The sequence below is a fragment of the Cavia porcellus genome, unplaced genomic scaffold, assembly GCF_034190915.1.
Source record: "Cavia porcellus strain 051 isolate PalLab524CR breed Dunkin Hartley unplaced genomic scaffold, mCavPor4.1 scaffold_4, whole genome shotgun sequence".
NCBI classification, from domain to species: domain Eukaryota; kingdom Metazoa; phylum Chordata; class Mammalia; order Rodentia; family Caviidae; genus Cavia; species Cavia porcellus.
Genome location: NW_026947487.1, coordinates 10,557,383 through 10,616,431, shown reverse-complemented (window position 1 = coordinate 10,616,431; position 59,049 = coordinate 10,557,383). Strand labels below are relative to the sequence as shown.

Sequence of the window (59,049 nt, the reverse complement as noted above, 5' to 3'; positions counted from 1 at the left end):
CCTTTCTCCAGGTTTTGCCGAGCTATCTATGCAAAGGGCCCTGGACCCATGGCCCTGTTGTCCCTGAGGATCTGAGTGGCACCACTGGGAGCTGACCTATGTGACAACTATTTCAGGAGGGCATTATCATTCCCATCTTATGAGCGGAGTATGGAGCATTAGAAAAGTTAGGTGACTTTCCATTTCCACTACATAGCCAGGCCCTGCTAGGGCTGAGATGCCACCCAAGGCACTGGGCCCTGAAGCTCAGTGCTCAGAAATCAGCCCCAAGCTCTTAACTACTTTCTGTTCATTCTTTAGTGAAGCCCCTGCCAAAGACCCACCCACTTGGATGCCCCAGTCCTGGGCCACGGCCTTCTTTAATTCTTCTTATCAGCCTAAGACAGAGATGGCCAGAAAGATTTTTAAATTCCCTTTATTCCCAGCCCTGGTTTCTGGAATTCTTTGCATCTGACCAGCTCTCCTGCACAAACAGCTCAGGCATCAGAGAAAGCGTCTTTATTTCCAGACTTCCTGCAGCCCTCTGACTAGCATCCGCTAGCTTTTTCCTCTCCCAGCATAGGACTTGCACCCAGAAACTTTCCATGAGGGGCAGCTGCCTCCAAGAAAACCAGGAAACCCCAGTTGGGCTTATGAAGAATGAAATCAGCCCCAAGACCCCATTTCTCTGAAAAGTGGTTATTAAATTCTGTACTTAGCCCTGACCTGGATTTAAAGATTTGCAAGAAGACAAATTCCAAACAGATGCTCATTAGGGCCCTGACAGCCGCAGCTTAAAGATAACATTTACATTCTGCCAGGGTTTGTGTCTCTCTGTTCCCCACACGGGCCCTCTCCTGCCTCCAGTGGGATCAGTGCCTCGGTTGGGGTTACGAGGAGGTGGCCCACATTTTTTAAGTGTTTGCTCAGCACTTGGTTTGTTCTGCTAACATACAGGGCACTTCTTCTAACAACCCTGTTTGCCCAGTATTAAGGCTGTTTGCTGAAACACCTAGCCCACTCTGAGGGGGCTCAGCTTTCTCAACAGTCAGTCTCTGCATCTGTCAATCAATAACACCAATTGGGTTCCCAATACGGACAGCAGTGTGGTCAAGTCCAATATTTGTCCACACACTGCCCCCTCCCCCTGCACCTGACTGTCCCCAGCTTGACAAGGAGGACATTCACCAAGCGCATGGGCTGCTGGGAAGATACAATGTTGGCAAGCGGGTAGCTGGTTCCCGGAAGGGAGGGCACACGAGCAAACACGATGGCCCCTTTATGAGAGGTAATTTACTGAAATGCACGGCGATTACCTGCTCAGCCAGCCCTAGGGTAATTAAAAGTGGCAGGGCTGGGGCTCTGGCTTCCCTGGCATTGGCAAATGAGGCCGGGATGCTTGCAGTAGGATTCAAGGATTGGCTTGGAGTCACATTAGGATGCTAGTGAAATGTGTGGAATCTGAGCCTGCAAAGGATCAAAGAGAGCAAGAGAAAGGTTTCCTAGAAAAGGAGACTGATGGTTAATTCATCATACAGTTTTTTGGGGGAAACAATGACAATGTTCTGGAGCTGATAAGGGGTGCTGGTGGTACAACACGGAATGCATTAAATGCCACGAACCACTCACTTTGGGGTGGTTCATCTTATGTGATGTGAATTTCACTTAAAAAAAAAAAAAAAGAGTGAATCCCAGTGAAGACAGGACGTTTGCACTTGAGAGGCCCTAATGCCTAACTCAGAGTTTGGCTCCAGTGTGCTTAATAAATGTTTATTGAAAGAACAACCTAACATTTGCACAGTCAACAAAGCTCTTTGTTACACATTAGCTCACTTTATCCTTAAAGCACCCTCTGTGGTAGATGTAGGTAAGCGTTAGCATCCTCTTGCACGGTGAAGGGAAAGGAAGGCTTGGAGAGCAGTGAGGCTTGCAGGAAGGTTTGCATAGTGCAGCAAGGTCGCTGACCAGTTTCTGATCTTACAGAAATTCCTCATCCTTCTTTGAGGGAATTTATAACTAAAAGTGTTTAACACCCGGGCCATCATGCTAGTCAGTTTCTTTACTGTTCCTAGCACAGTATTTGATAATTGTGAATTTGTTAGCCCTGGGAGCTTGCAGTCACTGTCTAGAGAGATGTGGGACAGCTTGGTGTGACACAGCCGTGCAGTGCCCGTGAGGAGGAACTGGCAGCTGTGTGACTCCAGGAGCTTTTGCATGGTGTCTCTGCATCCCAAGGATGCTATGATGGGGACGTGGGGACAGGCGAACCATCACCTGCCAGGATGGGTGTGGTGCGGCTACCCAGAGGTTGGAGGTCAGTGATCACCTCCAGGATGGTAGTAGTAACAAGCACAGGCTGCGCTGGTGACAGGGACAAACACAGGCTGAGATGGTAACAGCCACAGTGCCTAAGCTTTCTGCTGGGGCAGTTTTTGGACCTGTGCTTTAGGGAGTGTTTTACCATGCATGGAAGTTCCTCTGAGACCCACTGGGGCAGGGTATGGAACTGAGCTATTTAAGTGTAAAACAAACCTAGTTGTGTTCTTTCCCAGGACAATTGTGTCTGGTATCTTGAGTCATGAAGATTCTCCTGTCTCAGCCTCCCAAGTGCTGGAATTTCAGGAGTGCACCCTGTTAAAAAGTAGATCTAAAATGAAATATGTGAATATATTGATGCAAAGATGAGAAAAAAATGAGCTTGAGTTACCTCATCATTCATACTAGGTGACCACAGTTTATTTTCTCTAAAACTTCAAATAGTGAGTAGGAGCTCAGAGGCGTAATACTTTTGCTTAGTGAGTATATAATTTAGCTCTTGCTTAAAACAGTCTACTGAATTTCAATAATGTTTCAAAAACCGAAACATTATTCACTTGTTTAAAAATGACAGAACAAAATCAAGACGATGAGTTATCAATAAATTGGGTTTATGAACATCGTGTTATTAGTCACTGGCTAATTGTTGACACAGATTATTTTTACATCACCCAAAGGGTCAAAGTGCGAACTGAGGGGTGTGTATATAAAAGCCAACATGTAAATCACTGTACTTTTTGGTCCTGGAACTCAGTGCCTCACAGGATGGGGAAACCAGCAACTTGCTCATCAATTTTTGAATTTCTAAAGAAATTTGGAGCAGGGCACTTGCATCGCCCTGAAATGACATGGATCGTGTGATGCTCAACAATGGTGAACCAGAAAAATGAAAGAGGAGTTGAGTGGAACCCGTGTCTGTCTGAACTTAAGGATACATTGTCTGAACTCACACGTGCTGGTGAGAAATTCTGAGATTGGCCAGGCGGTCTCTCCAGGGCACCAGCACAAACATTCTTGCTTCCCTTTCAGGGTTTTACAGGAAATCGCTGTCAAGCATGGTGGCCTCACCCCTGCTTCTGCCTGCTCTGGCTGGTGGGTCCTGGGCAGAGCAAGCCTCTTCTCACCTAGTCTCCCCCCAACCACTCCCTCCTCTATCCAAGGAGTGGCCGGCCAGGCTCTCTTGCTGCCATTCAGGCTGGTTTAACTCAGCCACCTCTTGCTATGGGATCCTGTTCCATAGCTGTGTCCCTTGGCTTTCTTGGGGCCTCACATCAAGGCTGGCAGGGAGACCCAGGGACGATGTCACCGATGTGGGAACACCTGCAGAGTTGTTTATGGTGGGCTTGTCTTGCAGAGGCAAAGTTACAAAGTAGCTTTCCAGGCCCTCAGGGAAGCTCACCAGTCTGTTTCACATCCCTGCCTCAGGGTCAGCCTTGTGCTGGGCACCCAGCACCTGACCCCTGGGGAGCTCTGCTGCCATGGGCATGACTGGAACGGAGGGAGGGAGGGAAGCATTCTAGATGGGACAGGCAGATAGTGAGGTCATTAAGGGATCAAGGGGACTGTGCCTGGGTTCCTGGCGGCCCTGGAGCTCTGCCCCTCTGGATATGCTGGGAAAGAGCATCTCTGGGACACGGACATGCAGGCTCACACCAGCTTGTGGCCTGGAGCATGTCCCCTCCCCCCTTTCTGGGACTCAGCGTCCTCCCCTGAGCCCTGGGCCCGGGGGTGGGTGGGGTGGGGGGGTGGGGGGTGGGGCAAACTGCTGGGCTAGTTATTGTAAGCACAGGGGAAGGCAATTGATCAATAGCAAACGTCATGTCTCAGGTCTCCCGGGAGAGTCCCCTTCATCAGGCCACTCCATCCCCTCACACAGCAGAGTCAAAGACTTCAAGCAAACCTTTTCTTCGAAGCCCCTGGGCAGGAGAGCTAAGGCCCTGGGGAGTGAACCAACCAACCTGAAGCTGCAACACAGGAGGAAACAACAGACATCCCAGAGCCCTGTGTGGCCTGTGGTGCTGTGATAGCTGCTAGATTGCTCTTCTAGGATGTAAACTGTCATTCTTGCTGTTCACCATGACCATGGTAGTCATTTCTAGGCTCCTGTTGTGAAAATCAGAGTCTAGGCCTAGGCAACTTTCAGCACTCACCCAAGGTCTGGCCCAGCACCCAGACTGGTCAGTCAGCACCCCCTGCATCCAAGTGCCATGTTAGGACCGTGCCCTGCTTTCTGACCCCTATCTACATTAGCACCTGCACTCCCCTGAAGCACTCCAGCTGTGTCCCCTAATTTAACCCCACAGCTGCCCTGCAAGGAAGGTCCCTTTCTGTCCATTTTCTTCTTCCTCAGAGAAGGTAAGCTGCCTGCCTGCCTAAGAAGAGGCAGAGCTGGAATCGGAACCTGTCTGAGCCTAGAGCCTCCGTTTCTAACTCATTTCTTGCTTCTTCTGAGACACAGTCCGTGCCGAGATCACCACCTGGCAACAGGCTCCTAAGGACTCAGAGGGTCTCTAACTCAGTGCAGTGCCTGGCTCTATGAGGGGAACACTGGTAAAAATGTGGCCTGCCGTGTGCTGAAGCAGCCTGGCGTGGTCTTCACCGCGAAGAAACAGGGCGCCCTTGGTCTCCAGAGAGTAACACCCCATCCCCAGGCACTGCTGAGTGATTTCTGAGCCACCCTTTTCCACGCCAGTAATTGATAGACCAGCCTCAAATTGTTATTTGTTCATTAGCGCAGGTCCCCAGGGGCTCGCCGTCCGGTGCTTTAGTAGCCTGAATGGAGTAATATATTTTAAAGTAATAAAACGACATTATTTTTAAATTATTTTTTAATGTGGACTTTCCAGGCACTGACTGCCCTTTCTGATAGATCAGAATTAGTGAGTTTTAATTGTGTGTAAAAAAAAGCAATAAAATCATCATTACCAAAATGACGGGGTGCTTCCTTTCCTGGCGGGTATGTGTTGCAGACTCCCACAGCCTCACTGCGCAGGCGTGAGACTCTCGAGGGAGGGGCTTCATCACCAGGGTCCTTCTGCAGGAAATGAGCTGAGCCCAGGATGCTGCTAGCTATGACCACAGGACAATACCAGTGAGCCTGGCTCCCAGAGTCCTGAGATTTTGGCTTAATGCAAAAAGGGAGGTAATAAACATAAAGGAAGAGAAAAATAGGCCGTAACCAGTGCAGCGCTTGCTAGTCTTGACCGGATCTGTGCTGATCACACCTGAGCCAGGCCCTTGTACCCCACGTGCTGGGTGGACACAACAGGATAGGTGAGAAGCGGCACGATGGGTCATTTACAAGTTGAAGCCATAAGAGCAAAGGACATTTCCCACAGAAGAGGGAATTCTCAAGGTTGAAGCACAGAAATCCTGGCTGAGCTTTGAGCTGGTGTTCTGTCGGATTTGAACTCAAAATTGAAGTCTGCAGCTGGTTTAGCCTGCCAGACTGCGGGCAGACCTTTAAGGTGCTTCAGAGTCTGGGATCCAGTTCATTTCAGTCCCTTCTCTCTGTGTCTATTACCTATACAGGCACACACCTGTGCCTCTGTGTGCAGAGCCATACCCACCAGTATCTCGCTGTCTAACTCATTGTCAAAGTCCTGCTGCCCTGGAGAACTCTGAGTAGTCCAGACAGAGCCTGCCCTCTTCCCTTTGGATGCTCAGAGATACCAACCCACTAGGCTATGATCATGGCAAGGGCCAGAGAAGCCACTTTCCTTGCAAGAAGAGTTGACGTTGGGCTACAACCTAGGGACTTTCAAAGGAAGGTCAGGGTGAAGGACAGGTGCAAGAGACTCAGCCAGGCCTGCCATCCACGTCCCTAAGCTGGAGGTGTCTTTCTCCCTAGGTCCTGGAGGATCTGTTTTTTTCATTTGTTTTTAAAATTTATTTTTATGTGCGCTTGTTTGTAGCACATAATGATTCTGTTCATTGCAGGGGGCCAGCACGTGTGTATAACACAGCTCGGCTCCTTTACACCCTTCCTCCTCTTCCCCTGCTCTCCATGTCTTGGTCCCCTTCATGTTTGCAAAAGGTCTGCCTTCCCGTTTCCCATTATCTATCAATCTGTCATTTATTATTAGCTCTGGAAGGCACCCTGTGCTCCACGAAGTGTAATTCTTTCACTCTGCGGAGGGAGAAGCCAAGTCTAGAGAGCTTGCCGTCAAAGGGACAAGGCCCCTGATCGCAGTGACAGGATAGTCAGCTGCAGGGATCAGCTGCAGCATCGGATCAGATACATTTTACCTTCCATGCCCGTCACAACTGGATTTCAGGATATTTTTTAAAAAATTGTACCTGTCTCCTCTGAGAAAGAACCAAATGAATGCAATCAGATGCCTCTCATGAATGGCCTGGCAGATGTACCACCTGAGACCACACAGGGCTCTGTAGCTACTGGCATCCTGCTCTTGCAGCATGGTCTGTAGTCATGCAGGGTCTGCACCAGGCATGACTCCTCCAGGCATGGTCCCAGCAAGCCTGTCTTTGGAGCAGCAGAGGAGTTTGCAGCACAAGTGCTGAGATCAAAGCGGCTGCTATTTACCTAGAAAGCTACCTGCATCTCACAATCACTAGCTCAGCACAACTGCAGGGATACAGGAGCAGGCTCTGAACTCCCCACGAAAGCCCAGCTCCCTAGAATGTGCCCAGGACCCTGCTTCTTCCCTGGAGTCCTTTGCTCAGGAGTATGGAGGCCACACTTGCTCTCAAACTCTTACTCAAACTCACATCTGCAGAGGGACAGAAGTTCTGGGAGAACCATGGGCCAGGGTTCCCCCGTGGCCCCCCAGCATGCCTGCTGCAGAGAGGTGGAAGAGGAGTGGAGATGACTGCCATGGTACAGAGAGAGAAACCGAGGCACAGAGAAGGAGGCAGTTATCCTTGGCTCCTGGGTGGCACCAGGGCAACCTGGGGAAACAGTGCTGGGAGTGGACACTTCGGGCGGTGGCCTGGAGGTGCTGGTCAGTGTAGCAAGGGAACAGGGCCTAGCCTCGAGAGTCAGACAGCCTGGCTGCTCCGTAGGTACTAAAGCCGGCGAAGGGACGCCTGTGCTCGTGGTCCCCCCCATGGCTTCCTTCTCTTCTTGCAGCTTGCTGGTCTGGGCCAAGCCCATGTGAGGTGACCACCTGGGACCCTCTGTCCCCAAGCTCCCAGGGAATTGGTTCAGGGAGGGGTTCACGGCAGCCGGATGGGTGGGGAGAGATGCCTCTCGGATAGGAAAGACACAGGGCCGGATGCCTGGATTTTCCCCTTCAGCCTTTCTTTTTGACTAGCTATGTGACCTCATATGCATTGCTTAATCTCTTCAAGTCTTAGTTTCTGCCTCTGTGAAAGAGAAGTGTTAAGAGTGAGGGCCCTCGGGCGCTGCTGGTGGCTCTGCATGAAATAATAAACGGGCCACGCTCTCTGGTGGGTGAAGCCGGATGCCAGCGCTCACTGCCGTTACTTTTCGATTTGTCCTGAAGGAGAGAACACAACGGAAGGACCTGGAGTCGGGGAATTCTGCCTTCTCCAACCTCCCTGTGCCTTGGGGAGGTCAGAGTCTGGGGAGTTCAAGCTGCTGTCCAAAGCCCAGAGGGTGCCGAGTTCAGCTGGGGGCAGGGCGGCAGGAGATGGGGGGGTGACGTTGTCCTCCCGGTCAGCAGGGATTTCCCTGCTTATTGTTCTCTCCTTGGCGAAAGGGTCAGCGACTGTTTTTAGAATTCCATGTAGATCTAGGGTGCCCTAGCTCCCCTCCTTCCTACCAAAATATTTCCCTTTCTGGCCTCTCTCATTGCCTTAGTGTCGAGGTTGGAGATTCCTTCTTTTGGGTTTTGTCCTCAAGATTTCTCAGGAGAGGCGAGCGGCAAGCACAGGCTGTGATCCAGCTCGGGCAATGGAACTGGAACGAAGGATGGGCCCCGTGCAGCCCTTGGAGGTGAGGCTGGGCACAGGGACTGCTGTCCTGCCTTTCTCGAGGAGGAAGCTGGACCAAGGGATGTTCAATGGGCTAGCAGTCAGAGAGCAAGGAGCCCAACCCTCCTTTCTTACTGAGATGGAGTGCAGGCAAGGGTGACCCCAACTCTTCCTCCCAGGGGAAGGATTCACCCTCACCTTCCCTGCTCTTCCCCTGCACGCTGCCCAGGATGAGCAGACAGCAGGCGGGGCCCATTGAGAAGCTGGACATCCTCAATGGCCCATGACCTGTGTGTCTGCTCTTCAGTGATTCACTGGCCAAACAGATGAGCTTCCGGAATCCACACCAATCCACACCTGTGTTGATGTCCTGGAGTGTAAGGAGTGTGGACCACGTCTGCACACTGAACTGAGCAAGGATAAATTGTCCCTCAGTGCTGATGAGGAGACCCAACCATACCACCCTGAGGTCCTGGCCCTGATTGCGACATTGTGCCTGGGCTTGGAGGTGGTGAGTGTGCTTTGCTTGGGGAGGGATGAGTGTGTTTTGCTCACAGGAAGAGGAACCAGTGGGATGCTTGGTGTTATGACATGCTTGGTCATTTCCCTGATTCCTGTGCCCCTGGTCCCTCTGGTTTGGGTAGGAGCCAGTGTAGTCATTGGCCAGCAAGCTGAGTCGAGGTGTTAGAGTTTGTATCTAAATGACCCCCAAATCCTCATGCACTCATAGGTGGGGCTTTGAGAAGATGATTGGTTATGGGGGTGACTGCTGACTTCCTGTTAGGAGGTGGGGCCTGGTAGAAAGAGGTGGTCCCTGGGCAGGGCCTGGCAGGGTTTATCTCCTACCCCAGCTCCGCCCTTCCTCTCTGCTTCCTGTCCACCATGCTGTGAGCAGCTGTCTTCTGCCATGCGCCTCTGCTGTGCTGTCTGCCTTGGAGCCAGTGGACTGTGGACTGAAACCTCTACAAACTGTGAGCCCAAATAAACCTCTCTTCCTTCAAGTTGTGGGTGTTGGGTACTGTGTCTCAGCAGCAAGGGAAGTTATAGGAGAGTTTACCCATCACTCTCTTGCTCTCTGTCACAAGAGCCAGCAATGTTCAATGCATGAGGGCAGCTACTTCCTCAACCTGGACCCCAGAAAGGGGAGGCAGGGAGCAGCTCTCTGACAGCCCCCAACAGCCAAGGACCCAACCCATCAGACCTTAGCTGTTCCGAGCCATTTCACTTCGGAGTTACCTGTTACTATGACACTTTTAGTGTGTCCTGATTAATGTGCTGTTCACCTGGGCTGACATGTCACACTTTCCTGTGTTAGACTGCCCTGTGACAAGCTGGGCCAACCCAGGGATGGTAGCATAACCCCAGTGCCATCTTCAGGCTGTGGCCAGGAATGCTGGGCAGCAGAGGGCACCAGAGGCCTGTCTCTGTGCTCCCTGGCTCAGTGGCATCAGGCAGTATGGGAGTGGGTGGTGCCAGGGCTATGGGAGGGTGGCGCTGGGCCACCGGCAGGGAAAGCACCAGAGCCTGCTCCCTGTGCCCCTGTAATTGTGAGCGAGGGATTGTGAGCTGCAGATGCCATAGTTGGCTGCAGGGAGCGTCTGGGGCAGGAGCTGAGGGGCCCCGTGGCTTGTACAGAGAGTGGCCTGGCACAGTCTCCAGCTATTGTGAGTCCCCACAGGACAGCCTGGACATAGCTTAGCGGGTACTGTGTGTAAACGGCCAGTGGGGGACGTACACCAGAGTGGTTCCAGGCTGTCCCTAGCCTTCCCTCCCTTAATGCCTTGAATCTCAGGATCTCACTTTGGCCACACAGTACCCCACTTCCTTTCCTGGAGAGGGGGAGGGGAAAGTAGAAGTTGGAGAGGCTCTGGCCAGCAGCAGCTCTTTGCATGGGTTGACCAAGGATGTGAGAGCCTGATCAGTACATACAGCGTTGGATGAGCTGGGCTCTGTCCCTTTCCTTCCCCAAGCCTCAGTTTCCTCTCCTATAAAGAGGGCCATGGGGCCAGCTGTTTTCCAAACCCTTTCCAGTTCTTGCAACCCAAGATGCAGGGACTGCTGATCAGACACCCTGGGCCTGGGGAAGGAGAAGGAGGAGGAGGAGGGGTGCAGCAGGGAAGTGGCACCCTGACTTTGTGCCAGGAGGGTTCCATCCCCTTCCCCTGCTTGCTTTCCTTAAGCACTGGTGTGTGGCTGGGTTTGGACCTTTCCCAGATCAGGGAACACCAGCGTGTCTCCCTTAACCTTAGTTGGCCTCAAGTCAGGAGGCAGGGGAGGTTGCTCATAGCACCGGGCCTCCCTGGGTCCGTCCCTCCTCCTGCAGGTGCCACTGCCTCCCCTCCCCCAGCTCTGACTGGACGCTGCAGTCTTTACTGTTTGTGGGCAGGCATGTGCTTCCTCCTTCTTGGGACTTTGCTCCTGCCCCCACTATGGATGTTTCTCAGGCTCTGTTGTAGTCAGGGGTTGTACACAGAGAACAATTAGGATCAAGACATGGAGTTTATAATGTTATTTTTATAATGGCCACCAGGAGTTAACACAGGAAAATGCAGGAAATCTATCCGCAACACCAAAGACATAGATTATTTAGTCAAGAGCCTAAACCCCATGGCAATGTCCTACATGAGTCCAGATAAAAACCCAGAGCTCAGGACAATGCCTCCCACGAGTCCAGCTGGCGGTCCAGAGCCCACAAGAAGGACTCACGCCAGTCTCTTTTACGGATCCGTGCGGGGAAGACCCAAGGGTCAGCGGTGGAAGCAAGAAAGTCTGTGCCAGCAGGATGAAGGAGCTGTGCTAGTGGGATGAGGGTTCTGTGCTGGAGCCGAGAAGTCACACTCACAACAAAGACCAGGGCTACCCTGAAAGGCACCACAGCTGTCCTTAGCGACACAGAGGCCCCGAGCTCCTCCGATGACATGCACAGTCAGGTACATGCCATGAAGCAGCGTGACGAGTTCATCCTGGAGACCAAGCAGCACATGTCTTCCCCTCCGGAGCCAGGAAGCAATGCTCCATGTGAGGACCAAGGCTTCTCCAGGAGAACCAACAGCTTAGACAGCAACTCCAACAATGCCTCCTTAACGCCTCAACCCTCAACATCTCCCTTCTTCTCCACCTATTTATCCTGGCAACTTTCCTCAGGTGGAGCATCTTTGGTCAATGCCATGCTGATGTAATCCAGCAGGCGTTAAGTTGACCACCTGTCCTGGTGAGCATAACAGGCTCCTCAGTGAGAAGGAAGCTCCCAGCTCCTCCCAGCAAGAGCCCCTGGAATTCCAAAGGGGGGTGGGTGGGCAGGAGAATCCTATCCTTCAGTCCATCTGGCTCAAACCCTGAACTGCTGGGGAGGTGCATGGGGTGGTGGGTGCACTGGCTCTGCCTGGTGCCGCTGTACTGGGAGCTCTGGAGCCTGGGAGAGTGTAAAGCCTGATTCTCCTGCCTGTGGGAGCCCTGACAGTCTGGGTTCTCTGTAGCTGCCTGTGACTGCCTCAGAGCCAGAGGTGGTGGTGGGTGTTTTGCTTGCTCCTTCCTCTCTGGGCTGCTCTTGTCCAGTCCCTGCGGGATACACCTTGTTCTTCCCACAAGTGCAGCCTGTGCTTCCAGACACTGAAGGAGGCCCACCAGGGGCTCAAGGTCACCGGGGACGGGACACACGGAAACAAGGGAGCAGGGCAGGCTGTCATGGAGCGTCGGGGTAGGGATGGCTGGTCCTCTCCGGGGAGGCCACACTTGGGCTGCAGACGGGGTGGGGCAGACCTGCTGGGAAGGGACAGCAGGTGGGAAGAAAACCCCACACACAGGCCGGCTGGCTGGAGGGTGGTGTCCCTCCTGTGCTGACCGTGTTTGCAGCCCAGCAGAGAGGAGGAAGCCAAGGTCAAGGTGGGACTTTGGCCACAGAGAGCCCGGGGATCCAGCTGAAGCCATGCAGTTTCAGCCAGGGGGAGGCCCGGGGTGATGAGGAGGCCACAGCACCAGCTCAGGAGCAGAGGAGAAGGCAAAGAAAAAGACAAAAAAAGAAAAGGAAGCCTGGGGGGTGGGGTGGGGGACAGAGCTGGGCTTACTATTGCTCACCAGGACAGGGGAGGAGGGACAGGCTGGCCCGGGGTCCCCAGGCTGGATTGTTGTGGCTGTGCTGCCTGCATGACTGTGGCCACCTCTGGAAATTCCAGCAGCCTCTGGAGTTGGTTTGGCAGGAGCCCTTCCTGGAGAGCGGACATGGGCTCCGCAAACACTTAGGATCCGAATCTGTGGTGTAGATGACAAGATCAAAAGATGGCGGCAGCAAGAAGTGACAGAACCCAAAAAAGAAGTCAGGGAGGAGGAGACGCATTTTCCAGGGCTGCGTGATGTGGCATGGCATGGGAAGGAGGGTGATGCAGGTCTGGCCTGAGCCCAGGGGGAGCGTGGCACTGGGGATGGACAGGACAGAAGGAGCGTCACAGTCACAGCAGGCTGCCCTCCTGGTCGCACAGCTGGATTCCGCATGCTCAGCAAACGTGTGTCGTGTGTCGATGAACAACTGTGAGATCCAAGAGGAGGCTTTTTTTGCTTCTAAGATTGGTGACTCGGGCCCGTCACTTCCCTCACCTCCTCCATCTCAAGGGAGTCAAAATCAGACTCATGGATGGGGCATTTCCAGTTCTCTGGATCTAGAAAATATGGCCTAGTCTGGGAAAAAAGTCAAGGCCTCTTTCGAGAGGCCTGAGTGCCACCTGCCTGGGGTTTGGGCTGTGCTCCTTCCCCTGGGCCTTTCCTGGGGTTCATAGGTGGCCCAGGTGGGGAGCCAGGCATCCAGAGCCCTCCCGTGCTGTGCATAGGAGGATGACTCCTCTCTTCTCAGGAGTGGGCAGCCGGAAATCCCCACCCAAGTCAGCTGTGTGCTATTGTGCAGGAGCAGAGCCCAACGAGGAGTCCTAGGCTGTGACTATACTCCAGCTTTGTGTGAAGCCAGGCATCATATCTCTGGGCCTCAGTTTCCCCACCTGAAATTCCAATATGACTTTCACAGGGCTGTCCCAGAGATGGAAGGGGTGAAACGCATGCATTTCCTACATGCATTAATTCTACCAAAAAAAAAAAAAAAAAGGCAAGGCACCCTCCAGATGCCAGGATTTCACAATGCTAAGTGCTCGGGGCAGAGCAAAGGGGACAGACTGTGTTACAAAAGCCTGCAGTTGACTATTGTATCCCTTCCCACACTGTCTGCAGGAGACAGAGAAGGCAGAGCGGCTGGGTGAGTGGGCACAGGGCCCCTGGCGGGAGGGCGGCTGCAGCCTGACCTTGCCTTGCAGCATCAGACTCTGTGCTCCTGGGGACTGGTGTGGAAGAGGACAGCTGCTTTCAGCTTTGTCCTCTGCATCCCGGGGGCCACTCCACCTGCATCTGCAGGTGTTACTGGCGTGGGCAGAGGTCCTTATCCTGGGACCCATGTGTGAGGAAATCACAGGCTAGGGACAGCAAACTATCATCAGGGACAGCTCAGTGGCCCTGACTATGAAAGAGCTGAGCTCTTCCTGGTGGGTAAACTTGGACACAGTCCTCACTGCCATGAGACTCAACTTCCCCTTCTGTCCATGCCCGGTGAAGACACAGTGGGAGCTGTGTGAAGCTTTCGTGTTCCTCTTCCTCCTCCCTCTCCTGTTCCTCCTCCTCTCCTTCTTTCTCCGTGGACCTCCTTGGGCCCCCCGCCCAGACACCCACATCTAGCAGGTGCATTGGCTCTCACCTGTCACCCTTGGGTGCTACATACTGGGAGCGAGGCTGGGCAGCCCTGGTGCAGAGGAGATGCGGAAGCTCAAGGGTGCCTTTAAACCCTGCTTTCATGCTGGCATCTGTCATGGCTTTTGCCCCTCTCTGCTGGCCTTGGGAACTCAGCCTTCAAACTTTCCCCATCAGCTCCACCTGTCACGGTGCCTGTGGTGGGCACCTTTGTCCTGGAGCCTGGCCGGGAAGTGGGAGCCAGCCCTCCAGCCTGTTACCTCTCTCCTCAGTGTTTCCAGAGACAGGCACTCTAGCCCTTTGCAAAATGGGAACATAATAAGCAATAAAGGAAAATAGCACAAGCCAGGCGTGCACTGCTGGGAGGCCAAGGGAGGAAGCTTGCAGGCCTGGCCAACTTAGCCAGACCTTCCTCAAAATAAAAGATGAAAAAGGGCTGGGGGTGTAGCTCAATGTGAAAGGCCTGGGCTCAGTCCTCAGAACAGAGAGAGAAGAAAAACAAACAGACACAAAGCACCCAGGAAAAGTCCATGCATTTCTAACTGTTAGAATGTGGAGGCCCTATGGAACCTGTCTTTTCTGAGCCAGGCTGGAGAAGCGGACAGGGGCTGGCTGGCAGTCTGGACCTGCTGTCATTGCATGTGCCATTCCAGGGGATTTGACAAGTAATTGACCTCTCACTCACCCAATGCCTCTGCTCGCCCTGACATGGCCCTTCTTTCTGTCCTGACGGTGTCTGGATTCTGGATTCAGTTCCTGCTGGACCGAGGCTCCTGGGAGGCCTTGGGCTGCTTTCTTCCGGCCTGTGTCCTCTGAGCTGTCCCCAGCCTGGCTTAATGAGGGGCACAAGGACCTCAGTTGTCTTCTGGGCCACTGGCTCTGAGCCAGCGAGGGTCTGTGGGGTCCATGCTGCCACCTCATGCCAGGCACCTTCTCGCACTTTCCCTGCTCTTTTCTGGTTTTGAAGGCCCCTGTGGCGCTTCCTGTAGCTGACAACTCAGAGGGACAGCCATGGCAGTGCGCTCCTGGCTTTTCCTCCCTGGGGCCTGGAAGTCTGCCAAGTGGTCTGCTGGTGAGGATTTGCCGCCTTCTTGTCATACCTCCTTTCGTAACATGTCATGGGGATTGTCACCAAAGGGACTCGGGATCTCGTAATCACACGGCATCAGAGCAGAGGGAAGCCTTGCAGAGCACGCGGCCTGTCTGGAAAAGCTGGTGGATTATGCTTGGCTGGCCCATGTCCCTTGAAGGCAGATGACTGCGTTGGCGGTTCCTCCAGCCCTCTGCAGCACAGGGGTGGGGGCCGAGGCAGGCCTGGCTCAGATGCAGCGCCTGCCCAGGTGCACCCCATTTATCAGCCCGTATCTGTACAGATGTTCAGACTTGAGCAGGAGATTAAGGAGTACAGGGACCATTTGGTTGCACAGATGAATCTTTGAAGTTTTATCTACTCATCAATGACTTCAAGGCCCATTACCTGCTGCCATTTGTAAACTGGCCGGGGCTGAACATGAATGCTGGGTCCTCAATTCATAGAAGGGGTGAGACCCAGCCAAGGGAGGGTCCTGCCCGTGCCCAGCATTCGTCTCGGGTGGGATCTACCATTACTGGATGCTCAAACTTAAGAGACGACAACCAGAAGAGCCACCTTTCCAGGGCTGGGACTGACAGTCCGGAGGAAGAAATAATGGAGTCTAAGACAGGGTAAGTGTGAACCAGGAAAGAGAAACTTGAAGTAACTTAAAACAATCTGTTATATTTTATTGTATCATTATTAGCAAATGGAGCCATTCACACAGTTCCAGGGACACATTCTTTGGGAATGTTACAGAACAACTGAAATATTTCTCAGTGGGAAAAGTTACATCATAGGAGCAACACATAATATATATTAATAAGAATCATTACTGCCAGCAGCCTTTACTAAATATATTGTGGTACTTTGAAGTAATTGTGAAAATGAATCATTTTCATTTTAAAATGAATAAATTGTTAACATCAACAAAAACAGCAAGGTGTGGAGAAGAATGTGTTAGTGCAAATCCAGTAATGGAAGTTTTATGAAAGCAAATGCATGGGTCCAAAGAGAGGCCCTGTTTTTTTTAATCTGGAAGGACACAGGGCAGCCTTTGAGCAGGGGTCACCTTCAGAATCTGCTCAATGACTCTCTGAGCCTTCTTTGCTACATCTGTGCTGGGTCTATTGCCCCATATCCCGGGCTGTGGGCACCGTGTGAGGAGGCAGCCCTCTGCCACCTAAAGAGCCCATGGGAAGCGAAGTCAGTGGGGACCACTGCCCAGTGCATTGTGGAGATGAGTGAGCATCTTGGGAAGCAGGCCCCACTCAGCCTCCCGCTCTCTGCTTGCATGATCTGTGGCGAGCTGGCTCTTGCTGCTGAGCTGAAGTCTCTGCACAGATTCTCAAATGTGCAGATGCTGCTGCAGCCCCCAGGTCGGGGCCTGTGAGCAGCTGGAGCTGCCCCATGAGATCTGAGAGCTGCCTCCCATGATCCTGAGCTGTGGCTGTCCTTGGATGCCTCCAGGCTCCTGGCTGCTGCTTACACTGGCTCTGGCTGGGCTCTTGGGCAGCAGTGGCACCTCAGGAGTACTGCCACCTCCCAGGCTCTGTGTGCTCCATGGCTGTGGGGTCACCTTCTGGGAGACTTTGCACCCTGGATAAACTTGTAAAAACCAGTTTGTTAAGTGGGTAACTAATTTGCCGTAGACTGATTTTTAAAATTTCTATTCCCATGGCTTTGCAGAGAAATTTCGGCGGCAGCAGAACATTGTACAAGTATTAGATTTGCAACCTGAGCCTGACTCCTGCACTCTCCTGCTTTAACCTGATCTCCCCTGGAATCCCTCTGCAGTGCGTCCCAACTGCACTTCTCCATGTGCAGCTTTGGTCTTCTCTGTTACTCATTAGAGTTGGCCCCACATCTGCCTTTGAAGGCTCTGACAGCTGGTCTTTTGTGGAGTGGAGGCCTGGCCCTCCAGACCTAGCCCTGGGGTAACCAGAAGAGTGGAAGTGATACTCCTTACACAGCTGGGTTTGTGATCTGGGACTCATACCCATATTCTTGCTTGTCTTTTAACTGAAGTCACACTGGACACTGAGATAGTAAGCATTTCTGGCAGAGATGTAATAGTTAGCTTTCTGTTACTGTGAATCAGGACAATACCCAAAATCAGCTTATAAGTTTCAAGGGTTTTAGTTCATGGCAGGCAGGTCTTGTTGAGCTAGGTCTGTGGCAAGGAAGAATATCATAGAGGAGGAGAGCACATGGTGACCCAGAAGCAGAGAGAGAGAGAGAGGAAGAGACCAGAGTCCCACAAATCCCTTCCAGCTCACACTCAGTGATGTATTTCCTCCTATGAGGCCTCACTGTTTAAAGGGTTTGTTATCTTGCAACTGTGCCATAGATGGGGGGCAAAACTTAATGCACAGATTTTTGAGAGGTGCTTCTTCAGACAATATCAAGATGTAACTGTTTATTTTTACTTTTTCTTTTTTCCAAGACCTAACTTTTAAAAATTTATTTGCCTGTTAAATTTTAGATTCTGCAGCTTTGTTGAGAACTGTCTCATTGTCTGCACATAGAATTATAAAATTTGTAACCACTCAGCACCCATAGGTTACGATCTTGAGTTACGGGGGGCAATCTGTTATCTTAACACTCATTTTTCCTGAGTGCATCACTAACCTCCACCTCCCTCTACCTTTGGCCATCACAGGTAATTTCCAATGGCAGACTAATCCCGCATGTTTTCATTCCCGCTTTGGAATATGTGATACTTGTTTATTACTGCATTTCCCCTTAGTAGGCTTCACCTAGTTTTGTATTCGAGCCTTGAGAATATGACTTCTTTTTTTCTCACCTTTTCACGGGGTTGGCTGCCAACAGCTGTGGAATGAGACACCTGCAGGAATAGTTCTGGGGGTGTCTGTACTGGCGGGCGTAGGGGGCTGGGGAAGCAGGAAGCTCTTCCCAGGTCAGAGACGGGGCAGCAGGTGGCAAAACTGGCCCCCAGCAACTTGGGGGCTCCTCATCCTTGCCCTCAGTGCCCCTGAAGCCCTGGCTTTGCATGGACACAGTGGCCTTTGACAGGCCAGCTTTGTTCTGGTTCAGCATTGCTGCTTTGCTGTTGGCCACACGCTGGCCTCGCCCACCCCCAGTGGTCAGCAGCAAGGGCGTCAGCTCCTTGGCGACCCTGTCACCAGTGCTGTCACCAGGGAAGGCAGGACCTCTGGACTGGCTCCCTCGCCCTGCTGGCACCTGTCCTAGTTCCCTGGCATGTAGGACCCTGTTGTGTCTCTTCCTGGGATAACCTGGGAGGCCAGCCAGCTGGTCACACAGGGAAGCAGAAGGAGACAGGTGGAGGCAGGAACTGCAGCAAGCAGGGAGGCTTCCCGGAGGAGGCGGCATCACCAATGGGCTTACTGAATGGACCGGATTTGGCAGCTTGTGAGCTGGCAGGGGAAGCCAGGGAGGAGGCTAGCAGGTGGGTGTGGGGAGGCCCAGCACGGGCAGGGTCAGCGGAGTGCGGTGCAGCCCAGGAGGAGCCCAGCCAGTAGGAGGTTTAGAGGCCAAATCCAGACGTTTTCTTTGATGCAGGACTGGGTGAACCTGGGCTTTGGCCGCTTCAGCTAAATAAAACCGTCACTGTGATTTTAAAACCCCAGTGGCCCTTGTTCCACTGCAATGGCAACTAATTATGGGTTGTAACTGTCTCAGCACAGGGAGCTGTGTTGCACCAGAGCAGCAGCCTTGTGACAGGGCTCCTCTGGTGTCCCCAGCACTCTGCCCCAAGCCACGTGCCTGGTGGGGACACAGGGCACAGAGGGGCGTGCACCAGGCCGGGGCACTCCTGGGACTCTCTGGCATGTAGATGGACATTCTGAGTCATTGTGGACAGGTCACGTAGTCTTCTGAGCCCCAGCTTCCCCGTGGGTGACGTGGGGACAGGCAGTCCCCACCCCATGGGGCGAGAGGACAGGCGAAGCCGTGCAGCTGTGTGGGGCGGACACGACACGTAGCAGGCTCAGGAGGCAAGGCCCCTCCCCTGCCCACCCCAGCCCCGTGTGACTGCACCGAGGTCACGTCCACAGCTGACCCAGTGACCTCGTGTTCCGGCCCCCTGGGAGGCTGAGGCAGGAGGATTGTAAGTTGGAGCCCAGCCTGGATGATTCTACAACACTCTGTCTGTAAGTAAACAAATAAAAAGAACTCAGGGTATGGCTCAGCATGAAGGTCCTGGGTGCAGTCCTAGGAATCCAAAGAAACATCAGAGAGAGACAGAGACAGAGAGAGAGAGAGAGAGAGAAAGAGAGAGAGAGAGAGAGAGAGACAGAGAGAGGCAGAGAGAGAGAGAGACAGAGAGAGAGAGAGACAGAGAGAGAGAGAGACAGAGAGAGGCAGAGAGAGACAGAGACAGAGAGACAGAGAGAGAGGCAGAGAGAGACAGAGACAGAGAGACAGAGAGAGAGGCAGAGAGAGAGACAGACAGACACAAAGACAGAGACAGAGACAGAGAAATAAAATCAGAGAGACAGAGAGAGACCAATCACGTCCAGGTAGTGGCCTCAGTGGCCATGCCCTCTGCTCCCTCAGTGACGTCTGTGGCCATGCCCTCTGCTCCTGCAGAGAAATCTGATGGCCTGCAGTTCCAGGGTCACCGAGAGATCCAGGTGTGTCCTGGTCACTGTGCCTGACTGACCACATAGAGATGCGAATGCTGACCCCTCCAGCCAGGCTTGGTTTCTGTGCCAGCTTGGTTCCCTGGGGCTCATGGATGGTGTGGGTTCCCTCTGTCCCTCTTCCCGTGGCCCTGGAGGAGCAGCTGTGGCCGCCCTGTGCCCCAGCCTCACTGCCTGAGGCCTCGTCAATATTTCATAGTATCTGAGTGCAGGCGCTTGATTTATGGCCCAGAGGCTTCAGGGACATGCCTATCTGTGGTAGCAGACTGGGGCCAGGACTCCAGCTCTGCTTCAGAGCCCCTCCAGGGCCCTGCTGGAGGTGTCCTGTACTTGGAATTTGTCTCCAGCCCCTTTTTTACTGGATCCTACAGTTAAAAAACCATACATAGCATTCCTGGTAACTAGGAAGTTGCTGGTAACCTTTCCATGAAATTGAGACATTTGTTCTTTATTTTTTTGTTTTTGCATCTTTCCTCTTTATCTGCCTGGAATACAGATGTGATGGTTGGAGCTCCAGCATCTATTATGGGCCTACATAGGCCCATAGTAGGTATCTTGAGCAGAGGTATAGCAAAAGTCAAGGCCCTGTAGACTTTGTGGAAACCATCCTTCCAGCCCCCGGGCTGCTCACTTTTAGATTTGACATCTGAAAGAGATAAAAAAAACTTTCATTTGTTTTCCCTATCATAGCTGGATTCCTGTAGCTGTTGGTCAAATTAAATCCCAACCAAAATTCTCTGCTGCTCTTAGCATAGCTGGTGGTCTCAGCCTCCCTCACTGGCCTGGGTGCTTTTGTGCCTCCTCACCCTGCACCCTTAGCAACCAAGGGCACCCTGCGCTCATCACTGCCAGAAGCACTGAGTGACTATTTCTGAATGAATGAATTCATCCCCATGAGGCCTCGGTGTCAGCAGGGCCCTGTGAGGAGGGTGAACCCAGCAGTGGCTCTGTCACAGCTGTGAGAAGCACCTGTAGCTTCTGGAACAAGGACCTTTGTCTCCCAGCAACTCGATGCCTCAATAGTATCATTTTATAATAGAACTTAAAATTGGTGAGGAGCAAAGACACTGAAAAAGAAACCAGCATTCTCCTTTGAGTCTTGGTTCCGCACTGGCGCTTTTTTTTCTGGACAGCGAGGCTCCTGTGAGCATTTGCAGCCTGCCCCAGCCCAGATCTTAGCTCGAGCTCCCCTTTTATTAAAGGCTGGACTGAACTACCATTTCTCCACACAGACGCACAGCTGGCCTGCTCTGCCCCCAGCTGGGCTTTGAGTTCGAATGCTGCTCTGTGGAGCCGCTTGGTGCCTACAGCTTTCTCTGTGTGTGCGATTTTGCCCTTTGCTTGAGTCTCAGAAGTAGGGTTATTTGATCAAAGGAGCTAAAGAGGAGTCAGTGTGGGGTGAGGGGACCTGAGAGGGGAAGGGAGCCCCAGTCACGCTACTTTTCTCTACCCTTAGTTCCCCCAGGGGAAGCCGAGCAGGTCCAAACCGAGGGTTCGCAGTTCTGCCGACGCTTAGGGAATGAAACCTGTGACATCCACCAGGACACAGGGACATGATGTGCCCTGGGCCCGTGCACGCAGTTCACAAGAACTGGCCTTCGCCATGTGGAAGTGGGACAGCAGAGCGGCCGAGCCCTCCTCCTCTGACTTCAAGGCACAGCAGCGTTTCTTCCCCAGTTCCTAGCAGTCTTGTGCCTGATGGTGCCTTTCCTTCTCTCCCAGATGGAGGAGGTGTCTGTATCCCTGGGTTCCCAGGGCCTGCCTCCTGAGAAGCAGAGTCACCTCTGTAGGTTGAGGCAGGAGAATGAGGGTGATCACTCTAACGCTGCCCCAGAGCTGCTGCAGGCCATTGAGAAGTCTGAGCCCCCATGCGAGTAAATCACCCCTGTGAATGACAGGAGATGCCACTTACGCTCTGTGCTAGGGGCCCCGGCCCTCTGCTCCATGGCTCACAGCATTGCACCACTGGCTCTCAGATCTGCGGGATTTAGTTCAAGGGTCCACAGAAGGCCCCAGAATCTGTGAACACCCAAGACCCTCACATTAAGTTGTGAGCATTTTCACACCACCTACACATACCCTCTAGGATGCTTTTAATCAGCTCGACCACTGTGCAAATGCCAGGTGGTTGTCACTGTGTGCTGCTTAGGGAATAATGACAGGGAAAATACAGTTGTTACTACAGGTGCAATTCTATTTTCAAATATTTCCATCTGTGGCTGGTTGTATTTGTGCATGCAGAATCCTTGGCTAGTGAGGGGTTGGCTGTTTTTATTTCCATTTCTGTGCCTCACAGCACAATGGCATCTAGAGGACAGGGGTTTGCTGTGACCAGGGGTGGCTGGGATGCAGCCGACTCTTTCCCTATCCTAAGCGAAGGAGGCAAAGGGTGTCCCTGAGATGGGAACAAGGCTGGAGCTGGGACAGGAGGGGGGCAGCCCGAGCAAGCCCTGTGGCAGGGCCCCGGTGTGCTCAGGTCACAGGGTGCTGGCCTGCACGCAGGAGGCTGAAGCCCGCCTGGTATTGGCGAGGGTCATGGGAGCCATGGATGAAGGGGACTGGTGCAGAAGGCGGAGCCCTGAACCCTGATGGTGCCCTGTGCACCTGCTGAGCATCGGCCTCTGCATTCATTGCTCCTCCAGATCTTTTGGAGCATCTGCTCTGTGTTGGGCTCTGTGTTCATGGATGGGAAAGAGAGCTTCAGCCTGGCTGGGGCCACAGCACTTCGGGGCGCATTGGTCCCCGGGATGGGAGTGGAGGTGGCTGGAAGTGTGAGTGAGACATGAGGGGCATGGCCAGAGCAACAGGCAGAGGTGGCATTGGGTCACCCAGGGTGTCTGAGCCCCTACAAGGCCTGCTGGCTTGTCACTGGGTTCTGTGGGCATCTGTGAACCACCACTCTGCAGCTCTGCATGAGAGCAGAGCCGGAGAGGTAGACAGGGACAATCAGGCACTGCAGGTGCCCTTTCCTGGGCAGAGGTTTGGGTAGGGCTGGAGGGCAGGGCTGGGATTGGAGCCTGGGGAGGTTGCTTCCATATGAGAAAATGTCAGGGAGACCCAGACAGTGAATTTCAACTGGATCTGGATACCCGGGTCAAGTCTAGGTGACAGACCTGACCAGGGAAGGGAGTGTGCAAATTTAGGGTCCACCCCTGGACCTTTGATTGCCTAAGAGCTGAGTGATCGGTAAAAGCCTTTGGGAGCCTCTTGTCATGCGGTAGCTATAATCTCCTCCCTCTAATCCTAGCACTGAAATTGAGAGGCAGGACAACAGCAGAGCTCACAGGGACAAAGCTGTTTCTTAGGAGCGGAGCAGTAGGCGGGCCCTGTTGCCAGCTCTCCTTGAGGTCTGGTTTTGACATAGCTGATGACTTGTCGCCATGACAGTGCTCCTCATTGTGGAAGGAAAACAGGAAAGTAAGCTCTTATTTGCTCTTTGCCTTTCCAGAGTTGTGTATTTTAATTTATTATTTTTTTTATTTTAAACATATCTGTGTTGGGTTTGCACTGCAGCTTGATGGATGTTTGTCAAATGACTAATTATTGACTGATAAGCAAACAAGCTCCACTGGAGTAAACAGTGTTGAGTGGTCCGTGGTGTCTTGGTTACACAGTTACCCCTCTGCTGGTCACTGGGGCATGCGGGTGGCCTCTGTGACCCGAGACACAGACAGGCTGCCCTGGAGATGGAAGACTGGAGTACCAGTGAAGGAAGCAGCCAGGGTGAGCAAGGGGCATTGGGGATTGAACAAGTACAGACTGGAAAATGGGCGATGCCTTCCTAGGCCTCCTGGTCAGTGATTATTGGTTGCAAGAAACAGAATTGTATACTTCACGCTTACTACTTAGCTTCTTATGGGTGATGGAGCTGTTAGAAGGTTAGGTGTAATAACGCAAGCCCCAGGCAGCGAGGAGGCCCAGTCCCCTAGAGAGGTTCAAGGTGGGACTCCTGGAAGGGTGTCAGTGACCCATGACTGCCTGCCTGAGCTCCCAGCCCCTCCTCAGGGTATTTTAGCCACTCTTTCCTCTGCAGGGTGCATTGCTCTGTTACACTTTTTCTAGGTCCAAAACCACCCACTTTAACCTAGACTTGACCTTCCAGGTTATGGACCCAACTGTGAGTCTACACTGAAAGGCTCTGATTGGCCAGCAGCCAGCCAATAGGCTGGCTCTCCTCAGTTAGCCTCCCCCTCTGGCCATGGTGAGGGGCGTTCTTCAGAGGAGCAGGCACCAACCAGGCTGAACCCCAGTGGCCACATCCGATGACTGGGTTGCTGGGCAGAACTTGCCCACACGTAGGAGATGCCTACCATGTATTTTTAAAAACAAAGCACTTGGAGGCTTAGAGTGCAGGTTGCCACAGCGCCCACATAATAGCTGATTTCCGAGGAGTTTCTCCTTCATTTTCCAAGTCTATGGAGAGCACAGTTAGTAGAAAATGTTAATGGCCAATTTTAGCAAATGACCATTTTGGTGCTCCCAGGCCATGAGGCTGGCCAGAGTTAATTTTTAGAATGCCCCTTGGATGATTCCGGCAACTTGTTTAATACTGACCTAGAGAAAAGCCACGGGCGCAGGTCCAAACGTAGGGCTAAGTCTGCACGCACTTTCCTTGCAGGCAGCAGGAGCAGCCCTGGTTCCTCTACATAGATGTTTCTCTCTGAGTGCCTGGGCTTGTCTCACTGCAGAGCGGCTGGGTGCGGTAGGGCAGGCTGGGCACTGCCTTAGCAGATGGCTGTGCTCACGACTCTCCTTGGAGTCCCCTGGGATCCTTGAGTCCACCTCCTGCAATGCTTAGTTTCTGGACGTCTAAGCTCTCTGCCTGAATAGTGAGAGGGTTGTAAGTCACAACGCCACGTTGCCTAGTTCGGCTTGAACTTTTGATCTCCCTGCCTCGGCCTCCCAGAGTGCTGGGATTACGGGCACGCACCATCATGCCCGTCTCTGCGCACCCCAGCTGCAGGGCTCAGCGGATGGCCTGGGGTGCCCTCTTCATCATTTTCCACCAGCTGCACCTCAAAGGGTAGCCTCCCTAGTAACCTTTCTCTGTCTCTGGAGTGCTGACTTAGGTGGTGAGCGCTCCCTATGTTACCTCAGCTGTTTGCTCAGTGGAAGAGCAGATTCAGGTCTGCCGAGTGCAGGAACACACAGCACCCCCATCTTCACAGGCGTGTCTCACGGAGGGGTACAGGGGTTTTGCCGCTGAGGAGGGGGAGGAGGAGGAGGAGGCCAGCCTCCTGCTCTGCTGGTTATCACAGCCTGTTCTAATGCTGCTCAAACAGCACTGAGAAGAACCCTGGCTCAATAGCACCAGTGTTAGGCTGCAGAGTCAATATTAGCAGAGCAAACACAGCAAATAAGGAGTTGCTATTTGCGTAGCTATGAGTGCTTGTGTACTTGGGCTGCCTCGGCAGGGCCGAGTGGAGGAGGCAGTGTCTGGAGGTGCAGGCCTGGAGAGGGATCCCGGCCTCCTCAGGGCTCACGGTGGGGATGCAGGGTTCCAGGCTGTCCTGTGCACTGCAGGGTGTTCAGCTGTATCCCTGGCTTCACCCCTGCAGAGCCCAGAGCACCTACTACTGGTATAGAGACAGCCAGAGAGGTCTCTGGACATCGTCAGACATCCTGTGGAGAAGGGAGCTGCAATTACCCCCTGCTGAGACCTTCTAGACTCTACCTTGGCCATGCTGGGGAGCAGAGGGAGAGAAGAGAGGGCCATCGGGGCCTCCCCAGGCCCAGCCAGGTCCTGCTCTGCAGCTCTGCAGGGCGCTGGGGCCAGCCAGCCTCCTTAGGAAGGGCAAGTTGCCCCATCAGCCCAATGGGCTCTTCAGCTGCTGGCTGGTGTCCCTGGCCTGGGCCCCACTCCCATTCTCTGCCCCACAGGAGAGAGGTGGGGAGATGCTGCGGAGCAGAGGGTTTCATCTGTCTCTCTTTTAGAATTTCTGGCATGTTTGGTTAGTGACCTTCTGGTCACTCTGGTTAGTGACCTTCTCCATCAGATGCACCTATTTATAACTCTGTCCCTGCCTCTGCTGCCTCCCCTCTGCCACCGGGGCCTGGCCTGCACAGTCCTGACGTTCGCAAGCCCCGAGGGAGGGCGCTGGGTGGGGCAGGAAGCAGGGCACACAGGCCAGGGGCTCCCCAGGGACAGGCTGTGCTGTCTGGTGCTGTGCTGTTCCAGTTTAGAAGGGTCACAGCCAGGGTCCTCTTTGGTCCCTTGTGAGGAGGGGGAATGAGAGAGCAAACATGTCCATGGCTGTGAGAAGGCACTGTAGCCCCTGATGCTCTGTGTGCCATGGCCACCAGCCCTGACCCCAGACCCTTAAGCCAGAGCAGGAAGATGGCCGAGAGCCTGTGTCCCAGAACCCAGATGTCCTAACACCTGCAGCCTTTGCCCGCAGGGCTGTCCCTGGTCCAGGGGCAGCGCGGCCTGCATTAGCTGTTTCTTTTTTCCAAAGTCAGCCTGTGTCTGTGTAGCACCTCCTCAGCCTCCTTCTCGTGCCTGTTCAAGGGTGGGGTGAAGACAACCGAGAAAGGGGCTTTTGGGCTTCTTTCTGAAGATGCACACAGGGCAGGGGACTCTTGCACGGCCTTTCATGCACACCCTGGATTTCCTCTGGGCCGTGGCTGGGGGCTGCTCTGTATGATTAGACCCGAGGCCCAGAGATGGCATGTTTCCTATGCAGCCCATTTCGTGGGGCCCAGTGGGAAAATGGGGGTGTCTTTCCCTTCCATGGGCTGACTGCTTTCAAGCATTCGGGGACAGCATCAGGAGTGGTCCAGTCCCAGCAGGGCTGTCCCTGGTCCTGCAGGTGCAGCCTTGCCTGACCCTGCTGTCACCTGTCTTCTTCTTTCTGCTTGAAGGTGGGTGATGTGGGCCCCTGATGAGGCCACAGAGAAGCCTCAGCAGCCCCTGAGGACAGGGAGGGGGCTCTGGGTTCTGCATGTGGGCCTCAGGCGGAGGACTCACTCTTACCTCCAAGTGCTGGAGCCTCCGAGTCAGACTGGAGAGTGGCCTTGCTATTTGGAGAGGGAAAATCATGGCTCTTGCAGGAGACAACTGGACATTTGTGCCAGGGGTAACAGTTCAACTCTGTGGGCACAGTCATAGGTGATGACTTAGCTTGTCTGGGTGTCCACTGTCCCGTCTGTGACCCAGGAAGTGTAACACTTGGCTCGAGGGGCTGCTATGAAGATGTGAGGTGATGACCTGCCTAAGCAGTCACAAGCCTTGCACGTGGACACAAGGTGCCAATCCTTGGTGGCCTTACCACTCCCCTCTGATACTGCTTGGTTTCCAGGCCAGCCCAGGTGCCACCAATGGGACCTCCTCCCTAAGCCTCAGCACTGTCTCCTCAAAGGACACTGAGACAGCTGTGCACCTCACATCTGTCCGTACCGGGCTCTAGAGAAGAAGAAGGACTTCTCTCTTCATCTGCTCTCTGCTTGCCTTGGGATTGACTTACACCCTCCAGGTCTCAATCTGCCATCTGTGACAGTCCCGAGCGATGGCTTCTCTGTTGAGTGGCCTCTTCTCTCAGCCCCGGACAGGGTGGACAGCAGTCAATCTGTGGAGAGCATTACGCAGCAGGAGAAAGGAGGTTCATCTCTGCCTGGAAAATCATGGCATGGGGAGCACTGTGAGCTTGAGGTACCAGGAGAACAGCAATGTCTGCAGCCTCCAGCCCGGCATGGGCTCCCAAAGCCCTGTAGCAGGTTTCTTTGAAAGGAATGAGGATTTGAGTACAATTTCGCCTTGCTGTCATCTTTTCTGGGAGCAGCTATGTCCTAGAGAGCCTGGAGCTCTTTGTTGAGCTGTGTTTTGAGCTGGCTGGGACTTTAGGGACCTTCGAAGTTCTAACTTTTGTTCTGTTTTCCTTCCCCAGCTCTGTTGGCTAGAATTTGTGCACAAGCACGGGTGGGTTCTTGCTCGTGGGTTGACTTTAGTGACAGAGATGCTGGGTCCTAAGTTCTCCTTGGTAAACTGTACATACTGTGAGCAGGTTAACAGTCTGGGCCAAGACAAATATAATTTTGAATTATTAAATCCACAAGACAAATGAGGGTCTATTAATTCTTATTTATCTTGAGTGAGCTAATAGGAACTAACAACAGAAGAAAAATAATTGCCTTTTTCCTTCTTTGTGGAGAAGGGCTAATTTGGGGGAAAACTGTAGTATAATGTACAGTATCGGGGCTGAGACAAACTTGTGTTTACTTCAATTCAAAAGCAGAGAAGAAACTCTTCCAGTCTTCAGGGAGCCCAGAGTTGAGCAGGGCCAGCAATGGGAACTTAATCGAAGAATCAAGATTATGTGAGGTTAGAGAAAACTCATTAACTCCACAAGGAGAAAAAAGAGCTGAAAAGGCCTCACAGAGGAAGCTATGTCTGTGTTGGATTTTGGTGCATAAACAAGAATTTCGTAAGAAAAAAAAGTTGAAGGAAGCCACTCTTGGAAGAAAGAACAAGAATGTAGGTGTATGAAGCCCTGAGATGGGTTCAGAAGCCTGGCAACTGGGAAGTCCAGTGTCGGAGGGTCAGGGGGGCTGAGCATCACAGAATTAATACTGTTAGGACAGTCGTGTCACTGGATGAAATGTGTAGATACAGTGGAATTCCCATCAAAACATCCACGATGTGCTTCACAGGACAACAACAATATTCTAAAATTCCCATGGAAACACAAGAGAAGCAAAAGGTAGCCAAAGACAATCCCAAGCAAACAGAGCAAGGCTGGGGGAATCACAGGATTTTAAGTTATATTACAGATTATCGTTTAAATAGTAACAACACCAGTATGGTACTGGCATAAAAAAGGACAGATAGACCGATGATAGAATGGAAACACAAGGACAGCCATTGATAAAAGAGGCCAAGAACATACCACAAAGAAAAGCCAGCTCTTTAGTGAAGACTGCTGGAAAAGCTGGGATCCATATGTAGAGACTGAAATAGATTCCTACCTCTCATCCTCTACAAAAACCAATTCAAAGTGGGTCAAAGATCTAGGAATAAGTCCCAAAACTTTGGAACTTCTAGAAGAAAACAGAGGAGAAGCACTTGAAACCACAGACACATGCAAAGAGTTCCTGATAGAACTCCAAGAGCATAAGGAAAAGCAGTGAGAATCAACAAATGGGGTTTTTGCATCACTGGAACAGTCTGTATGAACAAATCCATACTGAAATTGTTCTGCAATCTTTATGAAGACAAATTTAGATCAAAGAAGTACTGTGGGGCTACAGAAAATCAGGAACTTTCTTCAGAGCCAGGGGAACAAGGAACACAATGCAGAGACAGCCTAGAGAATGGGAGGAGTCCTTACCAGAGGACTCATATGCAACATATATAAAGAACCAAAACTGTCACACCAGGAAAACAACCAGCTCGACCAATGAACGAACGAATTGAATAGGCACTTCTCAACAGAAGAGCTCACGGCCAGTTGCTCTATGAAAAAGTGCTCAACATTTGTAACCATTAGAGAAATGCAAATCGAAAGATTCCATCTCAAAGTGAGCTTAAGACCAGTCTGAACTGTGTAGGGAGACCCCACCTCAAAGAGAGTCTCCCCAAAATGGGAAATATGTCACTCGCAAGAAAATTGATAGTACTTGAAATCATGATGTGAAGTGAAATAAGCCGGAGTCAGAAAAACACGTATTTCATGTGTCCTTAATATCTGGACTCTAATAAAGAAGATGGCATAAGAGGAGAAGGGTGACTCTTCTGAGACAAGAGGCAGAGAACAAGGAGGGGAGAGAGAAATGAGGGTGGTCCCCTCAAAATATGTCACCAGCATGGATGAAAATGCATGCTGAAATCCAGTGTTTTGTAAAATTAGTAGGGCATGAATAATAAATATATTTTAGAAAACAAGAACATCAAAATGCATCTGCCCCCAAAACAGAGGTACTGAGTTCAGCCACGCTTGGCCACCTGCCCGCTGGCCACGCTCGATCAGAGTTCATCCCTTCCAGTCTCCCTCTGCCTGTGCCCCCGAGTCCTGTCCTCCTGGAATCACCTCTCAGTTAGACTACAGGCACCGTGACCTTGTCTCAACGTTGGCTTCTGGGGCACTCGAACCCAGCTCCTAGAGATGGCTGTTTCCGTGGAGTCAGCGGATGGCTGGGGGTGTGGGGTGGAACGCTGGGTCCCCAAAGCAGCCGTGAAGCTGGGAGAAGCAGTCCCCAGGGAGCCCTGCTATTCCCCTCCTCTGAGCTGCTCATTCCTGAGAGCTGATCTCACACCCCCGGCTCCTTGAGTGCCCTCTGCAGAGCCTCCTGCTGCGTCCTGGAGTCTTCAGGGCCTGCTGCATCAGGACTCTGTCCTCTGCATGTGTGCAGTGGGTACCCAAGTCCTTCCATGCCTCCTCCCAGGGATGATGTTCCTGCTTTCAGTGTAGGACTTCAGTAACTCAGGGAATGAAGGAGACAAACTTCCCGGACACCACTACATATGCAGCTCTGCTGTGTCATTCGATCTTCACGATCCCCCAGGGACTGATGATTGTCACCTTTCAGGCAGGGACAAGGGGGCTCAAGGAAGTGCACCTGCTAAGGTGGCCCCACTTGGTCAGGTAGGGGAGCTGGCTCTGGGTTGCTGGCCTGAGGCCAACAGACGCAGGACAGGTATCTGAAGATGGCACCCACACCCAGCCACCCTCTCTGACCCCTGACCGGTCCCAGGTCACATATCAGAGGATGATACTTCAAAGGCCATGGTTCCCTGAATGCGCAACTCTTGGGTGACATTCTTGGTCTGCGTCCCCAGTGAAATGTGGCACCCAGGGCTGGTACTTTTCCAAACGAAGTCTGAGCCCTGTGCCTGTAGCCTCCGTTGACCCGAACCTTACACCTCCATCTCTGACCCCAGGGTCGCATTTACTCTGGAGGCAGCTGCAGCCGCAGCTCCTCATGGGGAGCTCTGGGGTTACCTAAAACCTCTGGGTCTTCTTCACATGGCCTGCTGCCAAGTCAGGATGCTGCCTGGCTGCTCCTCATCTTCATCCGAGGCAGGCCTTTGGTTGGACAGTGGTTTTCATAGTTAGGGGTAAGCTTACAACATGAAGAAACACAATAGGTGTGAATTTCTCTGGTTGGCATTGATTGACAATTCGTGGGTTCATTTCCATGTGTCTCGTATTCCCAAGCCAACTTCTGGTTCCTTGGGGGCAGGGACACAGGCCCATGGGACCTGGCGCAAAGCTTTGCAAGCCGTAGGTGCTCTGTGAGTATCGCCTGGCCGAGAATCAAAGCTCCCACTCTCAGTGCCCCTTCCTGCCATCCGGCAGCCAGCTCACGTGATGCACACATCTCATCCATCTGGACAGGAAGTAGCAAAGTGACTACTTCTGGCAGCAATGGCAGGGAGCGAGGTGGAGGGAAAAGAAAGAGGACTCGCCTGCCGCAGCCCAGAGATCTGGTCTGAATCCCACTCCCACGCGTGACCAGGTACTGCTCCTCCTTTGTGGACCATAGACATCGATAATGTGGCCCGAACTCATGCTGCAAATGTGATCAGACCTTTAGGCCCATGCAATCCAGTGGGCTAGGGATAATCAATATCTTCATTGTTGGGTGGGGGTGAGACTGAAATTCAGAGTAGCGAACTTATTTGCTCAAGATCACAAAAGCAGAGAGTGGCAGAACTGGCGTTTGAGCCCAGGTGGTCTGCTCTTTGCTCAGCCATCGTACATCTGTCACTTGATAGATTATGCCCAAGGAAGTGGAAACCCACAAGTGTGGCGACCATAGTAGGCCTGGCACATGGTAAGTGTTCAGTAAACGCTGGTTCAGTCCCCTGCTGTCTGTCAAGAGTCTCCCTTACCTTGGGGGTAGAAGTAGCAGGTTTACAGCACAGCTTGTATTGCTGGGAGGGAAGACGACCTGCTGGCTGCTGCTCACAGCAGCGCTCCTGTTTCTGCGTGGAGGCTGAGGATGGCCTTGGACCTTTAAGCAAAGAATCTCCATTCCCAGGTTATCCCGACCCCTCACTCCCTTGTGCTTCCCACCAATCTGTCACCAGTGGTGCTGATCCCACCCTGTGTGTCCTGAATCTATCTTTCTGCTTTTCCCCAAGCTTGTGACCATCAGCCCTCAGGCCATGCTGGTCCCCTGCCCCTGGCTCAGCTCAGGACCCCCAGGGTGGCTCCATCCCAGCGAGAAAAGGCCCTGAAAGATCTGCAGAGGCCTCCTGGCCACAGCTGCCCTGCCCCTCTCAGGGCCCTCGCAGCCTCCTGCAGGGTGCTGTAGGTCCGCTCTGCCCAGGACCCTCTTCCACCCTCCCTCTGGCTAACTTTCCATCCTCCTCCCATTCTCGGACTGTTCATCTCCGCCTCTGGGTAGCTGCCCTGGTCACCTGCTTCCTTCCATCCTCACTCCAGCTGATGGCTGAGTGTCCTCGTCCACATGGGCAGAACGCCCATCTCGCCTCACCTCAGACCCAGCGCTGACCACAGGCCATGGCCTCTCCTAGTCCTCCATGCACTATGCCCTGCGTGGGCCCTTACGAAGCAGCTATGCACAAGCCAGGTTCTTGTCCAGATGGGAGGCAGGTCCGGCCAGCACGGGGGATGTGTTGGTCAAGCCTGGGTGCTTGGGAAGGGAGCAGGGCAGATGGTAATGCAGCCTTAGGAGGTCCAGGAGGGCTTCTTGGAGGAAGAAGTGTTGATGCGAAATTTTAAGATCTCATCAGGCTATAGGAAGCCTAAAAGGGAGAGGTGACAAGCTGGCGCTCGGTTAGTCCCGAGTGAGCAAGGCAGAAAGCTGAGGTTTGGGTGACCCGCGAAGATAGTTGCCACGTAGGTGACCTGGATGGGGGACCACGAAAGGCTCTTGTGAGAGCAGGTGCTTTCATGGACACCCACCCACAGGAGGACCAGGCTTGAGGGGACAGTGGGGGTGATCAGGTCAGTCAGGGACCTGCTGGGCTTGGGTGCCAGTGGACCACAAGTGGGGCCTGCTGGTGGCAAAGACACACAAGTATGGATAAAGGTCAAGAGGCCGGAGAGAATGGGCACAGGCAGGTGGGACAGTGGGGGCTCCTGGCTGGAGTGCAAGGAAGGAGCAGGAGGAAGGAAGCAGTGACTAGAGGAGGTTCCCGAGGTGACCACTGTGACCCAGACACTGTGCTAAGGCTCTTTTGGACATCACCCTTTATCGTCCCAGGGAGCCCTGGTATACAGTTGGTGCTCAGAGTGTGGGCAAGAGGCCTGAGCGACGGTGTGAATGAATGGGGGAACGAGAAAGTGCGTGCAAACCCATGCACACCCAGCTGGCAGCCCAGGCTCTGGCCTGTCCTGCTCCCGTGCTGGAATTCTCCCCACTTCAACAGCAGTCATGCTATTCCCAGTAGGAGGGAGAAAGGAGGGCACCTCGCTACCCCTAAGCTTGCCGTGTCCTGGCCCCGGCCCGGTCCCTTGCACACCTCCACACAGACACTTCCTACTAAAGGTCCTTCTTCCTGGTCAGCTGTTTGCCAGGGTCACAAACTCTCAGCGTCCTGTGTCCCTCTGAGGCAAGAACCGCATCCCACATACTTCCTCCCTTCTGGAATCTTCCCTGACAGCTGGAGGGGAGCAGTGCCCTTTTGAAAGCACTGTTTGCTTTTCGTGTATCAAGTTTTATCATTTTCTCCAAGAAAATATTTGTCTTCCCATTACTTTAATCACGCCTCTGGGGTCTGGAGGGCAGGCCTGGCGGCAGAATGAGTCCTGTTTTCTGTTTGCTGTGCTGAGAGAACAAACAGACTTGTTTGATTTACCTGTGTTTTCCCAGTAGGTGGACCCCTTGGAGCAAGTGCGGAGCAGAGCTGCTTCCTGCCCTTCAGCCTGGCGTGGACTGTGAAAGACTGAAAATCCACCAGGCTTTCGCTGAACCCAGGTGGGGTGGACCACTTAGCGCTCTGATTTTTCTTGTTACACCAGGTGCCTGAACCAGAACTGAGCCGCTCTGGAATCCAGGAGGCATCCAATCCTCCACCGACCTAGCATCCTTAAAGAGTGAGCTTTCAACTGGGGTCAGTTCCAGGGTGAGGGGTGGGCTTAGGTGGGGAGCTAGGAGTTGGGAGGGAAGGGTTTGGAACCTGACAGACCTGGCTCAAGTTTAGTTCTGGATAAGCTGCTTACGTTTACGTTGCTCATGGTTAAGCGGTTACTTTCTTCATTCTGAGAACATGCAGTGAGATACAGAAGAGTTGAGATACATCAATGAGCAGGAGGCCTAATAATCTCTGAACTTCAGAGTTTGTAATCCAGTGGAAGAAGACAGACACACAGAATGTGTAAGGATAGCATGCAGCGAGTTAGGAAGGATTTGAGGATGCTTGGGAAGGTGGTCATGGTTGAGCTCAGGTAAAGAAGGTGATGCTAGAGTTTAAAAAGGGAAAATACTTCGTTCCAGGCCTGTTTGACTCCAAACTCTTATACTGGTACCGCCCCTCTCTGAGCAGGTTTGGTCCTCCTCCTCCCTCTCTTCCACCTAGAATCTCTTGGGTGGTGGTGGGGATCCCAGCAGGCCACTGTCACCAGAGTGAGGTGGGCATGAGGTGAGTTGGCTGGAGAGCAGGCTGCACAAAGATGGCCATTGACCTCAAGGTTGGCATGAACTCCGGCTGGGGCCCGCAGGGATGGCCAGACTCAAGCCCTATCCCACTGCTCCTTGAAGGTTTCCCTGGAGACAAAGGGATGCAGCCCACCTTCGGGTGCAGGTGCTTTCCCAGTTATGTCATTCGCACAGTTGTCCTCAGAACCAGGGTCACTATTTTACAGCAAGGTAAACTGAGTCTCAAAGGTGAAAAGCTTCTGATTTGTGGACTGGATGAGCTGTTAGATCCGGGTCTTTCTGATTCTACAGCACTGTCACCTTTTCAAATCTCACCATCATGGTTAACTTTCCCATGTGAACAACTACCAAGTCACTATCACCATCTGCGCTGCAATCAATGTCACCAGCACCAGCCACTGTCAACCACACCCTCAATGGCCCCCAGGTCACAAGCAGCAGGGGAGCAGGGTGAAGTCCCCCCCATTTGGATGACTCTGGGCATCTTTCTCAGCTTCCATGGGTGCAGCAGACATATGTGCCCAGAGCAGGTGAGAGGGGCGGAAATCAGTGTTGTTTCCCCCACTCCCCTGGAAATGCTCTTATCATGGTCATCAATGACCTCTGTAATTGTCATGTGATATTTGCCTCCAGGAGCCTTTGATGACCTGACTGCTTCCTCCCCAGGCTCTGTGATACTCAGTTTTTGAGTTTCCTTTCAACTCTGACCCGCCCTCCTTTGCTGGCTCTGTTTCTGCTACCGGACCTCTGTATCTTCGAGTCTTCCAGAGCTTGGACGCAGCCTCTTCTTTCTCCATCCAGGCTCCCTAACTGCTTTCTCCATAGGCCACACATCTATCCTGCCTCCCTGCTGTGCTATACTAATCTTGAGCCACAAGTGCAGTTAGGAAGCGACCTTGGGGCATGCTGGGAATCCCCTGAGGAAACAGAGATCCTTCTGTGATGAAAAGCAATCTTTTGAAGCCATCCTGGGTAGTTTCTTGCAGGAAGTTTGGGGTTTCCATCCCTTCTATTGGGTCTATACTGACTCAGATGGCCAAAGCCCTCAAGTTCTTTGCACCCCCAAACATGTCCTCCCTGAGACATCAGTGACACGGTCCCCATCGCCTTGGCTTCAGGTAGCAGAGACCTAAGCCGAGTGCTGGAGAGAGGACTCCAGCTAGTGGCTGTGGACATTTGTAGGATGCTTTCCTGGAAACCCCAAAATAGTGTCCCTTTGGGGGTTACTGTTCCCATACGCATGCTGGAGGCCCGTTCTGACAGATGGTCCCCGTTGGGCTGTTCTCACATGCACAAGCAGAGGAATTCATTTGGGTCCTCTTGGCCTCAGGAGCATTTGGAATCAGATGCCAGAAGAAACAGATTGCTTCCCCTTATTCTGGGGGTGTGGGTGGATGGTTTGAGAGGAGACTCTTCCAAGAATGTGTTTTCCCTTCCACACTCAGGATGCGATCCTGTCTGCTCTTTTGGGGCTGGCAGAAGCCTGAGTTGCTTTGGGGGTAGCGTCTGTACTGCCTCGGCCCCTGCTGCTCAGAAGCGGGGGCGGGGGTGGGTGAGTAACTTTTGGCAGGGTCCTTTGCGCCCTGTGCATCAGGTTACCCAAATGGTACTACCACCACCTGGTCCCCACTGCCAGATTAATGTTCCTAAAATAGCTCAGTGCGACAGGGCCATTCCCTTGCTCAAGAACCATCCAGCATTTTCTGCTGCCCACAGGACAGTCTTGGGCTTCGCCCTCACACTCCAGATCCCTACCATCTGGCCTCCCTTGGCTTTGCCAACCACATCCCTCTCCTTCTCTACACAAGGGCACCCTCCTTTCGCAGGGTGTGCCAGGACCTTGGCCGAAACCACATCACGCCCCTGGTTCGGTGCCCTCTCTCCCGCCTCGCAGCCTGTCTACACCACTGCCCTTCTTCTGCTGGCCTGACCTTGCAAGGCTGTCCACCTTCTGCTTTGATTCCTCCGTTCATTCTCCTCCTGGCCCTGTGTGATCACTGAGAGGTCCCCTGGCAACTTCTCCTCTGCAGGAGGCTTTAGGGACGGAGAGGCTACTTGCTAGGGTGTGCTCAGGGAGTGGGAGCACTTCCAGGGTTCAGTGAGGACCCAGTGCTGGGCATGGTGGAGCTATCCCCTCCCCCAGCCCTGTAGAAGCATAGACAGTAGCTTCTAAGGGACCCCGAGAAGACCGTGGCAGGGGAAGCCAAAGGATACGGCCTTCCAGGAAAAGCTATGATCGGCTGGGGGAGCCGTTCAGGAGGAGGACCTGCCTCACGCTTTCTCCTCCCCTTCCCTGCTCAGTCCTGGCACTGATCAAGTCCACTTGGAAGCCAGAGAGAAGGGTGGGAGACTCTTAGTATCTGTGAAGAATCTGAAGGGTATGTAGGGCAAGGGTGGGGGAGATTCCATCTCCTAGCTTAGGTTTCAGTGGCCAAGTAGCGAGCGTTCCCGATGTCACAAATGTGGCCATTCTCAGGATCAAGCTGTTCAGTGTCACTTCCAGTAGGACAACGGGAGCCCAGAGCAGATTTCTGCTGATCCGAGACCACGCTGTGCACTGATGTTAGATGTGAGACAGGGCAGGTGTGAGCCCACAGCTCAGAGCCAGCCGGTCTATTGGAACAGACTTCCTGGTAAGTTACACACCAGGAGCCTTAGCTGAGGCCTTCCTGGCTGTGCTGGCCGCATGGTGGCCCAGGTGGCATGCGCATGTGTGTGCGTAGGTGTGTGTGTTGTGCATTTTAAGGGGAAAGATCCAGAGTAGTATCTGAAAGCGCTTTATCTCCAAACTCAGAAGCACAGTGGACCCTAAGCAGCCCGGGGACCCTGTAGGAACACGAGAGGAAAGCTGCCAACCACGCAGCCCTCCACTCCTTCTGCTCCTTCATCCAGTCTCCCCCTGTAATGGACGATCAAGGCAGTGGTACAGGGTTACGTATCTTCCAAACACTTGTAGTAGCTACTGTTTATATCCCACAGCAGACTCACAAAGAGCAAGGCAGGGGTCCCTCCCTTCAGTCTTCAGGTGAGGGAGCAGACCCGAGGGGTCCAATAAGTGCCCAAGGACCCGCCGTGGAAAGTAATAAAGGCAAACTGTAGACTCAACTCCGAAGACCATGCCGCTCGCCTTTTGTGGTACTGGGAATTGAACCCAGGGCTTTGTACTGAGCTGCATCCCCAATTCTTTCGTATTTTATATTTTGAGTCAAGGTCCTAGGCTAGTCTTGATTGTGTGTTCCTCCTGACTCAGCCTCCCAGAGGCCTGAGATTACATGTATGCACAATCACCTGGCTCGCCAAACCCTTTCGGTTGTACCATATTTGGTCTCTCCTTCAGCAGAGGTTTCCATTCTCTGAGGCTTTTCTGATTGTTCTCTCTCCTGTCAGCTCTTCCCTTTCCTCATGTCTGTCTTATGCTTCTTCATCTCCATCTCTCCTCTCCTCTCCTTTCTTCTTTGCCTTCTCTCTGCTTGTTAGAAAAGTCATGGCCTCTCTCTGGTTTTACCTACAGCACGTTTCCAGGGGAGTTCTTCCAGCTTCTTGGTACCCAGTGACCACATGTAGGCAGATGTGTCAGGCGACCATGCATCCACGGGACAGAAAATAACTGAGTGGCTTTCTGCTTCTTGCCCCAACCAAGGAGCGATTTGCAGACAGTACACAGAAATTATAAGCACCAGAAGTCATTGAGCAATCTTTCTTTGAACCAATTAGATTCTGACATCTGCTTACTGTTTAATTATCTTCTGACTGAGGAAATGGAAAAGTTGACAAATAGTTTAACCCCACAAGAGTCAGGTTCCTTATTTTTCCCCCTTCGTGAGCATGTTTACAGAACATCAATGTGCCCACATCTCCTGGTCTCTCTGGGATAGGGGCAAAAAAAAAAAAATATAGACAAACATTTATATTCTGCGAGCTCAAGATGGTTTTTATATTTTTTTCATGTTTAACTGATCTCAAATGAACGACAATGGCTCTTAATGTGGTTACAAGAATTTGCCATTAATTTTCACTTGAAATTGGATCCAGCTGGTATATATGCCCAGCTCGTGTTCTAGTTCTTAATGGTTTGCCTTCCAAAACCTGGGCCACTTCCCACTGGCTGACTGGCACAGCTTAAGCGGGGGCATTCGTCTCCTATTACATGTGAACAGAAATTAAGTTGAGAATATCAGTCCTCTTTTGGAGCTCTTTGTAAATGGCATTGGAGGGTGGGGAGCTGGGTGAAGGGTGCCAGAGGAATGCAGGCTTGGTGCCCCAGTTCTCCTCAGTGGCAAAGCTGCTAGCTCCAGCTCCATGCAGGAGCTGTGACTGAGCTGCCAGAGGACATGGAAGTGTGACTCAAGGTCTCAGAGCAGTCAGAAAGCTTTCTGGTGTCTTCTAGCTTGGTTTTCGAGTGCATCTGGATGATCCTGGAAGTTCTTTGTGAGTTTCTAGCCAGCCTCAAACATTGATGTGGATAGAAGAAAAGGGACACAACATGAAGGGAAAAGTTGACTCAGAGAGCGAGAATTCTCCACCTTTGGAGCATCATTGAATCTTGGTGATCTCAGTTTCTGTTCAACCCATGTAACCATATAATTTATTGAACACTTACATGGGAAGTAAATATTAAACTAGATGGAATGTTGAGAAAAACCAGGGACAAAGTCAGCCTAGGAATAAAGAAAATAGGGGTATTAGACCTCGTGGGCAGGAGTAAATGGTAAGTAGGTTCCACGTCCCTATGGATGCTAGGAATGCTACAACTTCCTTGTGATGGAGGAAGAAAATGTAGCTGCTTCCCAAGTACAATAAGAGTGCTCCTTGATTGATTAGCAATGTCTGCCCTGGTCACAGGGAGGGACTGCTATATTCAAGGCAAGAATTTACCATTCCTGGATTGGATGGCCTTTCAGTTCTATTTTTGTAATAAGAAATAAGTGAACGAGGCTCACTTACCCTGGCAGTGTCTCTCACTTGGAGTGGGTACAACGTGCAGACTCTGAATTAGTGGATCCAGGGCTCCCAGGTGAGGTAGACTTTGAACAGCAAAGACTAGAGGCAGCACTTGAACTCGAGCCAGCGTCCCTCCACTGCAGGCTTAGCAGCCTGCAGGAGGGTCTACGTGCTCCTTTCCAAGGATTTTTCCACAGGTCAATTAATTTATTCCTCCAGACAGCCTTTGATGTTGGCTGGATCACTTCCTACCCCACCCCATCCCCTTCTAAATGTGTTTTGCATGTGCAGCGGGCTTCTATGCCCAGCCTACAATCTGTAATGACAGAGCTGAGGCTCACATCTGAGGCTTTTTCCAGTGCTGGGCTGGGCCCTTGAGCGCCTGACTTACCAGCCTCATCAGAGACCAGAAGTTACAGGTGTCTTTGGCTGCCATGGGGCAGCCAGGCGAAGGGGTTGCATGGAGGGAGCACGTCATCCCTGGTCTCACCTTTCCACGTGGTCATTAAGGCAGGTACCAACCAGCTCCTGGCCCTGGATTCATGGGGCTGAGCCTTCCTTGACTCTATGAAAGTTGTAAAGCCAGGGTGACCTGGGTTGGATTATCACATTACTCAGCCTTGAGCACACAACTCACCTTCCAGAGTCCCTGCACCTGTTAAAAAGGGGACGCTAAACATTCTTCCCATAGAGGCTGGCTAGAAGCTGAAAATAAACACCGGAGTGAAATGAGCGACATATTTAATTTCCTCCTTCGCCTTCTAAGGAAGGGAATGAGTTAGCTGTTGCTCTCTTTCCGCACATGTAAGCATCTAGAATCTCCTTGATTCGACAGCATCCTCACAGAACTGGATTCAGGGTTTAGTGGGGTGCCTTCCCTGTAGACAATAAAATAGGCAAGTGTATCCATTACTGGAGAGCATTCTTGCCTGATATAACAGACAACTCATTGAACAAACTTCAAAACTTATTCTGCAAAACATGTCGGTGCCAGGCACTAAGCAGGCAACACAGATATGCTTGAAAATTAGAAGTGAACTTCAAATGTCTCTGCTGTGACTTGGCGTTAGTGAAATCATCGGTAAGTTTCGCAACTTCTGCCATCTTGTTTCTGCAGTCGGGGGTGTTAATTCTGCTAAACGTTGTTGTCGCAGAGTGTTCCTTAAATAGCTTTTAATTGGTTTTAATTTGGAGAAAGAATGTTCGGCTTCAGAGACGGGGGCAGGGATTGTCAAAAATAAAACTACTAACAGTAACGCTCCGGGAAAAAGCCCATAGACCTGCTAAATCATTCTACACTCCCTGGTACAGATACACAGAATTTGTCACTTGCATTAGTGACTGGTTTCCCCCTACCCCACAAAGTAGTAATTTAACTGGTAATGGTTCTAACGGATCACCAGAATGTTTCTTTCACCTTCTGTGTGTTCTTCATCAAGGACTTCATTTCTATGAATTAATTAGGATAACAGGAAAAAAATGCAAACAGATCAACCATAGCACTTCATCCTGAAATCTTGGTCTATTTAAGTAATTAATGTTATCAATGATCTGTGAAAAGAGTAATAAGCCCTATACAATCATTTTTTTAAAAAAAAAAAACTGACTAAAGGTGAAAGTACTGTCATCCTGATACCAGGAAATGACAGCTGGAAGCAGATGATGCGAACATTTTTGTGTTATGGGCTCTTGGTAAAAATTCAACCCAAGTGGTCTTTTAAAAAACATTCAGAGATGGAGATTAAAAAAAGCTCTGTCTTAAGATATTAGCATAGCTCTGTATGCACGGATGTGTGATGCTATTAAAGAATTCTGTGTCCCTTCAGCCAGGGAAGTAGCAGCGGCTCCGACAGCCCCCTCCCTGGAAATGCCAGCCAAGCGCCCACGTTCTCTTGGCTAAGAAGACAGCAGAGGTCAACATGCTGTCCCAGGAGCTGCCAGAGAATAGCCCTGATCTCAGCACACAGAGCTCTGCCAGCGTGCCACGCTCCGTTCAAATGGCATCTGGTGCAAGCGATGTATTAGCAGCATATTTTTTCTAAAATAGAGAAAAATCTGAATTATGCAGGGAGAAAATTGACAAGTACGGCTCTCCTGTGCTATGTGTATGCTTACATACTGTGTAATATGTCCTCGAGTTTGCTTAGCCAATAAGGGTCTAAGAGGTGGGATTTGAATGTCCCTGTCTGACAGGCAGAAGCGGTTGGTACTGCGGAGGTCACTTGACCCTAAGCCAATGGACTTGAATATTAATGGGATTTTCCTCATGTGGTTGCCATGGAAGCTGAAGTGGAGTTATAGTCAAGTGTAGCTTGTATTTATTTAGACTTAAAAAACAAAGTTTATTTCAAATGATTACTCAAAAAATTATGTTACCTGAAACATTGAACAGATTTCATGTAAGCTCCTCCAGGCACATAACTCAAACTGTCAAACGAAAATAGCTCTGTGGGCTTAACTGCTTTTAATAATGAAACTATAAAGAGGAGCTATGTTGGTGCCCCCCCAATAATTTGGGAGCCACTTAGGCCTGGAAATAGTTAATATTCAGAAAAAAAGCATGAAACACTAAGATTGGCCCCAGCTTCCCACCTACCCAAGCCAGCTGCTCACGTCCCCTTCTCTGCCCCTTCTCTCCTAGGCCTCTCCTCTCCTCCTCTTCTGTTTCTCTTGGCCCCTCTGACTGTATCAGTCCTTCTCCTTCTCCCGGAAGATGCAGCCTAGACCTGCATCTGTTGGGGGTCTGGTAGGAAACAGGTGAGTGGGCACAGGGAGAGAGACAAGACGCTACCACATGCTGGGCCTGCTAACCATGGAGCTGCTCCTGTGTCTAAGCCTGAAGGGGTGATGGGAAGGGCTCGCCAGAACTGCAGGGGAGCCATGGTGGTGAGCGGAGGCTGCCTGTAGGAGCTGGGGCTGTCACCAGCAGAACAGGTCAGTGCTCATCCTTATCCTGCCCGAGAGGAGGCCAGAAATTGTTCCCCTTGCCCTCTATCCCATCAGGCTGTCAACTTTGGCCAAAGCCAGTGTGGAGGTGGAGGAGAGTGAGTTGCTCATGCAGCTCACAGAAGCCAAGCGTCCAGCCAGAGGAGGATGCAGGGGGAAGGAGCCTGGCTGTGGGAAGGTTGGCTCTCTGTCTCTGTCTGCCTTGAGGCAGCTCTGCCTCTTGGGAACCCTGGGAGCACTTGCCTTTCCTTGCAACTTGACCTGGAGTGGCTGTCATGCCTGTTAGTGCTGTGCTGCTGGGCTATTGCCCTGTATTTTCAGTTTGGATCACATCTCCTTCTTACCATCAGCTTGCAAAAGCAAAGATCTTCGCTCATTCTCTTTGTATTCCTGCTTTGGAAATGACTAGATATCCCGGGAAGACTTGGTCATGTCTGTTTTGAATACTGTACTAACCCTCCATAGCATCAGGACCTGGATTGGGGGTGCTGGTAGATTTGGGGGAGCGTGTGCTGCAAATCGGTTTAAGGGTGAGGACACTGAATGTTCTGGCCTTGCCTCGTGGAGTTTCCACCTGATGAAGGAAGAAGCAGGAGCTGAAATCCGCCCTGCAGAGGACTTGGTGGAAGACAGGTTTATCAGCGGACATGTAGGGACAGAGATACAGACCGGGATGGGATGTGAGATGTGAGGGTAGGACCAAGTGTCCTGAGTCACCATCAGGCAGACAGCAAGGCCTGGGAAGGGACGTGGCTCCCAGGTTAAAGAGGGCGCCCACTCTAATCCAGACCTGCAGTGTCTAATGCAGCCACCACTGGCTCTTCACCCTTAAATTTACTCGAATTAAGTCAGACTCACTAATTTTAGTTCCTCAGTTGCAGCAGCCACATTCCGAGTGGTGCAGAGTGGTTGCCCATGTAGACTGGAGTATTTCCACCACAGTGGGACCTTTCCCTGCTCTGGAACAGCTGAGAGATTTTAGGGTCCCAATAATGCTAGAATAAATACCCACTCAGATGATTTTTATCTGTGCAGATATCTAACACAGCTACTTCCAGATCTTCACTTTGCCAGTGAATAGTTGTATGGAGTCCCCAAATCTCAGTTCTCAGTTAGAAAGTGAAGATAATAACAGAGGATGTCTGGGTGTCATGATGCACACCTATAATCCCTTCATTCAGGAAGCTGAGGCAGGAGGATCTTTGTGAGCTCAAGGCCAGTTTGAACTACACAGTGAGATCCTGTTTTAAAAAACAAACAAGCAAGCAAATCAGAGATTGCAAGCTTGAGGAGGTGGCAGCATGCTCTTGACTAAGTATCAGTTCCTGTCCCTTGCAATAGCGAGGATATTAACCAGCACTGGGTGAGTGCTTATGCTGCTGGCTCTGTCTGAATTTCCACCTGTGGGCTCCAATGCAGTTTTCACAGTAAGTCTGCAAGAAGATCAGATCATTATTCCCATTTTGCAGATGGCAAAAGGAGCCTCCTCGAGGCCACAACAGTCTCTCAAGGTCACACATAGCAGAGCCAGTTTCCTTTATAGATGATTAAGATGCTCACACAGTGTCGTCTGCTGTTCCTGTCTCGTCTTCCCACAGTGGCCATTAAGAACTTAGCCGGAGGCTTCATTTGAATCCTGCATCGTGACTGGAATAGGTCTGAACCGATGCTTGCTAATTGGTACATCAATTTTGATCAACTTTAATAAAAACATTTAAAATTTCTCCAGCGCCAACTATTGACGTTCCTGTTCCCTACTCCATGGGGGTCTCAAAAACAAATCCTGCTGCCAGATCTCCATCCTTGAATCCATGCTCTGCTTGTGACAGTCTCAGAGTCCAGGAGATTCTAGAAGCACTGGGCTCTGGGGTGGGGTGGGGGTGGGGAAGAAGAGGCCCTAAAATCCCAGGAAAGAAATAAGAAAGATGCTGCCTGGGTTTCAAGGGTCTTCTGAGCTGTTGAAATTTAGGTTTGTTTTTCTGCAAGAGCCAAAGTCCTGCTGCTCTGGGAGTGGCCTTGGGGACCCTCGGCCTGGCAGACGATGCCCTCAGCAAACCTCATGTTCTCCAGGAAGCTGCCAGGTCACTCTGACCTCTTTGTTTGAAAAAGGATAGAAATCGTCCTGGTCTGGATCACGTGTTTTTAAAAAAGAAACTAAAGCCGTGTCCAAGACTGATGCTAGCCATGTTAGTTCCTCTCATTTCCCACAGCACACATGAGTATAAACTGGAGCTGCAGATGGGAGAGGACGGACCAGATGCAATCCTCACTGCCCAGCTTCCTCCAGAGCTGGACTCTGGGCTCCCTACCCCTCTGCCTAATTCAGGTGACCCTGGATCTGCATACCAGGTCCTTGCCGAAGACGTGCAGGGGCCCTGGGCGTGCCTGTGCTGGTGCCAAGATGTGCAAAATAATAATAAGAATCCTCAAGAACCGGTGTTGTCCATAGTGTGGGGCAGGTGATGAAGACTGGGGGTAGGGTAGCCGGGGGAGCCATGGCAGTGGCTCACATTGCTTTCCATAGCCTGAGGTTGTCAGGTAGCACAGGCCTGAAGAGAAACTGGAGGTTCGCCTACCTCTCCCATCACCCCTCTTTCCAGCTCTCAGCAGCTTGCTGTGCATTTCGGATCTGTGAATCCCAGGCTGGGCTGGCCTTCCCTGGGGGATTCTGAACATCCTTTGGTGGGAATTACTGAGTTGTCTGAGAATGCGATGTGACTAAATGTTGATGCAGTGACCTTCATGTCATCTTCCCCTGGGTTCTCGGAAACCATCACTTGTGAGCTGTGTGACCCGGGATGGCTGCTGTACCTCTCTGATACTGCTGTTGGCTGCTTTTGTGTATTCAGATGTTTGCTTCCAAGTTACTCGACTAGCCTGAAGGAGGGGACAGGTTCCCCACTGCATGGATGAGCCGCTGAGGTTGCCAGAGGCACAGGGTCTCCTTTGCTTGGAGATGAGGTTGTCTTACAACCGCCGCATCTGGCCCCAAGCACTTTGCAAGAAGTGTCCACCTCCTTGAGGCTCCTGTGCATCTCTGGAATTATAATCTGGGCTCCAGCCACTGACAATGAGCCCAGGCCCAGGCAGAGCAAAGAAGGGCTGTGGGATGAGCAAGAATTCCCATGGGCCTCTGGTCCACTTAGCTTGACCAACTCATTGGCTCTGGAGACTTTTGCTTCAGTTCAGGCTCTTCCCTGCTCAGCCTCCCCCCCCCCCCATCGTTTCTGCTGCTCACAATCTCATTAGACTTCAAGGACCAAACCCACCGTCTGGGACACTGCTTTTAAGAAAGGGCTGAGATCAGGTACGCATGTGTCCTGATTTGGAAGGGGCTCAGTACAGGTCTGCAGAATGGATGAAAGAATAAACTGATTACTTTTTGTTTCTCTAATTTCTTTTTTGGTGAGTCTTGTGAAAACCCCAGAATATTTTCTGGCCCTCACTGGGCTGAAGTCCAGCAAGTGCTTCTTGACCCTTTGGTTTCTGTCTAGGGCTGGCATCCCAGGTCATGATCTGCTGTTTTGAAGAAATCCTTTCCTGTGTCTTCCAACACTGCTCGTCTCATTTGCTTCCGACCAAACTGTGCCCGAAGGAAGTCCGAGGAGAAATGCACTGCTTTGACTTGAATGCATCCTCTAGAACCAGCCCCAAATCCGTGTGTGGATGGTGCTTGGAAGTGATAGAGTTGGATGAGGTCATGAAGGTGAGGCTGATCAACATCATGTCCAGAGGGACCAACAGCGGCAGAGACAGACAGATGAAATAGCGGGTCCCTACAGGAAAGCACCCAGGGTCTGAACTCAGGCTGACAGTAGGCACCGTGAGCTCAGGCATGCCCTGCAGGCCTTAAGAGCGCGAATCAGCCAGGAGCCCAGCAGCCGGCATTGGCAGAGAACCACTGTACCCATGAGCGTGGAGCTGGCTGTCAGGAGCTCAGGTCCTCTGGCAAAGTGAGCAGCTCTCGGCTGTTCTGTGCCGGGTCTGTGGTTCTTGACCAACAGGAGCTGTGCTGGGCTGAGGCCGGCAATGAACTCCTGCTATTGGAAGTGATGTGGAACCAGTTTAGTTCCACAATGGCTAGGACCATGTCTCTTCCTTCTCCCAGGGTTTGGATCCCTGTGCCTCAAAACCTGTGACACAGGGCTATGAACTGTCACCTTGAACAGCATGTTCCTGAGATTTTACTTAGGCAACACTGAAATTTGATGACCACTGTCTTCCTCTTTTAGTTTTTCTATATAAACCCTTCATAGGATTAAAATCATTTAAGTTTAATGGTAATATATTATTTGGTGTCTTTTCTGCCCATTGAGATCAAGGTGAGATTAGCTCAGATCCCAAAATTCCTCCCTTGTGGACATCCAGGGACCCCTCCCCCCAGGCTCCTGCGACTTTCTGGGATGCCACATTCAGTTGGGCCCCCCAGCCTCCGGCTCTTAAGTTCTCATGCGCTGTCATGATCTCTCCCCATGAGGACCCAGATGGAAAACACGTCTCATTTTCCATAGAACAGCATGCAGGCCCAGAGCATTCGTGGGTGAAACAGATTTCCTTGAAGATACAGAGCAGGGAGGGCAAAGGTGAGGAAGGATTGATGTCACTGCTTGTAAACAACCCAGCAAGTTCACACGGAGGCTCCTGGTCTCAGAAATGCCCTTGTGCCCACTCCCTGCATGCCAGGCAGCCACAGCTGTGTACCTGCTTGCTGATCCCAGTGCTCTCCTTCCTGGATAGACTCTCTCTCCCTTTTCCCATTTTGCACAATCACCATGACTTTCCTCCTTCCCTCCCAGAGGAGGAAGCCAGGATCCTGAGGTCATGTGTCAGTCACTGGCGAAAGTCTGGCAGAAGTTCTGCACCTTGTCCCAGGAGTGACATGGGACACCAAGGTCTCCCACAAGTCAGTGGTTAGGAGCGAGACCTGGGGATGGCACCCCATGTCCACGTGGTAGACCTGAGGGCACCTATGGGTGTCTCTTCCTGACCCTGCTCTAACTCCAAGGTTCATTTTCACAAGTGCACCCCTTCTGCCGCTGCACGGGGCTGAGGCTGGCAGAGCAGGAGTCCAGTCCTCTTCTGACCCCTCATAAGCTGCCTCATTTTGGCCATGTGTTCTTTTCTCTTTGGGCCTCATTTACCCAACTTAGAAAAAGATCTGTTTTGGATACTGGGCTAGCAGTTTGTAGAAATGCTTCAGAACTGTGTAGGTGGGAGTGGGTAGCGAGATTTGGGATTCTTTGCCGTGTTACCACAGGCTGCTCTACTGGCTGTTGAGGGCTTTTGTTTAGCGAAATGTTTCCACAGGCTATGAAGTGCTTGGAAATGTCGGGTTCCGCTGACCTTTGGGGGCCACGCTCTAGTGACCTCTTAGCTGTCATGGCTGTGGCGAGAGGGGCCACCCCACAGGGCTCCCTGCCTGGGCCATCCACGTGGGCTCTTGTTAGCAAACAGGAATGCCCTTCCCAAACAAGCACCTGGGGCGGCTGGGCCAGGGGGTCCCCACAGTGAAGGGTGTTTTGGGGACTTTCTGAGTGTTGGCAAGTGTGAATCAGGCTGCAAGCTTTCCATTTCCTCCATAGGGCAGGGTGTTTGCTTCAGCAAAACACAGTCCAGAGGGTGTGTGGGAGGGTACGAGGGGCACCGCCACTCTCCTGTGGGTGACATGCTATGGGGACAGCTTTTCCCAGTTTGCTCCTGGGAGGCCAGGGGCTGGGGTATGGAGGGAAGCCAGGGCATGGCACGGGCAGCACCAGCATCAGCTGTGGGCTCCATCCAGGGGCAGACTGAGGCCTGGCCCCCCATCCACTGCCCTCAGGCTCAGACTGACTTTAAAGGGAGCCGCAGGTGGCATGCACCACCCTGGGGAGCTCACAGCGCGTGACCATCCACGATGTCATCCGTCCTTGAACAGCGTGGAGAGGCCCGGGGAGCCCAGCACTGTGATCTCCCCTCCTCCGGACCTAGGCTCCAGCGCTGAACTTCACCGTGTAAGTTTCCCAGCTTTAAAAAAGGGAGCATGGCTGAAAAGATGCGTCATTGGCATTTCTTACCCACCACAGTCACAGAATCAGCAGCTGGACAATTTGCTTCTGCTGTCATCATCATTCATTTGCTCCACAATCCAAGTCACTGATTTGTTCACAACTCATTTGCTCGCCCTGTCTGCCTAACCACTCATGCACCCAAGTCCCGCGCTTACTGTATGCTTGGCTGGTGTGTCATGCAGCATGGGCAACACACACACATGCATATGCACACACGGATCCACACACGTGTGCATGTGCACGCAATGCTGGGCTGTGGTTCCCGACTCTGAGAGGGCCACACTGTAGTTGGGGGGGGGATGAGGAAGGGGTGTGGCTGAATCCCCAAAGATGCACTTTGATTTCTTCCTACCAATCAAAGCCAGCAGGGCTTGCTCGCTGTACAGCCACACGTGAGGCATCGGCTTCCCAGATGTTTCAGTTGGGAAGATGCCGGGCTGGGCAAGTGTCAGGACCCTGTAGTGCTGGAACCCTGCAGCTCTGTGGGGGCTTAGGGAAGGGAAGGTGCTGAGGCTTGGGGGCCCAGGAAGGTTTCTCAGAGGACGGAGAGCTTGTGCCCAGCTTAGGAACCTGGGATGCGTCAAGGTGAAGAGGAGAGGAGCTTCGGCCAAGAATGGGGTCAGAAGCCTGAGAGAGGGCCTGGCTTATTTCAGGGGCTCGGAGGAGGCAGCCAGGCCAGGTGGAGGGAATGTGTGAGCACCTGGGGTGTGTGTGCCTGTGTGCGCTTCTGTGTGTGGCAAGCAGGGAGGCAGACGTGTGAGCAGGACTTAGATGCAGAAGCACCTGGCTCCAGCCTTTCTTCCCTGGGCAGAGGGGGGAGAGCCAGAGCCAGAGCCAGAGCCAGAGCCAGGACACACAGGGAATCTGAGCTGTGAGCAGAGAAGGAAGCGGAGGAGGAGGGGAGAGACGAGCATGAGAAAGAGTTGAAAAGACGAGAGAAGAAAACAGGTAAAGAAGTGAAGAGAGTTCAAGCCAGGGAGACGGGAAGAAGAGGGAGGGAAGAGGCAGGAGACGGGGAAAAGCGAGAAAAGAGCAGGGAGAGAGAAGAGGAGGAGGAGGGCAGGGAAGGAGGGACAGAGGCATCTCCCTCGTAAGCTTATTTTTCATGCAGGCGCAGTAGTCGTGCCCACCTGCGGGGTGTGGTGTGGTGACCAGCTGCGTGTCTAGCGCACGTGATGATCATGACAGAGGGTGAGCTTTTCTCCCTCTTTCACTGTTGATGACTTCTTGTGTCCCTTAGTTCTGTATAAAATATGATAATAAATCATATGAGCTGCTGCCAGCCCACGGTGCCCGTGTCACCTTCCTAATTCTCCCAAGAGCTTGGCTCTTTCTTGCTGGAGTACATGGGATAAACATCTGAGAACCTCAGAACCAAAATGCCTTGGCAGGCGAATTTTCTAGGGTTCAAGAGAGAAGCAGCAGCCTTTCCAGGGTCCATTCCTGCTTGCTTCCACGGAGGCAAAGCCACGGCTCTGGTCCCCTCTTTCGGGAGCCTCTTGGACAAGGTGTGTTGCCACGAGTGCGCTCTCCATGTGGCCTGACCCCTCTTGTGTGCTGTATGCATCACAGCCAGAGTCCAAAGTGGTGATGGCAGCAGTTGTCATGGAAATGTATCTGCCTTCCTCAGAAGTGACCGTGCAGATGCCATTCTTGAAGAAAAATGACTTTCTGCTCTCTCTCTCTCTCTCCACACACACCTCAAAAATCTTAAGAATAAATGATATTCCTCTAACCTGATTTAACAAATCTTATTTTAAAAAAGAAATAAGACAAAGATATCTTTGAAATCAATATCTTTTGAAAACTTCTAGCTGATATAAAAAAGCAGAAAGAAAAGCAATTAACTATTGAAAATAAGAGAAAACTATGATTGGTTTTAGGTTCTAGAATCACATATCTAGAAAGCAAGAAGAAACAATAGAAAAACTTCAGAATTTCTCTTTCTTTCTTTCTTTCTTTCTTTCTTTCTTTTCATATCAGGAATCAAACTCAGGACCCCACACTTGCCAGGTAGGTGCTGTGCCACTGAACCCGAACTCTTAGAATTTATCAAAGAACTTGGTTAAGGGTCAAATGGTCACCCTAAACATTGCAGGGTGCTGTACGGTTCAGTTTCAGCACAGAGAGACTCTACAAGGCAATCACGATTTCATTCCTTGAAGAAGGATGTGGGGACTGATTGCGGACATGGCTATCTTTTTTTTTTTTTTTTAATCGGTACCAGGGATCAAACTCATGACCACACGCTTGCAAGGCAGGCACTTATGCCGGTGAGCTAAATCCCCAGCCCCAAGACATGGCTATCTTTAAAAAGCTAGTCACACTCAGGCGTTACACATTCAGCTACGTACAAAGTGTCCTGGAAGTTCCTGTGTGATTTTAGCTCCTCTCTTCAAAGCTACCACAGTGGATTCACCGCCATGCCTGGCATTGAGTGGGTCTTCTGTCCCTCTGTCCCTCTGTCCGCTCTCCTGTCTGCACTTCACCCTTTATCTCGTGCCCACTACCCCTTTCTGGCCAGAACCCCCGTGATTCCCGAGCCACAGTGAGGAGACCACTGAGTTCCTGGGCACTGTCTTGGTTTTCCCTCTGTCTGATTTTACTGTTTATTCATCACTGGAAATATGGGTACAGAATATATTTTCCTCCCCGATACAGAATAAACATAGGAAAATCAAGAACATTCTTATATATCCACAGTAACTCACTTGAAAGTAGAAGCAAACAAAACCTAACCTACTTCAGTGAGAATCGTGTGGGATGGTCACGCAGGAAGCCGTAGAACTTTATTAGTTTTGTGAAAGAGAAGATTTGAATCAATGGAGAAACGGAACACGCTCACAGTTAGGGGAAAGAAACCATGAAAGAATGCTAGTTTTTCCTGAATTAATACATTAATCTAAAAAAAATATCTAATTAAAGTCTCGATGGAAACTTTTGGTAATTGGACAATATAAGTCTACAAATGTATCTTGAAGAACAACAAGTTAAAAATAGCTATGAGTTTTCTGAAAGAACAGGACAGGATTTCCTTCAGCATATATTACAATGTTTCAAAGCCTTCGCACTGTGTTGCGTGGAACTGCTCAAGGACCAGCCAGCGTCCATGACACTTAGGTGACCACTCTCGGCAGTCGTAGCATGGCCTTAAAAGTGACACTAGATGGAGAAGCATTTTCAATCAACAGGAACGGGTTAGAATAAATGGTATTGAGGAAACTGATGTTTGGGGAGAAAACCGTCTTAGATCTTTATTAAGTAAATTGCAGATAAATTATAGAATTAAACATAATAAATTACATAATAGACAAAAACAGGTGCACATTTGAGTAATTCCTGTCTAAACCGAAGGGCAATTGAAGAAAACACCAAGGAAATTGTGAACAGAGTTGCCCGCACGAAATTTCTAAATATATATATTTAAAAATAAACTACAAAAATAGAAAAGCCAATGGCAAGTTGAGAAACATATTTGCAACAGATATGACAAAAAGTTAATCACATTAAACGGGAAAAGTTCCCACAATGTTGAAAGAAAAAGAGGAACATCCCAAGCAGACAAATCAGCCAAGAACATTAACAAAATCAGACACTGCAGACAGTTACCTTAGGAGAAAACCTTTAATTTTACTATCAGACAAAGAGATGTCAAATAAAACAATAAGAAGGCCGCCAGGACAGCGTTCCAGCTTCCAGTGGGAGCTTAGCTGCCAACGGCGAAGTGACGAATGAAGGGGAGGTGGATTGCCAGGCAGAGAGGCTGAAAGACAGGTGGTGTCCTCGGACGGTACCCTGGAGCCACTGGGAGGAGAAGGAGGCAGAGCGCGGTAACGGCGGGGAAAGGCTGCCCTGCGCCTCTCTGTCTGCTGGGAAGGCCGGGGAGGAGGGCGGCACCACGGCCCTGTTGTGTGCACGGTGCACGGGCCATCGTGGGCCCCGAGCCTGGGCCCAGCTCTGTGCCGCCCGCTGGCCTGCATTATTACATTGCATGAGCCTGGCTTTAACCCTGGGAGGCTGGGCTAATCTTCCTCCACAGCTAAGGCGATAGCTTCAGGAAGGAGGGAAATCTCTCCTCAGATCACACATCTTTTAAGATGGAGAACTGGGATTCGAAGCCAGCTCTGTCTGATTCCCAAGCCCTTGACCTTGAAGCCATGTTCTCCAAGTATTTCTTTTCCTAAACTTCTGCCCAGAGCAGAAAGGAAAGTGTTCACTTTTGCTGTGTGTGCAGCTTGGGAGGAGTCTGGGCTGCGGCCCTAAATCATAGCCTGGATATGAATGTTGTGCTGGGAACGGGCCATCGGCCTGGTGACAGCTCCCCACCGTCCATCACGCCCCGCGCCAGCCTGACACTCGGTGCTGGAGTGTAATCAGCATGATGGTGTTCTGATCTATGAGCGATGTTCATCATCCCGGGGCTGGTACCTTGACATATTACCTTAGCTGCTGTCAGCCGGACAGCCCCGTGATGTATTTCCGTCATCTATCACCTGCTGCTGCTGGTGGCTGAGGTGGCCGCTGACGCCAGTCTGCTGGAGCCCTTTCTGGAAGTCTCCCTGGGTTCCTGGCCTCCGAAAAATTCATGTGTGTGAGCTTAAGGTGCCTCAGGAGAGCAGGAGAGAAGGAGGGAGAGCAGAGGGAAGGGAGGGTGGAGGGAAGGTGAGAAGGGAGAGGCAGGGAGAGGGAAAGGAAAATTAAGATGACAGAAAGGAGGAAGAGAAGGATGAGGGCAGAGGAGGCAGGAATTCTATGATCTGCACATTTAAAGTAGGATAGAAGAAACAAAGATAGGTAGAAAGAAATAATCATTTTGAGGAACTTGGAGCCATAGACAGAGTCAGAGTTGCCCAGATTTACTGGGCCCTTTCAACGTTGGGCTTGCTTTTCTTCCAGAATCCCCACTCCTGAATCCCTGTTTGTGGTTTTTTTTTTTTTTTTTTTTTTTTTTTTTTTTTTTGTACTAGGAATCAAACTCATAATCTCGCACTTGCCAGGCAGGCCCTGTGCCCACTGAGCTGTATCCCCGACCCCTAAAAGTCTTAAAGACAACTTCAAGCCTGTGTTTTTGCTCCAATCCTAGAAGCCCACCGATTCTATAGGCTCGCAGCTGCAGAGAAACAGCACTATTTAGCGAGGCGCCCTAGCTCTAATCTTCAGATGGTTTGAATTTTAACCTAGTTCAGGAAGTCAGTTTACACGTCAGCCCCGCACTGGGGAACCTGACAGACACTAGGTCAGTGATAAAAATCCCTGTGTTCCCTTGGCTTAGTGTGCCTATGGTGTCATCTTGCAAACTATCCTCTAGCATTATATTCAGAATGTGGACCTTGATACTACACAGAACTTGACCAGGGACAGTCTTTGTCGGTCCACTCTTTAGTCCCTTTACAAACACTGCCATGTTCCTCACCCTCTATCTCCATCCTGACCCCTGGCGACCACTAATTCCAGTCATCTGCTCTTCGCTTAGGTAAATCTGTCACTTCAAGGATGTTGCATAAATAGACTCAGACAGCACGCTGCCTTGGTGACTGCTTTGCCACTCAGCATAATCCTCTGGCAGTGCCCTGAGGTTGTTATGTGCACCTGTAGCTTTTCCCTTCTTACTGCTGAGTAATATTCCGCGGTGCCAATGTACCATGGTTTGTTTTATCATTCACCACTGAAGGACATCTGGGCCGCTTCTAGCTTTTGGTTAATAGAAATACAGCACTATAAACATTCCTGCACAGGTCTGTGTGTGAAAATAGGTTTGCATGTTTCTGGGATCCATGCCCAGGAGAACAATTGCTGGATCATATGGCTGCCTCCTGAAGGAGCTACTGGGTTGCTTCCCGCACGGTGGTGCCGCACTCCTTTGGATCCTCGTCAGCAGTACGTGAGCAGTGCAGTTTCTCCCTGTGCTTCTCCACACTTGGAGTCGTCGATATTTTTATTTTGGCCTCTGAAGGTGCACAGTGATCGCTCTTTGCCGTCTTAATTTGCATTTCTCTGATGGTTAAGATTTTTTCATGTGTTCGGTTGCCATATGCGTACCTTTTTTTCCACTGATGAGAGTTCTTTAAATATTCTAGATACTATGCATTCTTTTTTGAATGTGTGCTTTGCAAATATTTTCCACCACTATACACCTTGTCTTTTAAATTCATTTAACAAGCTGTTTTACAGAACCAAAATTTTTTAAATTTGATGAAGTTCAACATATCGGTTTTCCTTTTATGCCTTATGTTTTAAGTATGAGGTAGAAAAGTTATTTGCCCAGACTTAAATCCCAAAGATTTTTCTCCTATTTTTTGTGACAGTTTTATTTATTTATTGGTTTCTATTTTGAAATTTTTTTAATGTAAGTACTGAGTCTTAGGCCAAAGCTTGTCCGGGCTGGGGGTGGTTTAAGGGCTCATCGGATGGTTTATTCAACCCTTGTGGCTCCATTTGTAGGAAAGACCGTCTCTATTCCATTCCATTGTCTCTGCACCTCTGTTTGCACCAGGTGGCGTATTTTTGCGGGTGTGTTCCCAGGTCTCTGCCCCTGTGCCCTGGAGCCGCATCGTGTACCCTCCATTTTACTGTAGTCTCGGTTCAAGTAGTTCTGATGTGAGTGGTTCTCCCTCTTGCAGGTTGAAATTATCTCGAGATGGTTCCAAGAGGCTTTTCTGCATCTTTACTTCTAAAAGTCTCTGCCTGGGCATCTTTGGTTTTGCTCATTTGGGTTCATTTTATTTGGCACAACTTCAGCCTCTCTTGCTTTAATATTTTTTCAGACTTCCCGCCTTATATTTCCTTCTGGGATCCCAAAGGATCGAAGGAGACATTTGGGGGGAGCTGGATAGATCTCTGAAGCTGCACTCATTTTATAAGATCTACTTTCTCTTTGCTTTTTTGATGGGAAAATTGTTATTATTCTACCTTCCTGTTCACTAATTGTTTCCTCTATTCCTTTCATTCTGCTAATGAGCCCACACACTGAGGTTTTTATTTTGATTGCTGGACTTTTCAGCTCTAAGGTTTCCATTTGTTTCCTGCTTACATTTTCTTTTGCTTTATTCTGGTTCTTTCTACCTTCTCTTTGATCTCAAGCATGTTCATAATTGCTTTAAAGTTTTTCAACAGCTTTAAAATCTTCGTTGAGTCATTTTCACATCCCAGTATTTCAGTGCTGGCATTGCTTGTCTTTTTAAAAATTCAGCTTGAGTGCTTTCTCACTAGCACAATAGACCACTGCTATTTTTAAAAACTAAAGACCTAGGTGTTGTCACATCATATTAGGAGACTCTGATATTTTTTAGTACCTGTTTGAGTATGTAAGGATAACGCTCCGTGTGTGGAGTTAACACACATCCGTAACACACCTTAGTTCCTTTTTAAGTCCCTCTCATCTCTTCTTTGTCCCCCCCACTCATCCCTCAGTCTCCTTGTCTCTCTGAGAAAGATCTATCTCCCTACTTCCTGTTACCTATCTTTTGTTGTGCTCTTTATTTATAATTTGGGCTTCTCATATAGGAGAAACCATGTGATATTTAAGCTTGTGTGTCTGATTTATTTCACTTCACAGCACGGCGGTCTCGAGGTGCATTCATCTTCCCACAAATGACTCGAGTTTATCTTTCTCCATAGTGATGTTCTTTTAAGCCTTCGGGTCAGGCTGACTGTCTTGGATGCTGGCTGGCTGCAGATGGGCTGGGAGAGTGCTGCCTCATTGGTAGGAGGTGGAGGAAGAGACCCAGTTCTCACTCATCCCCTTGATAGGTGAGGAAGGGTAGGGACAGGAGACCCAGGAGTCCTCGCTGACACTGGTGTGGCTGCCAGGTACCAGGAAATCATGGTAAAGATCTCGACTCTGCAAGGGCCTTTGAACCTCATTCCTGTGGGAAGAGGAAGTGGGGTCCCCATAGCTGCTCAGCAGGATGGAAATGCAGGGGGGCTTCAGTGGTTTCCTATAGGGTCTGGCTGGAGTAAAGCAGATCACAAGGGGCCAGGGATTTAGCTCAGTGGCATAAGCGCCTGCCTGGCAAGCATGAGGCTATGAGTTCAGTCTCCAGCACACACACACACACACACACACACACACACACACACACACACAGCAGATCACATGTCCTGTCCAGTTAGGTTTCCTTCGAAAATTATCCTTTGGCTAAAGACACCATGTTTACTTGGGACATTTTTTAAAAACCTGTTGGAGCTTCCTCTGCTCCAAGTCTGCACAGAGTACAATGAAAACCCAAGGAACTCATCCCCATGCAATCCCCTTGTGTCCTCCGGGCCCAGTGTGTCTACCTTCCACCCAGCTTGCAGGATCTGGCTATGTTTGTTTTATAGCTAATGCGCAGGGACGTGGGCTGTCCTTAGCAGGCAACAGGGAAAACGTATTTACCGCACCTTACTGGGATCAGAAGTAGATAAGGCCTTTACTTTTAAGTGACTGAGCCCTTCCAAAAATATGATAAGTGGAAGCCCCAGAATCTTTAGCAGAATAAAACTGCTCCAGTATAGAGAGGCTGGGAACTGCAGCCGCGCTTTCTGTCCCCAAGAACTCTTTGTGTACTCCCCAAGGTCCTGGAATGCCACAGAGAATGCACCTGGAAAGTCAAGTGCTAAGTGACCTGTCTCCTGCAGCTGGGGCACACCCAGGGGCAGGGGAATCCATGCGGAGAGTGAGACTTGATGGTCTGGGGGTGTGGATGGATTTGGGGCAAGTAGAGCTGCCTGGCTGTGTCCCAGTGAACCCCAGGGGTGCAGATCTTGTCTGTCTTCAGGCAGCCAGGGCGGGCTTGCTGCGTCTTGCTCACCCCCAACCCCTCACTGTGCTTCCAGCTGCTGCTTCACGAATCCCCCGTCTCAGGCATCTGTCCAGAGGAAGCCGGACTCAGATTCACGCAGATTTAATCCATGCCTCCAGCGCTGTGCGGAAAGTGGTGGGGAGGGGACTTGTCCTCAGAGTGAAGTCTCGTTATCATTTCTGACTTGACTGCATTGCTGTCCCCACCCACGGTGCCCTGTGACCCAGGTGGAGGACAGGACCCTGTCCTCCAACCCCCTGGCCTGCTCTGAACAATGCAACCTTCACCAGACTTTGGCCTGGGGATGGTGCTCCTGCTTTTTTTTTGTCTGGGTTTGCTCTGAAGCTGCCTTTTCACAAGCCATGACTGCAAACTGAGTTTTCCAGGCTGTGGACTGCTTCCCTGTCTTGGGCCTTGACCTCTGACACCCCGCTGGAGTTGGTTTTGTTGCCATTTGAGGGCTCACAGGGACCTCCTGCGGCCAGGAGTCCCCGCTGCTGCCCTGCTCCATGGAGTCCCAGAGCTGCCAGGAATGAGTGGGTGCTGGGGGCGAGGAACCCCACCCCACCCCGGGCTGGCCTGGGATTTGTCAAGGCCTGCAGAGCTCACACCGCACATCAGCTGGCTGGGCCACTGCTTGTCCTGCAGATGGGTAGCAGATAGGACCCACGACTTCTGAGGTTTCCTCTCAACTCTGAATGTTTGTAGCACTTGCCGTGAAATCACAGGCTTGGGGACAAGCTGTCCTACAGGAGGTGATCTCAGAGGAACTCCAAGTCCTGTCAAGGAAAAGCAAATGCAGACTGCAGTGAGGACAGGCATTATCTACAAGGATTCTTCCAAGAAAGGTGAAGGAATTCTGGCCGAAGAGTGAGTGCTCTGGAGTGGAAGTCTGCAAGCCCCGCTAGAGTGAGGAAGAAAACAGCCTACCTTTTACAGGGAAGGAGAAACTGTTAGAACAGTGGGCCGTGGTGACCCCGAGGGGTGACAGTAGCTTGCCGTGACCTGTGGCTATTTTACCGAGGCCAGCTGCCCCTGAGAGCTGTGTTGGAGCGGGTAGCAGGACCATGCTATGGGGTTTAAAGCCAGGGCACTGGGAAGGAGAGGAACTCAGCCCAAGTCTGGTAAATAACCATTTTCCCTATCAATGAGTGGGGACCACGCAGTTCAGCTAATCACACCCCAGACAATGGGATTTGGAGGCCCTGGCCTGGCCTCGCCATGATGTGAAGAGCTCACCAGGAGGCCATGTGAGTGGAAAGAGGAGGAAGGGTGACTCAGGGCTGCGACCTGGGCAGGGAGGGGTGTCTTTAATGTCACTGTCTATCTCCCATCCTAGTGAAGTTTTTTATTTTATTTTTTTCTTTTAAAACAGGGTCTCGCTATCCATAATTCAGGCTGAACTTGAACTCATTCTGTAGCCCAGGCTGGCCTCAAATTGGCACCCATCCTCCTGCCTCAGCCTCTCAGTGCTGGGATTACAAGTGTGTGTCACCACACCCAGCACTGTTTCTTTCTGGGATTTGAGGTGCATCCTCCAGGACACAGAGACTTTGCACAGGGTCTCTCTGCAGGGACAGGTCCCCGTGGGAGATGCCTCTGCAGACGGAGGCTCCCTCTGCACCTTGGGGGGCATGGACTGGGTGGGGCGTGGAGCTGCCAGTCTGCCTGGCAGGCAGGTGGCACTGCTCACAGCCCCGCTTCCCTCCTCCCTCCCAGCTCCTAGCCACCCCGTCTCCGCCTGCCACACAGCTGTTTTGCCAACATCGCTGCCTGATTATCTTTCAAGTGGCTTCTCGGAGCAGCTGTTCCCGCTTCTGCCTGCTCGGAAAACAAACAGCCTCTGTGTTGTCTTTAGCTCTGGGGAGGAGCAGCCCTCCGCTGCCACCACAGCGCCTCCTTGAGAGGCTGGGGAGCCTCCCAGGGCTGCTCCTCTCCGGGAGTCTGGCTTCAGATGGATGGTAGGAGTTTCTGGGGTCCTCTGAGGTGCTTTGGGTAGGAGGTGCCTTGGAGCGCTTTGAACAGACTCAAACCCAGAGCTGGCAAAGCCTCTGTGTATTCCTTAACCTCTGGAAAGACATCAGCGTCTCACCACCTTTGATTCTGAACAATCACCAGGAGTTTGTCTCCAGCTGAAAACTCCCTTTGGGTTTGCACAG

The 59,049-nt window shown here is 51.4% G+C and overlaps 1 protein-coding gene and 1 long non-coding RNA gene across 6 annotated transcripts; one reads left to right on the top strand and one right to left on the bottom strand.

The window, feature by feature from the left end:
• Positions 1-10,077: 10,077 nt before the first annotated feature.
• LOC134475658 (uncharacterized) lies at positions 10,078-15,012 on the bottom strand. The gene is made up of 2 exons (XM_063246807.1): positions 14,600-15,012; positions 10,078-12,715 (listed from the first exon to the last, which is right to left on the bottom strand). Exons 1-2 carry the CDS (start codon positions 15,010-15,012, stop codon positions 12,127-12,129), a joined length of 1,002 nt encoding a protein of 333 aa, XP_063102877.1. The 3' UTR covers positions 10,078-12,126.
• LOC106025235 (uncharacterized) lies at positions 13,379-49,834 on the top strand. 5 transcript variants are annotated; one of them, XR_010046836.1, is made up of 7 exons: positions 15,300-23,028; positions 33,388-33,492; positions 34,465-40,195; positions 40,941-41,871; positions 45,555-45,766; positions 47,879-48,050; positions 49,219-49,834. It is a non-coding gene; the product is annotated as an uncharacterized LOC106025235 (long non-coding RNA). The 5 variants fall into 5 exon arrangements; XR_010046835.1 differs by lacking the exons at positions 15,300-23,028; positions 34,465-40,195; positions 40,941-41,871 and adding an exon at positions 13,379-13,429; XR_010046837.1 differs by lacking the exons at positions 15,300-23,028; positions 34,465-40,195; positions 40,941-41,871 and adding an exon at positions 13,379-13,429 and having other exon boundaries at positions 33,388-33,611.
• The last annotated feature ends 9,215 nt before the right edge of the window (positions 49,835-59,049 follow it).

Bases quoted from the DNA above. Each gene is read 5' to 3' on its own strand.
- LOC134475658 (XM_063246807.1), bottom strand. From the start codon at position 15,012: ATGACAAGAAGGCGGCAAATCCTCACCAGCAGACCACTTGGCAGACTT. The intron at 12,716-14,599 runs GTGAGTGAGAGG...TGGATCTCACAG, and splicing joins AGGGCGAGCAGAGGCATTGG to TTGTTCATCGACACACGACA.